Below are 72,089 nucleotides of genomic sequence, written 5' to 3' on the forward strand. Positions count from 1 at the left end.
GATCTTTATTAGTCAATTTGCTCTGATACCAACTGTGAGATTTCTGTTCCCACCGAGCAACAGATTCGGGGTACTAGCAGCGGAAGTAGCACTTCTCGCGCGGGACAGGGGTCCAACATTCGGGGCCTCGTCCATGGATATCTGGACAAGAGACTAATCTGTCGATTTTTCCAAAAATCGGACTCGGAAAAACTTCTCTTACCCGAAAAGCACGGACGATTCCACCAGGATAACTTTTTACTCTAACGTAGTCAAGACCATTACTGATCAAGCTGATCCGATTGCACCTATAAAGGTACTCATCCGCATCAAGGAAGAAACTTGCACTTGGATCATTGGAATCAACGCTTTTTTCCCATCAAGAGGCACAGCCGTTGATTCCTATCCATAGAACAATTACTATCCGGGATTTACTTTATCTATCGTAATAACAAAAATTGAGTCTCGATTTACGGATCCATGAGTCTAGCCTAGCCCCATTCAGTCCCATGGGTTAGTAGCCAACCGCCCAACCACTGTAGTGATGGGATCCAATTAAGAATTTGGTTAGGTTTTGTCCCGAGTACCAAAGTCAGAGAGTTTCAAGGTCCCCTAGCCGGAAGTTCATGCAAACATAAAATTAGGCACACCACTTACACACCCAATATGAAATTGCCTTTTTCTTAGCATCAGCTAACTTTAAAACAATCCTTTAATGAAACCATATTACCACTGATCACAGTCTTCCAAATTATCTGGTTGATTCTCAAATTTCCCATCATTCCTTCATCAAAGTATCTATGGCATCATTGGCAACTAGAATGCTCACCACCTATCCACTCAGGGGCCTTTTCAATAGTTCCTAGCCCATAATACTCGGCAATATAATCACTTATATAAATCAAGATGGACTCTCGTTGAAGATCAGCAAGATCAACCAATAGATCCATAAAAAGAGCCATGGACTCATCCATTGAAGACCAGCAAGGTCAATCAACCAGATCCATGCCCGGTTTCAGAAAAACAACTCTTACTCCTTGTTCCAATATCTTCCTCGACGCACGCGCGGGTATCCTAGGCGACCCAGAGCCCGAGCACCGTATGTTCAGCACCCTCTAGGATCCTTCGCAAGTGACCTAGCGCTTCACTCATAGGCCGCTTCCTTGGTCCCTCATCCACCATACCGGAAGCTCACCATTTTAATCGAACCGAGGCTGGTCAAGACCTCGGCCGACCTTGCTACGCAGGACGTCCTCCATTGACTCTCTCTCAGCAGTTGCAACTTTATCAGTTAGGTCTCCATGACCTTAATCACAAGACGGTCAATATGCTTCCCCAGCATTCTTGACATAAAACAGCCATTTACAAACAGTTTACAAATACACTTTCTATATTAACTCTCATTTTTCCACATTATCCCTCATTAATCCACATTACTTATTGCACATTCCATTTATATGTGTCCTCATCCAATCACCTCATTTTTCATCTCTTCACTTCAGATTCCTTCACATCACATATCATATATTCACATCCATAACCACATCCATACATCCACATCCACATCCACATTCACATCCATACACCCACATCTACATGCTTATCTCCATTTTCACATCCTCATTTATACATCCACATCCACATGCATACATACATCCACATCTACATGCATACATCCACATCCACATGCATACATCCATTGTCCACATCCTCATTTATACATCCACATCCACATGCATACATCCATTATCACGTTCTCATTCATACATCCACATCCACATACATACATACATCCATATCCACATTCCCATTCACATCTATACATCCATATCTACATGCACATTCACATCCATACATCCACATCTATATCCTCATTCACATCCATACATCCACATTCATGCATCCACATCTACATGCATACATCCATACATACACATTCACATTTACATCCATGCATCCACATCCACATCCTCATTCACATCCATACATCCACATTCATGCATCCACATGTACATGCACACATCCATACATACCCATCCACATTCACATCCATATTCTCACCCTATCACAACCCATATACATCTTATCCCATCACATACACTTCTTACCTCATCCCATACATATCCTATCACTTCTTAACTCATCTTATCACATCCTAACTCATCTCATATGCATCTTATCACATCTTATCACTTCCCATATCTTTTATGCATACCTCTATGCATGAAATTCAATTATGCTAAAAGTAACACTTTTATAATAAAATATTGATCTCTTATGCATACCTCTATGCATGAAATTCAATTATGTTAAAAGTAACTCTTTTATAATATAATATTCATCTTTTATGCATACCTCTATGCATGAAATTCAATTATGCTAAAAGTAACTCTTTTATAATAAAATATTAATTTGAATATTCTCTCTCTAGAATATTTTCTCTCTCTATGCCAAAACAGGCAGAGACAAGATCTCTTATATTTAAGAAAAGGAACTTGATTACAGGGGAATATGCTGGACATTTTGAGAGGCTGGGGAGGAATCTTACATTCACTCCCACTTGAAAAACGCAAGATGTCCTCATCTCGCAAACTTGGGATAATTTTGCAAGATGCATGAATATGAGACTTAGAGAGAAATTAATTAAGATCAACCACAAAAAAAAGTCCAAAGAGAGTAAGATTCGAGATAAGAACAAGATTTAAACTTTATTCATTCTTGAAACATATACAATAAAGATAGAAGAACTCTTTACACTTCCATAAGCCCGTCCATCATATGATCACAAAAGTAGCACTCACAAGCTGCGCACATATAAGGTAACTCATTTATGGAAATAATTCTGTTGGTTATTGTCGCACCTATCTCAGTGGTATGAGGTGATCTAACAAAAGGACCTCTAAGAGGCAAGCCAAAAACGGGGTAAAGGCATATCTTCTGATGAGGAAGAAAATACGCCAGTAAGAAGACTCGCTTAGAAAACCCAAGATGCCTTGATCTCATGACGCAGTAGTATCGGGGACCCAAACCCAAAGCTTCAATAACCATGGCCAAGCGGACATTGTTACGAAAGTGCTGCTGACCCCAGGGTGTTACCCTAGTTATGTCTTGATAGGTCTGCCATTTGGTCTGAGCTACAGAAGTTCCCAACTGAGGAAAAAGTGAGCGCTCATACTGTTCTATAAAATCTTTCTTCACAGACTCGCTTGCATCTTGAAGGTGAGAAATCATCATGGATAAAACTAATTCCTATTGCCAAGCCATGAAGGATATTAAGAAGAAGGGAGATCGATGGAAGTAAGATTACTGTGAGCGATAGGTAAAAGTTACGTCTATAAAGGAAGGAGCTAGCGTAACTTAGAAGCCAATGGTATCTTGCCACTGAAGTTTTTCCGTCTTTCCATGATTTGGATTTGGCACATATTTCTATGAAATACATTAAGAACTTTGAGATGAGGAGGTAAAAGAAGCTTGTAGGCTAAGTCACCTACTTTCATTGAATTCAGATATAAGGCTCATAATATCTGGGGGATAACTTCCTATACTCCCCAAGAGATAAAGAACTTCTTTTGGGCTGTACTCGAATGAAAACCAAAACCTTGGTATCCAAAACACCGATTTTCACTTTTGAACTCATTGTTCTGAATCCTTAAAATAGGCGTGACTCCTGAGAAGTATTCTAGGGAAAGAGTCTTCCTTTTTTAAACAGAATCTTTCTTTTATTTTAGAGAGGGAATAATTATAAGATCAAAAAGGGATATTCTTACTCCTGTACACCTCGAAGGCTGCGGAGGAATCTTACATTCTACCCCACTTAAAAAGTGCAAGATGTCCTCATCTCGCAAGGTAGAGGACAACTCTTTTTCTTAGATCCAATTTTATTCTAAGGTTCCTTATATTCTGGTCAACCCAACAGAATACTCGGATAAATATCCCTTATATAGAACTCATCATTAAATAACAATTCATTCAGATCATATCATTCATATCTTTAACATGATAATGGTCCATTAGACCGAAAAATTTCCTTCTGAACATTCCTCCATGGGAATTTCAGTCAAGTAAGTTCTCAATTTGTCATCCCTTAACTTGGTTTACCGGTCAAGTGTTAACAGTAGCAATTTGACAGCACATTCCACTAATCTCATAGTGATTTGCTGAATTCATTATCATCATTCCAGTTATGAATATCATCACAGGGACTCGCCCCATTCACCCTCATTGTGGTTTCGTTCAGGTTATTATATTTCAACTAAATTTCAGAAATCATCATTTTTCAATCAGCATCCAAATCAATTCATCAATTCTCAAACAGAATTAGAAATCATATCAACCACATTCGAAATCATCATTTGGATAGCATTAACGCTTATAATTTCAAGTCTTAGATTTACTCGTATATACTGCCGGTAAAGAGCTACAGTTATACCCTCGGTATATATGGGTAGTCATGGTACTTGGAACTATAAGGTAACTTCTATCATGTTTAGGCCTCAAGCAAGTCCGGGATTCCATACGATTGCGGTACTTCCAATTGAAGACCCAATTGAATTTTCAGTTTGAATATCAAATTGTATGAATTATATCACACAATTACAACCTTTTTGTGCTTCTTGATAAATTTTTGACATCTTTGGCTTCTCAGTTGATCTTTATTAGTCAATTTGCTCTGATACCAACTGTGAGATCTCTGTTCCCACCGAGCAAAAGATTCGGGGTACTAGCAGCGCAAGTAGCACTTCTCGCATGGGACAGGGGTCGCACATTCGGAGCCTCGTCCATGGATATCCGGACAAGAGACTAATCCGTCGATTTTTCCAAAAACCGAACTCGGAAAAACTTCTCTTACCCGAAAAGCATCAGCGATTCCACCAGGATAACTTTTTACTCTAATGTAGTCAAGACCATTACTGATCAAGCTGATCCGATTGCACCTATAAAGGTACTCGTCCGGATCAAGGAAGAAACTTGCACTTGGATCATTGGAATCAATGCTTTTTTTCCCATCAAGAGGCACAGTCGTTGATTCCTATCCATAGAATAATTACTATCCGGGATTTACGTTATCTATCGTAATAACAAAAATTGAGTCTCGATTTACGGATCCATGAGTCCAGCCTAACCCCATCCAGTCCCATGGGTTAGCCAACCGCCCAACCACTGTAGTGATGGGATCCAATTAAGAATTTGGTTAGGTTTTGTCCCGGGTACCAAGGAAAAGAGTTCCAAGGCCCCCTAGTCGGAAGTTCATGCAAACATAAAATTAGGCACACCACTTACACACCCAATATGAAATTGCCTTTTTCTTAGCATCAGCTAACTTTAAAACAATCCTTTAATGAAACCATAGTACCACTGATCACAGTCTTCCAAATTATCCGATTGATTCTCAAATTTTCCATCGTTCCTTCATCAGAGTATCTATGGCATCATTGGCAACTAGAACGCTCACCACCTCTCACTCAGGGGCCTTTTCAATAGTTCCTAGTCCATAATACTCGACAATATAATCACTTATAAAAATCAAGATGGACTCTCGTTGAAGATCAGCAAGATCAACCAATAGATCCATAAAAAGAGCCATGGACTCATCCATTGAAGACCAGCAAGGTCAATCAACCAGATCCATGCCCGGTTTCACAAAAACAACTCTTACTCCTTGTTCCAATATCTTCCTCGACGCACGCGTGGGTATCCTAGGCAACCTAGAGCCCGAGCACCGTATGGTCAGCACCCTCTAGGATCCTTTGCAGGTGACCTAGCGCTTCACTCATAGGCCGCTTTCTTGGTCCCTCATCCACCGTACCGGAAGCTCACCATTTTAATCGAACCGAGGCTGGTCAAGACCTCGACCGACTTTGCTACGCGAGACGTCCTCCATTGACTCTCCGTCACAGCAGTTGCAACTTTATCAGTTAGGTCTCCATGACCTTAATCACAAGACGGTCAAAATGCTTCCCCAGCATTCTTGACATAAAACAGCCATTTACAAACAGTTTACAAATACAGTTTCTATATTAACTCTCATTTTTCCACATTATCCCTCATTAATCCACATTACTTATTCCACATTCCATTTATATGTGTACTCATCCAATCACCTCATTTTTCATCTCTTCACTTCAGATTCCTTCACATCACATATCATATATTCACATCCATATCCACAGCCATACATCCACATCCACCTCCACATCCATACATCCACATCCACATCCACATCCATACATCCACATCTACATGCTTATCTCCATTTTCACATGCTCATTTATACATCCACATCCCATAGCCACATTCATACATACACATCCATATCCACATCCACATGCATACATCCATTATCACGTCCTCATTCATACATCCACATCCACATTCTCATTCATACATCCACATCCACATTCCCATTCACATCTATACATCCATATCTACATGCACATTCACATCCATACATCCACATCTATATCCTCATTTACATCCATACATCCACATTCATGCATCCACATCTACATGCATACATCCATACATACACATCCACATTTACATCCATGCATCCACATCCACATCCTCATTCACATCCATACATCCACATTCATGCATCCACATCTACATGCATACATCCATACATACCCATCCATATTCACATCCATATTCTCACCCTACTTGGGTGATAGCTTCTGCACTTATGTCAATGGCATGGTTGGTGCAATTATGGTTGATATGCTGCCAATGGATGATAGACTGTGTGCCAGCCACTTTGGAGTACTAGAGTTATGGCATAGTCATAATGCCAACTCATATAGTCAGGTTCACCGACCACTTTGTATGTTGTTGTAGGAGGATACTTTCCCTTTATGTATGTACTCTTATCTTTTAGTTATATGGTTGTAGAGAAGAGAAGAAGAAAGAAGAAAATTCAGCCATCATCTCTCTCTTATGTCTTGCACTCTCTTGTGTATGTGTGTGCGTGTTTGCTTGCAAGGAACTCAAGCTCTCTCTCTCCCCCACATTTCTTACTAAGAATGCTCCAAATAAAATATCACAGACTTCTAGTCAAATCCACATGCCATATATTGATGATCATAAGTGATGTGACCATAAGTGCTCTCCATGTGTATCCAACATGTCATGCTTCTCTTATGATATACATTCACAGCATGAAAAATTCTGCAATAAACCTTTACCCTTAATCCACTATTTACCCTTATAAGATCAAAATTACATATTGATTTAACCATAAGTGCTCTCCATGTCTATCCCACATGTCATCCTTCTGTTATAACATGTATTCACAACATGAAAATTCTTGCAAACAACGTACTTTACCCTTTCAACCCATTATTAAATATTTACATGATCAAAATTACTCACATTTTTTTATAAAATACATCATAACAGATAGTAAAATGTTAAAGAAGTTTTAATATTGTGCCAAAAAAACTATTCACTTGTAACATAAAATATAAGTGGTAAAATTTCATTGATATTAATCATTCAATATGCTCAACCTTGTTTTGGCCATGGATTTAAACTTCAAGCTTTGAAGAGGTTAAAAAACCTTGATCTACAACACATGTATGAGTGCACTTTGCTAACCCATTCCTAGGGTTAATAAGAGATAATACCATTATCTCATATCAAGGAGTAAAGGTAGATACACCAAAAGGTCATATATTCAAGATATGAAGCAATGGTATCCAAATCTACAACTTGGACGGGCGCTCGTAATGGTCCTATGTAATACTTGTGGTGATTCCCGCTTCAAGAGCGTGTGGTAGGAAGTTAGGATGAAGTCCCAAGTGATGTACTTCATGGATATATTATGAGAGGAGTAATTGTAATAGCATTAGGCCTCTTATGAGCCTAGGCCCTAAAGTGCTTGGTCGACCACAGTTTAAGTGAGTGTGAACACTTATGGCCATGTATATAAGTGAATATCTCTCATAATATGGGGGACCCTCCCATTGTTCAATAGAGTCTTGCTCTTTCTAATCCTCTTGCTAATATCTCTCTCTCTAATGCATGCTAGTGAGTGTGTGTGAGTGATGTGAGGTGAGAGGAGGGATGAGTACACGTAGTGCAATGCGGCGGTGTGATAACACTCGCAGGAGATGCGGTGAAATTGCTTCTCATCAAGGAGTTGTAGAGCTTGGAGACCTCGAGGGTTACGAGCTCGGCCATTGGAAAGATCCTCATGATAATTGGGATTCACCAGGTAATCTCTTGTTGGATGTGTTTCAAGGGGGGTTAGGGTGAGCCATAACACACTTTTCTTTATGTAAGAAGCATTACCCAGTTTTTAGAATTATGTAAAGATGCCATGAGAACAACTTTAAATTCTTTAACACACATATATGAGTGCACTTTTCTTTATGCAAGGAGGGTTACTCGATTTTTAGAATTATGTAAAGATGCCATGAGCACAAATTTAAATTCTAATTTGAGGAATTCATCAAGGTCATGCTTACTCATGAGGTACCAAATTAGTGGGTAATTATGTTTACGAGCAAGCATTGAAATTGAGTAGTAATGCTTTTAAGTTTCAAGAAGCAAGAACATAATACCACACCACATCGCATAATAAACACTATGTGATTCTTTTTGGCCTACTTTTGCTAGGGCATCCCTCGATAAAATCCATGGCCAATGTTCTTTTTCAGCTAGTCAAGATTATTTTAAACATGAAAAGATGCTTGTAAAAAGTTTACCTTTATTAGAGTGCTACTCCTTTTTAATAACTTCTCATTAGGGAAAGAACCGAACCTATCACAATTCCATCTTCTCATGGTCTACGTGTAAAGGTCTCATTTGCAAGTAAGTAAGATCTATATTACCCCATCCTTTCCATAATCGCAAGTGGGTAAGCCCTACCCTAATCTAGATTCTGTCCAATAATTCTCTAGCGCACATGTCAACTCCCCCACCCATCTCTCTCTCTCTCTCTCTCTCTCTCTCTCTCTCTCTCTCTCTCTCTAAAGTGCATATACTTGGGACCTTTAACAAAATATTCTATAGAAAATGTGTTTTTTTGAAAAAGGTCTAATGTACATCCATTTTTTAATAAGTAAGTATATAAGATAGATTATTGCTCTTAATGTGAATTAAATACAATAGTGATGGATGTGTGATGATGTCACATAGGAAGGTGTTGTTTAATACACATGCAAAACATTATTGAGAAAAAAGGGATTATTAATATCACAACTCATTTCTTATTTTCATATTAAACATCATTAATATATGTCAACCTATATTATAGTTTGTGTTTATTTTCATGTACTTTTTTGTACATGTATATATATTCAATTATTTTATTTAATAATTATGCACTACTCATATATATATATATTATATATATATATATATAATTTAATTTATATACTCATGTTTTTAATTTTATATTCACTGTCGTTTTGCGATATATTTATTTACTTAATCATTTTTTTGCTAATTTTAGTATACTTTTTTGCGTGTGTGATCATTTTGACTATATAATATCGTTTATGCACCTAGGTGATATCTTACATTCTTTAGTATACTCCCTCCCTCTAAGTGGACATCCCGCCTTACCTAGTTTAACCTACTCTATGCATCTCCCCTGCTACCTCCCCAATGCCTTTTTTGGGATTTTGAAGCCAGTAAAGTTTAATTTTTCAAACATTAACCTACAAAGAGATACTAGGATGGACTATCTAATATAACTACACATGTATGCTTATGTGTGTGTATGTGCATGCATGCGCATGCATGTGCATCCACATGCATCTACGTGTGTGTGTGTGTGTGTGTGCATGCATGTGTATGTGTGTGAAGAGAGAAGAGAGAGAGAGAGAGAGAGAGAGAGAGAGAGAGAGAGAGAGAGAGAGAGAGAGAGAGAGAGAGAGAGAACACTTTGCAAGACTAGAAATAAACTATTTTTCTCTAATCTAATTAATTATAAATTTAGCAATTTTTGTGGACTTTTTCATTTCTCTATAATAATCTCGTTACACATGATAATAAAATGGCCTCCTTTTGTAAATGCATGCTCAAAAGAAGAATATTGAGAAGCATTTGAATTTGCATCCATGACTATAGCTTAGTTGGTAGAAGAGGACTAGTGTTATCCTATAAGTCTTGGGTTTGATCCTTCACTCACTATGGTGGATGTGCACCCTTTATACAAATTGCTGGTGGTTGTGTGTGTGAGTTGTATACACAAGCCGAGTGTAAATATTAATTTCAAGCCTTTAAAACACACATTTACACATTCATGCACCTTGTTCTTATATTTATCACAATGAAAAAAAATATGCCTTTATTTCTTGCATTGAGAATCTCTTTTTCCTAGCTTATGCCTCTCTTTTTGTTGTTTGGCAATATTTTCATCTTAAAGTTAATGGATGATGCCTTTGAATAAAGTGCTATTTTAGAGCATCCTTGCATCACACAATGCTCCATGATGGTGCCTTTATTCTTCTCCCTTTGCTCAAAATAGTTCTAAGCATCAATCTTTTACAAATAACAACAAGAAGCTCCACCTCATGCATAGCCACTAAAAGAAGAGGACAATGGACACACTTTGTGTAAAATTAATAATATTGGGAAAATGAAATCAAGATTTGGAAGGAGGGACACGTTTGAAATCTTCATTAACCTATAAGAGATTACTCATGTTATAGGTATCTACAATCAATAATTGAAAGGTTTTTGCATGAGAGAGAGAGAGAGAGAGAGAGAGAGAGAGAGAGAGAGAGAGAGAGAGCTAAAATCAATGTGATTTTAAATGTTTTTCAACAATTATTATGATGGCAAGGTGATGTGGGTTGTATTGCATTGTCCAATAATGTGTGTGTGTGTGTGTGTGTGTGTGTGTGTGTGTGTGAGAGAGAGAGAGAGAGAGAGAGAGAGAGAGAGAGAGAGAGAGAGAGAGAGCTAAATCAAAGTTATTTCTAAATGTTTTCTAACAAATATTATGATGGCAATGTGATAAGGAATAGGAATGCTACCACTCTTACAATTCCTTTAGGCTTTGCACTCTAGTGGTATAAATAAACCTTTTGTGAAAAATTACACACATTTCTTCTTGGCATTTAAGCAAGTTGTAACTTACCTAAGATATCCTTTTATCAAACATTGCACTAAGGAACAAGAAAAACGTTGTGACCTTGCTAAAGGGAGGTAATTTACACGAATAACTTACTCCAGAGTTCAACACACCTAGTTGCCTATACTTCCCATAAATATGAAGCCCCTCACATTGTTCTTATGAGTTAGAATGGTGTAGGGGATATGTACGGGATAGTGCATTACAAAGGATAAAGGAGGGGCGGAGGGCCATTTTACCCATTTTCATTATATATTATAAGCAAGTTTTTCAAAGGCATGTCAAAACACATACTAAAAACATTATTATATTATATATTTTCTGATTTTTGATGGGCAAGAAGCCCATCCAAAATTATGGTCAAAGGGGAGAGTTCCTTACCCCCACCCCCACCCCACACACCTGAGGGTCCATAAGCAATGGGTAGGTGAGATCATCTGAATTTGTTCTAAGGGCCTTTAAACACTTGAGTGAAAAACACACTTGAGTGAATTTGTTCCGGCGGGGGAGGTCTTCCCCAAAGCGCGAAAAATTGTGCACTTTTCAATGAAAATTCAATGGCCGAGAGGTGTGTAAAGCCCCAGAGTGTTTAGGTGTGCAAAGTAGGGTTCGGGAAAAGATGGGTTCGCTTGTTGAAAAATTTGCCTCATCATTAGAGGAGAGAGAGAAAAAAAACGTCTCCATTTTCTAATGGATGAAATTATGAAGAAAATGCTTGCTCAAAATTGCATGTTCCTCTTTCAACCAATGGTGAAAAGGATTCATGGAGGTGTTCCCCAGCAATGGTGCAAAGCCTAGGAGACATGGTCTGGTCAAGCTTGAAGAATCATCTATACTATCTTTTACAAGGCTTGCACCACTTGCCACATGGCAGCTTTTTTAGGTGCAAGCCCTGTTGAGGCTACCCTGCAACATGGCTTGCAGCTACCCTATTTTACACCGCATTGCATGCAGCCGCCTATCACCTCTGCAGGTTGCAGGTCCTCCACGATGCCTGGAGTTACACCACGACGCCTCTGTCACGCCTCCACCTCTATGACACAGAGGTTGCATGGGTGGCCATACGTTCAATGCGGCAAGAATATTCAAAAATCCATGCAAGAGACTCGAGTCTCCATGTGTGTTTTGTTGTGTGTGGTTGGTGAGTTAGCCCCTCTACCGTCTCATGTTCTTTTGTTGGTTCTCTGTCACGTGGTGACCTGAGGTGTGCTTGTTGGTTGTGATGCAGGTTACTCGCCCCGGTGTGTTGTTGTAGCGCACGTCCCCTCAGTGTGTTGTAGCGCGCATCCCCTCCTCGGTGTCGTCTGCCTGCAGTGCACCTCCCCTCATCGGTGTCGTCTGCACGTGTCGTCTGTAGTGCACCTCCCTTCCACATCATGGTAAGCTCTGAGTTTTCTGCATTCAATAAAAATGGTTAACATAAATAAGGTCTGGGTGTGTGGGGGTGGGTGTGGATGTGTGTGTGTATGTGAGAGAGAGAGAGAGAGAGAGAGAAAGAGAGATTGGTTGTTTGGTGCCTCCCGTCCTCGGTGACGTCTATTTTTCGGCTCCCCTCCTTGGTGTCGTCCACATCTTTTTGCCACACTCTACATGCGGCCGCGTTGGCCCAGAGAGAGAGAGAGAGAGAGATTGGTGTTTGGCACCTCCCCTCCTCGGTGTCGTTCATATCTTTCTGCCACACTCTGCATGCAGCTGCGTTGGTAGAGAGAGAGAGAGAGAGAGAGAGAGAGAGAGAGAGAGAGAGAGAGAGAGAGAGAGAGAGAGAGAGAGAGAGAGAGAGAGAGAGAGAGAGAGATTGGTTGTTTGGCGCCTCCCCTCCTTGGTGTCATCTTTTTGGTACCTCCCCTCCTCTCGGTGTCGTCCACGAAAAGCCCAGCGTGGGCCGTGTGTGTGTGGGGGGATGTGGGTGTGTGTGTGTGTGTGTGGGAAAGGGAGAAAGGGAGAAGCTCAAGCACAGAGAGATTGGCCTAGCTCAAGCTTGCATACAGGTGCGTTGGCCGAGAGAGAGAGAGAGAGAGAGAGAGAGAGAGAGAGAGAGAGAGAGAGAGAGAGAGAGAGAGAGAGTTTGTGAATAGTGTGTGAAAATGCATTTTTTAAAAGTTTGTAAAAATGCATTTTTAAATGTTGGAAGTTTTTTAAAATTTTAAAATTTTGTGAATAGTGTGTGTGTGTGTTATATGTATTTTTTAATGGATGTATGTATAATGTTAATCCGAGTGCAGGTGAGAAATATTACTTTATGGATGGATGCTACTCACAGTGTGCAAAGGGTGCACACTGTTGTGAATAGTGTGTGTGTGTTATATGTATTTTTTAATGGACGTATGTATAATGTTAATCCGAGTGCAGGTGAGCAATATTACTTTATGGATGGATGCTACTCACAGTGTGCAAAGGGTGCAAATCTTTTAAGGATTTGCAAACAATGAATGGACATTTGTATCCATGTTTTAAGGTTGCATGTGAAGCCAGAGGGATGCTGGAGAGTGATGAGGAGTGGTACATGTGTCTCCATGAAGCTGCAATTCAGAATACAGGATTCCAACCACGTCAATTGTTTGTCATTATAATGGTTTTTTGTGAGCCTATATACCCTAGGCAGCTTTGGGACAAATTCTCCACCGAACTTTCAGAAGATTTTTTTCATTCATTGCAGCAAAGAGAGAGTGGTAATGTTGGTGTTTGTTATTCTATAGCAAAGAATCAGGCTTTGTTGCACATGCAAGATCTCTTACACCAATATTATGGAAAGCGGTTAGATGATTTTGAAGGGTTGCCTATTCCAGATAGATCAAGTGTTGCCACTGTCAACAATGGTTTGCTGATGGAAGAGATGATGTTTGATTCTGTTCAGCAGGCTGATTTGTCTGTTTCCATGGAATGGAGTCTTAATAGTTGTCAATCAAGAGCATTTGAGTGTATCCTTATAGCTGTTGTCAATCAAGGTATTTTTTTCCTTGATGGACCACGTGGATCAGGTAAAACTTATTTGTACAATGCCTTGCTATCTCGATTGCGTGGAGAGAAACATGTTGCCTTGGCATGTGCATCATCTAGAATAGCTGCATTGTTACTCTCAAATGGTCGTACAGCTCACTCACGCTTCAAAATCCCATTAGTAATCAATGCTTCTAGCACATGTGGAATCAAAGCTAAGCCCATTGGCCGAGGTGTTGAAGCTTGTAAGGTTAATCATTTGGGACGAGGCTCCAGTGATGCATAGGCATGCATATGAAGCACTGGACAGGACATTGAAGGACATTATGCAAAGTGATAAAGTGTTCAGTGGAAAAGTTATGCTCTTTGGTGGTGACTTCAGGCAAATCTTACCGGTTGTGCCAAAGGAATCGCGCGAGAACATTGTTGATGCAATGTTATGCCGGCCACATATTTGGAGATATGTGAGTATTTTAAAGCTCACCCAAAACATGTGGGTTAGATAGAGTGCTTATAATGGTATAGAGGATGAATTTGTCAAATGGACATTACAAATTGGGGATGGCACTATAGGTCGGCCAAATAGTAAAGGTCGAGTGGTAATTCCACCACAAATGTTGATCCATGGCAACTTTGTTTTGAGTTTGGTAGAATGGGTATACAAAGATCTTCAGAGAGTTGAGGATTATGCATGCTTCTTCAAAGACCGTGCTATTCTTGCACCGCAAAATTTGGAGGTTGATGAGATCAATAAACTAGCCTTGAGTTCGTTGCCTGGTCTTGAAAGAGAATACCTCAGTGCAGATTCTATTGTTTCTTACGAGAATGACGCAATACTGTATCCAATTGAGTACTTGAACAGTTTGAACTTAGGTGGTGGTTACCCTCCTCACCGCTTACTTCTAAAGATTAATGCTCCTATCATTCTGCTCCGCAATTTGGACCCTCAACGGGGACTTTGTAATGGTACCAGATTGATATGCAAGCAATTTAACTCAAAGGTGATAGAAGTAGAAATCATTACAGGTATAAACATTAGAGAGAGAGTCTTTATACCCAGGATAACATCTATGCCTACTATGCTTCAATTGTCTTTTGACATGAGAAGGAGGCAATTTCCTGTCAAGTTAGCTTTTGGTAGTCAATAAATAAGTCCCAAGGACAAACATTGAGTGTATTGGGACTTTATCTAGCCACACAAGTATTCACACATGGACAACTGTATGTTGCTATGTCACGTGTTAGATCATCCGATGCAGTGAAAGTGTGTGTAAAGCATATTGTGGAATATGAAAGCGGCACAAGAGGTTCAAATGAAGTCTTCACAACCAATGTTGTCTACAAGGAGGTTTTGCAAATGGCATGCCAAAGAATGTGAATGTAAATGGCAGCTTGCAAATATTAGAGACTACATTTATACATATCTTTGTACAATGAAGTAAGCATTTGAAGTTTGGAAAGATGTGCAAGTGCAGTCGTCGTTTACTTTTGGATTGCCTTTATATATACTGTGCCATTATATTATTCGTTGCTTGGCTCAAGCTACTGAGCACGCACACACACACACACAACCATATATGTGTGTGTGGAGAGAGAGAGAGAGAGAGAGAGAGAGAGAGAGAGTTATATTTGATATCAGGGTTATATTGCTTAAGATGGATGTGGCAAGGAGATCTTTTTTGTTCGTTTATGGTGATGGACAATATATTGCTCGTAAATTTTTTGGACGTTGCTATAATATAGGTATTATCGTTTTCCAAGGTCTATTTAATATTCATGGCCGAATTTGTATACCCTCCATTTTGGGAAAGACAAGCAACAACATCTCTTATTACCGAACTATTAGAGAGCACTGGTGTTTTAAGATATATATAGAAACTTCCTTTTTACGTAGCTTTTGTGTTTTGTTTGATTAATTTATATTTTTATTGAAACATTCTTTTTGCAACAGGGAAATCTTTACTTTTTAGAATCCATATTATTGTTAGGTTTGTATGGTCGAGACATCTATGAGGCAAGAACTTTGGGCTCCTTGGAATTTACAATCTACGATTGCGGAGGTTGCAGATGAACTTCATGTACGTGTAATGTTTGTGGATTATGAAAAGCCTGATAAGTTAGATTTTCGGTGCATAGGCACTAGACAATACAAAATTTTTCGATTTGTTGTTTACAAGCTTGTTCAAACTCCGTTCACCTCAAATATTGATCCACCGAATGAGTTTTGTAAGCTTTTATCTTTATCCTACTTTTTTTCAATGAGAATTATATCTTCAATGCTAATGTTTCTAATGTTTTTTTTCTGGCATACATTTTTCTAGATGGAGGCGCGGGTATAGGCTACCAAGGAGAGAGAATCCAGTTGTTTGAAGATTGTTTTGAAGCCGTGTTTAGGTGTGTTAAGATTGTCATAATTTTATGGGTTTGTAATACTAGATGTGTATTTATATGCCAAGTTTGGTGCTTTAGAAGGTTTTGTATGGATATATATGGCAATCATGATGTGTTTATATATAAGGTTGGCAAGTTGAGGACGCTGTATACATATATGTATGAGTGTGAACAATATCTATGGATATTATGGGTGCGTGCGCATACACAGACACATATTTACATATGTGTATGTGACATGCAGACATGCATTCATAGGCACACACACACATACACATATCTTCTAGTTGTAACACGTACACATACGTACATACATACATACATCTTTATGCGTGTTTGTGTGTAACTCAATGTGCTTAGCTTCTGAAAAGAAAGGAAGGGTGATTTTACACATATTTCCTTGGCCTGTAACTCCATGAAAAATGCTCCCTTGAAAATGCAAAATGCTTCTAGCCCGTCGGAGACGGGTCGCGACACTAGTGTGGTCTAATAGGGTGGACGGTGTCATGTGACTTCAGGACATAAAATATGAATCGAACGGTCATGGTGAGACGATTTGGAAGGCTGAGATTGCAGCAGGCTTCCAACCTTAATAAAGCCTTACCTGGCAGCCACACTCGTTAAGCTGCCCTCCTCACGATCACGGTCATGAATCAGCCCTCTTAGCAAGCGCCGCCCCCTCCCGCAGGCTCTGTGCCTGTGCTGCCCTTTCTCCAAACCCGAAGTTCTTCTGCTAGGGTTCTCTCAAATCCCTAATTTTTCACCTTCGCCATGGCTGCTGCAGTAGAGTACCGCTGTTTCGTTGGGGGCCTGGCCTGGTCCACGGACGACCGCGGCCTTGCCGACGCCTTCCGCGTCTTCGGCGAAGTTATCGAATCGAAGGTACCCTGGAAGCTTGCACTCTGTTTTTCTGCTTTGCGCAACTGTGTGCTGTGTGAATTTTATCTTTGTGACCTAACGATGGTCTCTCTTCGGATCTTGGGCTTGGATCTACTGCGTTGGATAAATCCATACTGGGTTTTGTTTTGTCACAGTACGCTATCTTGTTGCTTGCAGGGATTTATCGTCCGTCAGGTTTTGGAATTGTCTTGGTTGTGATAGTCTCTCCTGTCAGGCTTAGCGCTCGTCACGTTTTTGACACTCTCAGCCGTTGGATCTAGGATATGGCATGGGTATAGGGGTTAATATCTTTCTATCTAGGGCATCTCATGGTAACAGAGCTTCCAGTTGGTTTAGTCTGTGGAAAGTAGGCGAGGCGCGGTAGACCCTGGGTGGTAGGCATGACTTTGAAGTCTTCGTGGTAGCTGGCTTGGCTCAGTAATAGGTTTGGTTGGCTGGTATGGCATCATCAGGATCCAGGCATGTTGGGTTCCGTTTTACATTTTCAATTTAATGTTCGGTGGTGCTTTTTGAGAACTTCCATTTTCACAGCTCACAGTTTCTCTTCTGATGAGGTGTGGTTTGGATAGTTTGACCTAAGGGTTTCACCGAGAGAACAGTTGTATTCAATGGTTGTGACAGGAATTGTCACGAAGATTGGCTTTGATATTATCGTTACATCCTGTTCTATCTGGCTTTATGTAGGTCATCAATGACAGGGAGACTGGAAGATCCCGTGGCTTTGGTTTTGTGACATTTGCTGATGAGCAGTCCATGATGGAAGCGATTGAGGCTATGAATGGGAAAGAGCTTGATGGTAGAAATATAACCGTCAATCAGGCTCAGAGTAGGTCTGGCGGTGGCGGTGGTGGTGGCGGTGGCGGTTACCGTGGATCTGGTGGTGGTGGAGGATATGGTGGTGGTTCACGGTATGAAGACCGTGGAGGGTATGGGAACAGGTCAAATGGGGGAAACTATGGTGGCAGGGAGAGAGGTGATCGTGGTTATGGTGGTAGCCGCAGTGGAGGTGGCGGTGGCTACAGTGGTGGTGGTGGATATAGTGGTGGTGGTGGTGGTGGATACAGTGGTGGTGGTGCCAGAGGCAGTGGTGGCTATGGAGGTAACAGTAGGTACGATAGTGGTGGTGCAGCAGACAATTGGAGGAAGTAAACTTTGCTGCAGGAGTTGTGGCTGTTCTTATGTAAGGGGCTACAGAAGACTCGATATGTTTTTCTTGTTTGCTTGATGGAGAAGGTTTCTGATGAAGGTTTCTGATGAAGGTTTTAACTCCAACGATATGCTTTGGAACAAGTGGTTTTATTTGGTACTCTGTATCTTACTTATAAATACGAGTTGTGGTCGTGATCATGCATGGTGAAGAGAGTCTTTTGCCTTGGTATCTGCTCTGACAACGGGATGTGAAACTCTTGATTGTGGAGAAAGAGCTGTGCATGATACTGTCTGGAGGTTTCTTCTTTGGGTGGAATTTGGGGTGTCATGTTTCTCTCACTCCACATGGTTTTGATGGGTCTATTGGAAAACGAAGTGCTTTTGGAGGTGGCAAGGCACTGCCACTGTGCCTTGTTACCCCATGGGGTTTTCCTGTTTTAATGGTGTACTAAGAGGTGCCTTGGGAGCTGGCCAGCACTTTCCAACTCTCTGTCTGGAGCCGACAAAGGCATGAACAGATACCTTGCCTCTTTTAGATACAGTTGTTGCCCATTTGGCTCACCTGGCTTGATTTTTTTTCTGGTCTTGGAGTTTACACTGTTTCAATATGGATTCCTTTGTGATTAGATGGTGTCATCATCTGTGATGACAGCTCTACTAGCGTCTCAGTTGGGTTGCAGAAATTTCACTTCCTGTAGGTTTCACAAGGCTGGATACTGTTTTGGAACAAGAAGCTGAGTGTTTTGGGATGTCTGGGGGATGCTATTGTTTCAATTATGGGGGATAACAGTTGGCTCCCTTATTAACAGTCTGGTTCCAAAGGTCTTTCACGAAAGGAACTTCTTTTTGCACCTTTGGTATGTACCAAGAAAAAGTAGAAGTACTTTTAATATGCAAATCTGTGACTCCCCTTGGTTGGAACATGATTTTTTCTGCGACAGCACAGTTTTGAATTGTATCAGATTGTATATCGTTCATCATAAATGATTTTGTTCTCCTTGATTAGCTTGTATGTATAGCTTTGAGTTTGCAACTTGATGTGTAGGCTTTTCCTGTTTCCTTTAAAGTTACAGCTGTATCATTAGGTGTTTCGTCTTGGTATGTTTTCATGATGAAATGCAGTAACATAACTGAAAATTTTAGCTGTTTGACTTCTATTCTTGCTCTCCTTAATGATATGTGGTAATATGATGTTTTCATACAACCCCTACATATAGTCACATTCTTACAGTTGATTTAGTAGCAAATATTTTCTTTATTTGCTTTGTTTTTTCATTTCATAATCAGTTCATTGTAATTATATTTGTTTTATTTGGTTAACATTGAAATATAAATTAATCCTTCTAGATTGCTAACTTAACCTTTTATCTTTCCATGCTATTGCCACAGGTTCAATACATGGCACACTCCTAAGTTTGAGCATCACTAATAATGTAGCACGTGGCATTTTCTATTGATATTCAATTTGCATTTTTCTTCCATGCTTCTAGTGCGGTTTAAATGCATCAAGGATGTATGAAGAATAGTTAACTTTTGCTCTGGCCAAGACCTAGTGTAACTTGCTCATTTTGGGGGGTGGAAGGATTTTTGGTAGAGATGATGCTCTTTTTTGCTCAGTTCTTACTTTCGATTAGAAGACATGTGACATTTTGAATATTATGTAGGGCCTTACCATATGGCCCAGTTGTGTAGTATGCAAACCATTTTTATATGTTTTTGGAGAAGTTTGCAATGAAATTCTCAATTTAACCTTTTTTGGTATGATTATCCACTTTTTCTCACATACTTTTTGTCACAATTATGCACTATTGATTGCTAGTTTACATTTGCCATGCAAAAAAAAGGAAAAAAAAAAGTTGCTAATCACAAAGTTGGCATGGACAATGAATTGGCATGGTCAAAAATGTTCTTACACCTTAAAAACAATATTTTATAACTGCCCATGAAGCAACCGAAAGTATTTTCACTCATTTGTAAGCTGTAAAGTAGTTGTGAATACAGCCATTCTGTCCTGTTTGCGGGTAGGTTGGTTTATTAAGGCTGTACATTAGGCCATTTGGTTCAATGTTAATGCTATATTTACTGTGAAGTTTGTCGATTTATTAGTTTCTACAGGGGATGATCATTGAATGCACTCATGAGCTGCCTGATCATAGCATAGAGATTGCCTGTTTAACAAGTGGGATGCCAAGTCGAATGATTCAGGGACACAAACAATTTAAGGACCAAGGATCTTTGCAAAAGCAACCACCGCTCACACTGTTTGTTGGGAGAGGACAAATGGCCTCACACTACGTATGGAGAAGCCTATCAACTTATTCGATTGCTATGCAAGGCTCAACTATTCACTATGCTTCAGTGTTTTAATTAGCCTCACACTACGTGTGGAGAAGTTTGTCAACTTGATGAATTGTTATACGAGGCACTATTATCCTGTGTTTTTTTCTAAACAATTTGGCAGAGTTGTACATGCTTTTGTTATTAATTAACTTAGTTCTTTTGTTATTAATTAACTTAGTTTGGTAGTTGGCTTTGAGTTACATGCTACTAGGGAATTACCCAATACCTTCACTTTGGGAGGAATAGGCACTAGCCCAAAATCAGTATTCTCTGGGTTGTCTGTTTATGATTCTAGGTTAAGATCTCCATTGACTCTCCATAAGGAATGCATAAAGCGGGTAGAACAGGTGTTGTGGTGCTCTATTCATGCTCAATCACCTTTCTCTCTCTTACTTGCTCATCTGTATCATCTTGCAAGTGCCCTTCATTCACTAGCTCAACAATCGCTCTTTGCTCTCTCTCGCCTACCCTCCTCGCCCTTGCCTCTCGCCTCTGCTCATTCACGCCAGGCCTGGTGCGGGGCACCGCGAAGCCATGGCGGTAACCTCAGATAGGGGGCCTGCCTTGTCATAGCTGATGATATATACATGCAGGTGGTACAAACGTCCTAGCCCTGCCAACGATCCACGATGCCAAAGAATAATACGCTCGCGCACCAACCAAAACCCTAACCAGTCAGAGTTTGAGCTCATGGGAGGTGAGCCTACTAACAGAAATCGATAACCTACGAGAGGAGAATGGCAAGCTGAAGGATCAGCTCATCGAAATTGAAACCCGACTGGCTACCCTTGAGGGCAAGCCCGACCAAGTTCAAGCAGTTCAATAGCAGATTCATGCAGCCAAAGCAGAGTTCATTGAAGCTACAAAAGGTATGGAGCAACATCTTACCACAGATATCTTGTCAACCATCAAACAAGAAGAACTCCAAGAAAGCATTATTGAGCATCTCCGAGTAGGTGGACTCCAAGAAGGCTAGGACGAGCAAATAGCCAGAGAGCAAACGGAAATTGATGAAGATTAAATCTCAAACATGGAGATTATGAGGAGGTGACTTAGTAAGGCCCTCCCCCTCATTGATATAGGCAATCCATGGACCATTGTCAAGAAAGGGAAGCATGCCATTGCGAAATATCACAACAAACAGGACAAGATCCAAGTTCTCCAACAGTCCAGATCATTACAAGGCACTAGGCTCTGGTTAGTTGATGAACTCAATCCCCTATAGCTTAAAAACAAAAGTGCAAAACTCGCCATAGTCCGAGCAGCCCGCCAAGCTGGAAAGTGGGCGGTCTACCGCAACGGAAGGGCAATAATCGAGGACTTCCGTAAGCCTAACGCCAATGGACTAGCATTCTAATGTGCCATCGGCATTTTTTTTTTCACAGAATTGTTTATCATCCTAGGGTTTTCATCAATTTCTTGCTTGTGCCTAAGTGCACCTTGAAGTGCATTGTAATGATTGAGGTACCGGTTTTTGGTCCCATATGCCTTCAAGGCATTCTGTGGACATTCATATGACTTTCATTCTTTCTTTCTTTCTCTCTCTCTCTCTCACACACAAACCCCCTTCTCCAAGCATGCATAACTTACAATTATCGAAGCAAATAAATAATTGAGAACATCCGTTGTTAACTGAGATAGAGGTTTTAAACACATACTTTACACCTTTCATGAGAATTAAGACTGGATTGTGGTGAATTCAATGCACACCTTGCTTGTGCCTAAGTGCACCTTGAAGTGCATTTTAATGATTGAGGTACCGGTTTTTGGTCCCATATGCCTTCAAGGCATTCTGTGGACATTCATATGACTTTCGTTCTTTCTTTCTTTCTCTCTCTCTCTCTCTCACACACACAAACCCCCTTCTCCAAGCATGCATAACTTACAATTATCAAAGCAAATAAATAATTGAGAACATCCGTTGTTAACTGAGATAGAGGTTTTAAACACATACTTTACACCTTTCATGAGAATTAAGACTGGATTGTGGTGAATTCAATGCACACCTTGCACACCCTTCATCTCTAAAGATAACAATCCGCAATGTGAGATCCCGAGCCATATTCTAAGCCAATTAATCAAAAGAGAATCTCTCTAATTACAAAATGAATGGAATTCTTAATATGCAACCACTCCAATTACTTTTTGGCATGTTGCTTATGTAAGATTCGTTTGGTATTGAGCAGCCACAGAAAGCTAGTTAATCTCATGGGGATCATTAGGAATAGCTCAATTAGGAAGGTAGTGATAGAGTCAGCTGGTATGAAGCCTCTTGCAAGGGCCCCAATGAGAAAACCTCCATGCGTGGTAGAGATCAAAAAGTCACCCCTCTTTACTCCCTCCATGGTCCTCCTTGCAACCTCATCTGCTGATTCTGCAGCCTCCCGGTTGTAGAAACATAGTTTGCACATAGTTTCTTTAATATCCTCAGCAGCATTATCAACTAAAGCCAACATAAAAAATAAAGACATCAATAGGCATTTTCAAATAGGAAAGAAGTTTTCTAGATTTTGAAAGGATTCTTGGGTGGGCTTCACAGTGCAAGACTTTGAGATCCTTCCATTTAAAGATAATCAATCATTATTATATGGCAACAAGTTCAAACCCTATACCTGCATAAATCATGGTTATATTAGATGACAAGCTCAAACCCTACACATTTTAATCTCCCCCTCATCCTTGTATGCAGTAGGCAAGAACCCCAGGATTGGTGGTTTCTTTAATAATTCTACTTTGGGCCAGACTTACCCTAATAACATGACCTGCAGCAATATTAAATACATCCAGCAAGTAGTCCATATCCCGCGCCCGCACGGGGCTCCACCCTTCCCACTCAGGCTAGACTATTCTTCTAGGTTTTTAAAGAAGAAGAAAAGACACTACCTTCTTCCTAACAACTTCAAAAAAAAAGAGAGGCTAATAGGTACTGTTGCTTTGTAAGGATTCTTGAGCCATCATAGTACCTTTATCAAGCAATGGGGTCTCTGTGAAACCCGGACAAACTAAGTTCACACGGATGTTCCATGGCATCAACTCAAACCTCAACAGTTCTGCAAGACCTTTGAGAGCATACTTGGTAGGTGTATACATGTTCGCTCCGTAAAGAAGTACCTGCAAGCAAGTAGTTTTGAGAAGTAAGCACTTATGCCATCACTAGCATGGTAGCCCAGATGGTAGGGTATGTCCCCCCCCCCCCCGCGGCTCCCACCACTGGTCACCATTGCTTATCAACAAAGTTGCTTATCTCCCTAATCAGTACTTGTTAATGCTTAACCTAGAAAAAGAGCTTGTAATGACAATGGAGGAGGTCCATTGCCTATCACTAAATACTTACACATTATTCTCCAGAATGGAAAAAGAAAGATAAAGAATTTACTTTCACCCTAAAACCAAGATGCTTATCTCCCTAATCAATGCTTACCAATCCTGAAAGAGAGCTCATAATGACAATGGAGGAGGGGTTTTTCATGCTCCTGGGCTTCATTAATGGGAGGGCAGCATGTATGGGGAATACAGAGCCCAAGAAGTTGGTCTTTGTCACAAGCTCTAATTCATTCATCTTGACTTCATCCACAAGGCCTCCCAGACCCGACCCAGCACAACACATCAAGATGTCTATAGGCCTCCATTGAAAGCTCTCCTTGATGGCCGTGGCTACAGCCTCTGCATCACTAACATCTACAGCCTGCACAATCAGCGCAAAAACACGGCGTAGTTGAGGTGAGAACAGCAATATTACCAAACAAGTAGGGTACCCTCCACACTAGCTAGATGTCTTCTCTAGCCAGACTAACAGGAAATCAATGCAATTATACATATGGGTACTTGCTTCCATAGTTGTAACATCAATGAATTTTAGCAGTATGAAGATTAATCATGTGCATCAAGTGTTTTATTTTCATAAACTAGTGAGAACTCATGGCTTTTCACTTACCTATATACAATAAGCTTAACAAACTGATGAGAATCACAGGAACAAAATAAGATCATAATAGCTCAGGAAGTGTAAGCTGTAGAAATTGATAAGAAATACCCATCTGGGATTAAGGTGAAGGGAACCTTGAGGAGGATGGAATCGGGCTGGCGGGCAAATGTGGACGTGAGGAGGCGATGGGCGGCGGCCAGCTTGGAGGGTGTGCGGGCGATGAGGGTGAGGAAAGCCCCCTCGGAGGCGCACCTCATGGCGATGGCGAGGCCGATGCCGCTGGAGCCCCCTGTGATCACAACGTGCTTGCCGGAGAGAGACGGCATGTGAAGGCGGTTCTTGCGACCCACGAATCGTAGGCAAAACTTGAGCAGAAGCAGCAGGGCAAGCACGGCAATCGCTGCATGGCCGTAGCCCACCATCTTACCGAGTCAGGTACTGCATTGAAAACAAGAGAGATCAGGCACGTCGATTAGTACAGAAGATAGTTATACGTACTACGGAGATAGAGATATAGAGAGAGACTGTGGAGGTGCGTGTGTGTGTGTGTGTGTGGGGGGGAGAGTGAGAGTGATAGAGAGAGAGAGAGAGAGAGAGAGAGAGAGAGATTGACGCACTACGAAGCTTAACGTGAGCGGGAGCGGGTACAGGTGTTTGAGAGAGAGAGAAGTGGATGTGTGCGTGTTTGTGTGTGTGTGTATGTGTGTGTGAGAGAGAGAGAGAGAGAGAGAGAGAGGCTTTGCAATACTTACTGCACCTGTGGAAGGTGTGAGAGGACAGTTGGTGGTGGGCGATTGAGCCACGCACAACCTAGGACCTCGGATGAGGAGGCTGCAACGGGATACAACATTTGGTCCTAGAATCTTCCAATATAAAACAGACAAGACAAGAAATGGATGGGATAATGGGAAGCAGCCATACAATCGCTGCACATACACTAATCTAGAGAGAGAGAGCGCGCGCGCGCGAGAGAGGAGAGAGAAATAAAGAGGCTATCCTATTATATATTTAATATAATAATGTTATATTATAATATAGAGTGTGAATGTGTGTTTGAGAGCGATTGCCCTATCTATCGGTAGCCTACAACTGGGCCCACACGTTATTTATTAAAAAGGTGTGTTTTATAAATAAAATAAGTATTTAATTGCCCCGTTGGTATAATTAGCGATTGCCAACTTTGTGGAGCAACAGCAAAAAGCTGTCTATACTTTTTGCAAAAACCTTTTTTTTTCAACCAATCAGAATTTGCCCCCCCCCACCCAAAAAAAAACTACTCATTACACTAACCACAAGACTTTTATTACAAGTTTTACTACTAAAACATTTGATCATTAAAAATTTCTTGGCCCTTACCTAGCCAAAAAAAAAAAGCCCGATCGTGTCATAGTGCAGTGGTAAGGTCGGAGATCGAGAGTCGCAAGGAGATACGGGTTCGATTCTCCCCCTATGTGTGAGCAATGGCACCAGTGTGTGTGAGTAGAGCAGTTGTACTTTTAAATTCAAGTCAAGATTTTTTAAAAAAAGCAAAAATAACAATCGATAAAAATATACCATAGTGCCATTTTTCCTTGGCAATGGCATGGGGTTTCAACAAAACTACAATCTCCAAGCACATTGATTTTTGCAATGGGGTTGCTACACAACATTAAGCAAAACCTATGTGTTGCTTGTGACCACTCATTTTGTGAACAATTTTGCCCACTTTTTTCTCTCCCTCAAAGAACCAATTTTTATTTCAAATGCTCCTGGAAACTAAACCATAGTTTTTTCAGCTATCCCATTCTACGTTAAAAAAAATGGAAGACTCACATATTCCCCCTTTTTCACTTCGCTACTCCCTATTTTATATCATTATTAAAAGAAAATTGTAAAAATAATAATGTATTTGATCTTTGTCTTCTCACTTATTGGAGACATAACAAGATTGTAAAACATGTAAGCATCTTAGATTCAGTACTAATCTTAACATCGAAGAGTTCTTTTAAAGAAGGGGCTCACAAACCACACCAAGATAAGCCTAATTAAGATATATTAGTTCTAAAATAAAGTTATGTGTGTGTGTGTGTGTGTGTGTGTGTAGAGAGAGAGAGAGAGAGAGAGCCTTATAATCTTGATTATGGACGAGGTATAACAAACTACATGATAACTTCGATTTTTGGGTCCGAAAGCTATATCTAAACACTTTGTCTTGGGACGACATGAGAGGAAACCTATAGTTCAAATCAAGAGAGAGAAAAAGAGGTAAGTTTGAAAATGAAGGAATGCAATAATAAACCTCTTGTTCCTTTTGTATGTCATGTCGTACTACCATTCACGAATTTGAGCTTTGTTAGGTATGACTAATGGCCATTACTACACATTGACCATGTCTGCTCACATTTTGTTAATTTTTCACATGAGACGAGACCAATATGCTTTTGTTGACTTTTCATTGATAAAAGAGTATGTTGTCCCATTCCATCTCAAAAAAAATTAACTTTTCATCAAGGGTATCGATCTTCCATGGTTTAGCATGTTTCTACTACATTTTTTTATACTCAAACACAGGCCAACAAGAGGAGCATTTATTTTTAAGCTATATGGGCCTTAAGAGGTCGACATTGCATTTAATTTTTCTTCTATTTTATTAAACTTGAGAAGACTTCTCATTAAATTTAGGCTACCTTGCAAGTTATATGGGACTCAAGACTTAGACATAATGGCATTTAACTTTTCTTCTCTATTATTAAACTTTAAAAGACTTCTCATTAAATGTAGACATGTGAATGACAATGACCTCTTTTGTGATTTTTCTTTATTGAAAGTAGCTCACATTATGTAATAGTTTAACTTCTTCCTTAGAAAAGTTATGAAAACTATGCAAATTGGGCTCCCTTTCATTGGATTGAAAGATCAATTCGTTTGGAATTAAATACACTCATTGGATTGAAAGATCAATTCGTTTGGAATTAAATACACTCATTTTTCTTAGCAATTGTGCTACAAATGGTAATGCAATAAATTAACTGCCACCCAAGTGATCTTTAACAATCTTGCCTAATCAGAATTGTTTTAACTCTTGGAAGAGTATTTTAGGCCTGATTTACAGAGGTCATTTGCTTGTGGGAACTTACTAAGGTGAGCTCAAGAGAAGTGGTCTTGTGTTGACTACTCATTGTAGGTGTTTAAATATTGTTGTTGGGCAACCACATGGCAGTGTTGAGAAGAATGTGGGGGAGAGAGTGAGCTTGATCTCCTTGCAAGCCAACACACAAACCCATGTTAGAGTAGACAAGCACACAAGAGAGAGGAATGGCTGAATTTTCTTCTTTTCTTCTCTACAACCACAACATAAGGAGAGAGAGTACATACTATATGGGAAAGTACTCTCCTACTAAAACATACAAAGGTTAGTCCATAGTGTGAACCCAACTACATGAGTTGGCCCTATAACGATGCTATAACTCTAATGAAGGGCTATCACACAACGTGTCTAAATCACTAGCGGCATATCACCCGTAATCTCACCAACCATGTTAGTGGTATAAGTGCAAAGTTTCCATTTTGGCGTGTCACCTATATCTGCACTAGTTGAGCTTGATATCTCAACACTCCCCTTTCCAAGCTTAACTCCACACCATGTACTCCAAGTAAGCTTGCCAGCTACATGATCGTCTATGCTGACATTTACCAAATCCTACTAGAATCTTCTTCTCCGTCTCACAAAATAATAATGCTCCTCAATGTGTTTCGTCTTAGCATGATACACTGAGTTACTATAGCCAACTATACGCTAATCATGTTATCACAATAAATGACAACATCCCGATCCATGGGCTCTCCCATATTTACAAGTAGCTTCTACACACCAAGCTACCTCACGTGATGGTATAGCATCTCCCCCTGTACTTAACGAAGCTCCGATGCTTCTTGCTACTCCAATTGCTAGCAACATCACTCCTAAAGGAAAACACAAAGCTGCTAATAAATCTCCTATCTGAGACACTACCATCCCAATCTACATCTATATATCTATGTACTCCACATCAAGATATGGAGGGTAATGACCTCTATATCCTTGAGGGGTCACTTTCTCTCTTGTATAAGGTGACATTCACTTTAGAATGTCATACACCCATGTGTAGTCGGCGGGTGTTTGTGGAACTTGAAAGTCCCTCACAGTTTGTTGATGCAGTTCCCTTACGAACAGAGGTCCCTCACAGTTTGTTGATGCAGTTCCCTTACGAACAAAGGTTCCTCACAGTTTGTAATTGATGTGAGGATGATGCAAGCCATAGGCCAGAGTTCAATGTGCATATTCAAGATAGAAAACCAATTGGAAGACCTAGAAAGATTCATTTCTTAGATGAAGAGACAAGTGCGGGCAGTGAATCCACATATACTAGTGTGGTGGAAGCACCAATACATTAAACCTTCTAGGCAATTAGGAGGAACTTTTGGGAAAGACATAGAAGTTGGTGTTTATGATATACATATCAAAGGCCATCCAACATGCACTTGTCCAGATTTCATGTAAAGAATTAAAAAGAGGAAGCCATATCTTGCATGCAAGCACCTATACTTTGTGTACCTGAGGGTTCTCGGCCTCAGCCAAAATGAGAATATGTTTATTTATCAACTAATGTTGACTGAAAGAGATATCGCTGAGGCTCTGAATAGAGACAAGACATACTCAGAGTTGGCCTAGAGTGTAAGCAAGTACAAACATTTGTATTAGGCTGACCTTTTTTTGGTTTTTTGAACTTGGCTTGTGAACAATATGGATGAAAAGAGATTCTAAAACTTAAATGGCTAATGTTCTTGTCCACTTAGGGCATAAAGGCCTTTTTTGTATGTAATGACATGACTTTTTATTAATATGGATGGAAGGGATTGCAACACTTTAAACATTATGTGTGATTAATGGATGGAATAGAATGCTACACTTTCTTCACTGATTTGTTTTTCCATTTGTCCACTTTTTTGTTGCAAGGATGTTGTACTAACATTTTGTTCTAAGGGTGTGGAAGAATAAGTGAGGAGGAGAGAGAGGTGGTGTATAGAGAGATGTTGGAGAGAGGGAAAGAGGGAGAGTGTAAATTAGGGAGCGAGAGAGAGATAGAGTGGGACAATATAGAGAGAGGGAGTGTAGGGATTGGGTATGGAGAGGAGAGAATGTGAGTGAGGGAGAGAGATACATACTACGAAGAGAGTAGAGAGAGAGAGAGAGGGGGGGAAAAAACGCTCGCCAAAAAGGAATATTCGCTCGTTGGAAATTGCTCGCGCCAAAAAAATGCGTTCACTTAAGGATAGATGTAAATGAAAAGCTTGATGGTAATGAATTGGATGACCGGTTGTTTATTTTAGAATAACTTACGGAGAAAAGACAAATTGCAGTGCAAAACATGCAGATAGAAAAAAGGACCACAAAAAGAAGTGGTTTGACCAAAATCTCACGGACAAGGAGATCAAGGTAGGAGATCTTGTACTTATGTATGGGGTCTGTAGTGAAAAGAAAAAGCTTAAATATGCTGGAAAGGGACCATTTTAGGATTTGTGAAGTTACTCCACAAGGTACTATACATGTTGAGACTCTTGATGAAGTTGAAATTGTTAGTTTCCTTAATGGTAGTAAGTTTAAAAAATACTATGGACCTCTTACCAAAGAATCCTTATGTGCTTCTCATGACAAGCAAGCCGCCATGGAAAGGACCATTCAAAAGAAGATCCAAGTCCGACATGAGAAAAGGGAAAGATGGGAAAACTTCAACAACAATGAGAAGCCGCCATGGAAAGGACCATTCAAAAGAAGATCCAAGTCCGACAGGAGAAAAGGGAAAGACGGGAAAACTTCAACAACAATGAGAAGCTATCCTTGATTCAACACAAGCCTTTGTGCGAGAAGTTGAAGGAGACACAGAAGAGCCCATAGCACCTCTAGAATGTTCATTCAATTGCCTAGCACTTATGGTAAAGTTCTTTACGAGATGCATTGCTTGATATGGGAGCTAGTCACAATCTAATTTCCTTCAATGCATGGAACTAGTTGTGGGAAAACCTCAACTTGTAGATACCTCATTAAAAGTGAAAGGTATCCATGGTAGAAATACTAAGGTTCTTGGGTTATTACAAATGGAGACATATTGTGATGGCAACAAGCACATGGTGGGAGACTTCCTAGTTATGTCTGCCATAACATTACCTAAATCAATAATACTTGGTTGTACATGGATGAAGGGTGCTGGATGTATGATTGATCGGTCGACATGGTGTATCTTTGTGGGTGAATAAACATTCTACTTGTAAACCCCTACCACCTCTCACTCTTATCGAGAGTCTCAACAATGAGGAGGAAGCTTTAATATTCACAAAATCTAAGTAAATCCCCTCCACTTAAGCATCACTGCTCAAGGAAATCTTGATTATTTTAACTCCACACTACAAACACCTCCATGTCAAAAGGACAAACAAATACGACGAGCTAAAAAGTGGCAACCCAAATCTACCTTGAAATGGGTTCCCAAAATTTCTCCATCTGTACCACCTCAACACCAATGAAGCAAAGAAGTCAACACAATAATCGGCATAGGAAGTCCAAATTACAAGCTACTCCAAAATAGATACCCAAATGCTTATTTAAAGTTTTATTAAACTTTAAAAGACTTCTCATTAAATGTAGACATGTGAATGACAACAACCTCTTTTGTGATTTTTCTTTATAGAAAGTAGCTCACATTATGTAATAGTTTAACTTCTTCCTTAGAAAAGTTATGGAAACTATGCAAATTGGGCTCCCTTTCATTGGATTAAAAGATCTTCGGCTTTCTTTATATAATTTGTTTGGAATTAATTACACTCATTTTTCTTAGCAATTGTGCTACAAATGGTAATGCAATACCCACCCAAGTGATCTTTAACAATCTTGCCTAATCAGAATTGTTTTAACTCTTGGAAGAGTATTTTAGGCCTGATTTACAGAGGTCATTTGGTTATGGGAACTCACTAAGGTGAACTCAAGAGAAGTGGTCTTGTGTTGACTACTCATTGTAGGTGTTTAAATAATGTAACCACATGGCAGTGTTGACAAGAATGTGGGGGAGAGAGTGAACTTGATCTCCTTGTAAGCCAACACACAAACCCATGTTAGAGTAGACAAGCACACAAGAGAGAGGGATGGCTGAATTTTCTTCTTCTCTTATCTACAACCACAACATAAAGAGAGAGAGAGAGTACATACTATATGGGAAAGTACTCTCCTACTAAAACATACAAAGGTTAGTCCATAGTGTGAACCCAACTACATGAGTTGGCCCTATAACTATGCTATAACTCTAATGAAGGGCTATCACACAACGTGTATAAATCACTGGTGGCATATCACCATAATCTCACCAACCATGTTAGTGGCATAAGTGCAAAGTTTCCATTTTGGCGTGTCACCCATACCCGCACTAGTTGAGCTTGATATCTCAACACTCTCCTTTCCAAGCTTAACTCCACACCATGTACTCTAAGTAAGCTTGCCAACTGCATGATCCTCTATGTTGACATGTATCGAATCCTACTAGAACCTTCTTCTCCCTCATAAAATAATAATGCTCCTCAATGTGCTTCGTCCTAGCATGATACACTGAGTTACTATAGCCAACTATATGCTAATCATGTTATCACAATAAATGACATGGGCTCTCCCATATCTACAAATGGTAATGCAATACCCACCCAAGTGATCTTTAACAATCTTGCCTAATCAGAATTGTTTTAACTCTTGGAAGAGTATTTTAGGCCTGATTTACAGAGGTCATTTGGTTATGGGAACTCACTAAGGTGAACTCAAGAGAAGTGGTCTTGTGTTGACTACTCATTGTAGGTGTTTAAATAATGTAACCACATGGCAGTGTTGACAAGAATGTGGGGGAGAGAGTGAACTTGATTTCCTTGTAAGCCAACACACAAACCCATGTTAGAGTAGACAAGCACACAAGAGAGAGGGATGGCTGAATTTTCTTCTTCTCTTATCTACAACCACAACATAAAGAGAGAGAGAGAGTACATACTATATGGGAAAGTACTCTCCTACTAAAACATACAAAGGTTAGTCCATAGTGTGAACCCAACTACATGAGTTGGCCCTATAACTATGCTATAACTCTAATGAAGGGCTATCACACAACGTGTATAAATCACTAGCGGCATATCACCATAATCTCACCAACCATGTTAGTGGCATAAGTGCAAAGTTTCCATTTTGGCGTGTCACCCATATCCGCACTAGTTGAGCTTGATATCTCAACACTCTCCTTTCCAAGCTTAACTCCACACCATGTACTCTAAGTAAGCTTTCCAACTGCATGATCCTCTATGTTGACATGTACCGAATCCTACTAGAACCTTCTTCTCCCTCATAAAATAATAATGCTCCTCAATGTGCTTCGTCCTAGCATGATACACTGAGTTACTATAGCCAACTATATGCTAATCATGTTATCACAATAAATGACATGGGCTCTCCCATATCTACAAGTAGCTTCTACAAACCAATCTACCTCACATGAGCAAAGGTGGAAGTATCCCACATGAGCTAGCAAAGCCAATGTTATACCCACCCATATAAAAAGGGGCCATTTCAAGCAATGAAATATGAAGCAAGCTCTCAAGCCTCTTTATTATGAGTACAAATCTCAATCTTGTAACCTAATTGTGCTTGATTCTAAGCTTAATTAGTTTAGCAGTTAATCATCATGTCTATGCTTAGGCATCACCCACCTTAGATTAGCTTAATTACTACATTAATATAATATTAGTATTAATCACTATAACCATGCACATGTTCGAGATACCCATGTTTCTCAACATGGTATTAGAGCCTCTCCTCTTTACATAGCCACTTTACATTAACCCTTGCTTGCATCAATCACTAATCACCATTATTAAACTTCACTAATCTCATCTTATCCATTCACTCTACTAGTGGCTCAAATTTGTGGAGTTTGGCATTGCTAGTTCCCACCCATTGCAAAAATCCCTTTAAGGGAAGATTCCTTAGCTCATTGCTAAGTGATTCACCATAGGAATTAGACGGAAGTGCTTTCTAGTACTCAATTTTCATGTTGTAGGCCACGCTGTTGGTGTTTTCGCTCATTCTCCTTCTACACTTGCAATTGAGCCAAGCACTCTCAGAATCTTGTTAACCATAATTTCAGGAACCCACAATCCAAATGTGAGCCAATTTAATCCATTGTAGTAGCTGTGAGAAGTGAAAAACTCATCAACCTAAATTCACCCTATATTTGTGGTTCGATGCTTGGAGCTTCTATATTTTTAGTTTGGGGATTTGATCATCATCAAAGGCAAGGAGGCCATGCAAAAGCCCCATCAAAATCCCTTTGGATTAGCTTAATTTTGGCTTCCAAAGTTTGTTACCCTTAATCACTCTGATTAAGTACTAATCACTATAATTAGTGTATCATTAGTAAAAATTAGGTCAAATTAATGTTAAAATGGAAAATTAGGGTATAAATATACTGTGGGAAGCCCTTTCTTGCATCTAAATCTGTCTCATCCATTTGCATTGCTTAATTGAGTGACTTTTCACCGCATTTGGTTCAATTTTAGCACATAGTTTGCATTTTAATCACTTGGATCGGCTTGAAATCTTCATTGCAAGAATATCTAGAGCACATTCCCAATATTTTATGAGAGTAGACACTGTCAGTGAAGCAAAACACAAGCTCATTGGTAAGACCTTCTCAAATGTCAAGCATTCTACTCCTCAAAGCATCATTTGGGGAGGGGTTAAATTCTTGGGAAAGAAAAAATGGGTACACACATATGCATAAGCATCAAAAATAAAGAAAAGATACATTAAATGCTATCCTAAGCATGCTAAGAGAAAAAATGCATGGAGTGACCCAACAAAAAGCATGGCACTCACACACAAAGCATCAAAGGAAGCACCAAGCAAAAGCATTGAGCACAAGTGGCAAAGATAAAGTCTACACCAAAGGCATAATGAAGAAGAGAACACCTAAAGATGGACACAAAGATAAGCAAGGATAAGCACTAGCACTAGCACACTTAAAGAGCCATGGGTCAAGACAGAGCCAAGAGCATCCAACAATGCGAAGAAGAAAAAGAAGGACACGACATTGACATGAAGCACGAAGTCAGCAAGGGATCTTCATCAAGCAAAAGCAAGAAGACACTAAGCAATAAAGGAGCTACCAACCACTACCCTAACCGAATAAATTCATATGTTATAAGCCACTAAATGAGTAGGCAAATCTATGTGTTTGTAAGCATGCTTTACCACCTAAGAGTAGCCAGAGAGCACCTACTAGGGGAAGTGATGCAAATGTAAACAATATTGACCACTTGAGAGAGTAGCTAATCAAGCACCCACAGGGGAGATATTCCATCTCCAAGTCCAAATGTTGTAAGCCACCGAATGAGTAGGCAAATCTGTGAGTCCCAATCAAGCACCTAGGGGAAGTGATGCAAATGTAAACACTCCTGACCACCTGAGAGTAGCTGATCAAGCACCCAAGGGGGGAAATGTTACATGTCCAAGTACAAATGTTAATCCACCTACCATATACATTAAGGGGAGGGTGAAGTATTTTTAAACCTCTCATCTGACCACCTTGTTAGCCTAAGAAATTGGCACTAGGGGGGTGTTGAGAAATGTAATGCCATTGAGCACATGACTTGGTAGAGGAAGTGAGTATGAGTAGTCCAAATGAAGTACAAGCCTAACAAGCCACCACATGAGCAAAGGTGGAATTATCCAACATGACCCACCCATATAAAAAGGGGTCATTTCAAGAAATGAAATGACCCCCCCATATAAAAAGGTGGAATTATCCAACATGAGCTATCAAAGCCAATGTTGTACCCACCCATATAAAAGGGGTCATTTCAAGTAATGAAACATGAAGCAAGTTCTCAAGCTTCTTTATGAGTACAAGTCTCAATCTTGTAGCCTAATTGTGCTTGAGTCTAAGCATAATTAGTTTAACAATTAATCATCATGTCTATGCTTAGGCATCATCCACCTTAGATTAGCTTAATCATTACATTAATGTAAGATTAGTATTAATCACCATAGCCATGTACATGTCTAGGATTAGTGTAAGATTAGTATTAATCATTACATTAATGTAAGATTAGTATTAATCACCATAGCCATTAATGTAAGATTAGTATTAATCACCATAGCCATGTACATGTCTGGGATATCCATGTTTCTTAACATGGCATCAGAGCCTCCCCTCTCTCCATAGCCTCTTTAGATTAACCCTTGCTTATATCAATCGCTATAATCGCCATTATTAAATTTCACTAATCTCATCTTCTTATCCATTCACTCTACTGGTGGCTCAAATTTGTGAAGATTAGCATTGCTAGTTCCAAACCATTGCCAAAATCCCTTTAAGGGAAGATTCCTTAGCTCATTGCTAAGTGATTCACCACGGGAATTAAATGGAAGTGCTTTCCACTACTCGATTTTCGCATTGCAGGCTGTGCTACTATTTTCTCTCATTCTCCTTCTACACTTGAGCCAAGCCCTCGTAGAAGCTTGTTAACCATAATTTAAGGAACCCATAGTCCAAATCTGAGCTAATTTGATCCATTATAGCTGCTATGAGAAGCGAAAAACTAGTCAACTTAAATTCACCCTATATTTGCGGTTCGATTCCTAGAGCTGTCATTTTGGTTTGGGGCTTTTCTCATCATCAAGGGCAAGGAGGCCATGCAAAATCCCCCATCAAAATCCCTTTGAATTTGTTCAATTTTGGCCTCCAAATTATGTTACCCTTAATCACTTTGATTAAGGGTACTAATCACTATCATTAGTGCATCATTAATAAAAATTAGGTCAAATTAATATCAAAATTAAAAAATTAGGGTATAAATCTAATGTGGAAAGCCCTCTCTTGCATTCAAATCCATCTCATCCATTTGCATTTCTTAAATTTGAGTGACTCTTCACCTCATAGTTTGCATTTTAATCACTTGGATCAACGTGAAATCATCATTGCAAGAAAATCTAGAGCACATTTCTAATCTTGTATGAGAGTATACACTGGCAGTGAAGTAAAACACAAGCTCATTGGTAAGACCTTCTCAAATGTCAAGCATTCTACATCTCAAAGTATCATTTGGGGAGCGATTACATCCTTAGAAAATAAAAAATTGGTACACACATGTGCATAAGCATCAACAACAAAGAAAAGATGTATTAAATACTATTCTAAGCAACTAAGAACAAAAATGCATGGAGTGACCGCGTCTTAAAGCATGTCACTCACACACAAAGCATCAAAGGAAGCACCAAAGCAACAAGCAAAAGCATCAAAGGAAGCACCAAAGCAACAAGGAGTCTAAGTTTAATTAGTTTAACAGTTAATCATCATGTCTATGCTCAAGTATCATCCACCTTAGAATATATTAATTACTAGATTAATTAAGATTAATACTAATCACGATAGCCATGCACATGTCCGGGATACCCATGTTTCTTAGCACACCATGGATTCTTGAGCAATTAGCTTCAAGAGAAGATCATATATTCCAAAAGTTAGTAAATATGAGATATGGGCTTATATACTTGGGACCATTTCCACACTACAATTATTAATGTCCTTCTTACACTTGACCATGGCCTTTGGCCCATACCATTATATATACATTAGTACCCATGGTATAAATCAACCCTTCCCATTGGTTTTTCCTCGAAAATATATAAATTCAGCCCATGAAATGGAATGTAACTCGCTCAAATAACCATGTAGACCATATATAGCATATAATGGCCTTGTTGGTGTATATGGCTCCAAATCTATCCATAAGAACATAATGCCTTCCATACACCAAGAATTGCATAATATGTTCTCAAGTCATTCCTTTAAAAAATCCCCAATGTCAATGTATAGTCCTTGTGACGATGAAAGATTCATTGCATGAGAACTTAAATCTTCCACTTATGAGACCCCAAAAATTGTCATAACAATAAATTCTAGCATGCAAGTAGCTTCTATTTGGTAACAATATCATGATATGTATCCAAAACCCCTTTAAATGTTTCCAACATAAAATTAGGCTACATGAAGACTTCTCAAGAGATAACCCACGCCACTTGAGCAAGTCTTCAACCATAGTACGATTGCGAAGCACTCTTTTATATTTGCCCATTATGCTCTTTGGCAAATATTCAATCTTTCCTTATTCATCTATAGGTGGTAACTCATCAAAAATTTGCACCTCTGGTCCAACATAAGCCTTCAAATGGGACACATGAAATAGCAATAGTTGGTATGCAGCCTCACCAACTCTCCTCAAGACTTTATAAGGACTATAATAGCATTGAGCTAATTTGGTATTGGTGTTGCCCTTGAGAGAACCATATCTTGATTTAGGGATTCTTAAAAACACATTATCCCCTTCTTTGAACTCTAATGGTCTTCTATGAGCATCTTCATAGTGCTTCATCATTTCTTGTAACCTCTTGATGTTGGCCTTGCATCGTTAAAGTATTACTTGCATCCTTTCCACCTCTTCTTTTTGCATACAAGTGGTTTCTCTTCAATACCTCAAGCACTTCGTTAACATGTATGAAATGGTCATCCTCTCCTTTGATATAGATGATGACATCATTGAAGAACACAAATAAAAACTTGAAGAGGAAGGGCTGTAGTATTTTGTTCATCAAAGCTTGGAAAGTATGGAAAGTAGCGGGTGTGTTGCACAACCCAAATGGCATAACCATAAAATGAAATAGCCCTCTTTTTGTTCTAAACACTACTTTGAACTCATCACCATCCTTCATTCTAATTTGATAGTACCTCGGCCTCAAATCAATCCCTAGGGAATTAAGGTTGAGAAATTAAATGGTAGAAAGAATATCTTTAGATATTTTATGTGTGGTTAAATCACCAAATTGGTATTTACCCAAAAATAGATTAAATGGAAGAAGAGTATTTTCATTAAAACCCAATATTCTCTAATAAAACCATTTCTTAATCTACTATGGAAAAGAAAGAATGAAATTCACAAAGTTGGAATTTCCTTACGATTAGAAGTTAAGTAGTTGTTTATCTGAGAAAATCCTTGTTAGAACTAAATCGAATGATTTTGGTTAGACTACGAGAGGGACGAACAGTACTTAAACCTACTTGTCCATCTCTCGATCTGAATCAAGCAAAAACTTCATGTGACCAATTCCAACAAAGAATAGATCACCGTTGAATTAAACTAGTTTTCCTTTGACCAAAATCACCAAGAATCTAGTTGGACAATCAATCAAATGATGGGTAGATTACCCTGATGAGAGATCAAGGATTCTCATTATGAAATTGGGAATAAAGGAAAAAGGGGTTTTGTGGAGCCAATCTCAAACTGGGAATTTTACTTGCATAGAACCTCTGTTTTTCATTTAAAGGACTGTTTTATGCCAGAATGTTGGAGAAAGCATTTGGCATGTGTTTTACTAAGAGGAGGTTCGTTGCAATAGCTGGCGGGGAGTCGTTGAGGGACGTTGCTAGCGGGGGCAAAGCCTGCCGACTTGACCAGCCTCGGTACGGTTAAAATGGTGTGCTTCCGGTACGATGGGCGAGGACCGACGAAGCGGTTCCCTGAGTGAAGTGCTAGGACACCTAAGTAGGATCCCAGAGGGTTCTGACCACCAGCATGATGCACGGGCTCGCGGGGTTGCTAGGACACCCATGCGTGCATTGAGGAAGATTCGGCTGGACTAAAAAGAAAGATTTTTATGAATCAAATTTTGATATTGGATCTCGTTGGTTGGCCAGCTGGTCTTCAACGGAGAGTCCAGATGACATATTTTATAACACAATGGACTTAGAATTTTGGAGGATGATGATTAGTAATATTATGATTTCTATTGAAGGATTGTTTTAAAGACAACCGAATCTGTTATAAATGGCAATTTCATATTGGGTGTGTATGTGGAATGCCTACCTTAATTTTTACATGAAACGCCAGCTAGGGGGTCTGGGAACTCTTTTCCCCAGTACCCTAGTAAAACATAACCAAATCTTTATAAAGGAATCCTACCAATACAGTGGTCTGGTGGTTGGCTAACCCATGGGCCGGTTGGGATTAGGCTGGATCGGAGGATTCGTGCGATACCATTAAGATAGGAATTGTTGCGTTAGTTAGATTAAGTCCTGAGAAGATCCTTGTTCTGTGGAAGGGAATCAGCGGGCTGTGCCTCGTTAAAGGAGGAAAAAAGCGGTGATTCTATGGACCACGTGCAAGTCTGTTCTTTGATCTGACCATGTGACTTCCAGGTTTGGTCGGATCAGTTTGAATAGTTAAGACTTGACCTGTTAGATTAATTCTCCCGTTCAAAGATTTTCCCTGGAGAAATCGCCCGTGCCTTCTGGGTGAGGGAAGTTTTTTCGGGTTTGGTTTCGGAGGAACCACCGGACTAGTCTCTTGTCCGGACATTTGTAGGCGAGGCCCCGAGTGTGGATCCCTGCCTCGCGCGAGAGGCTGACGCTGCTTCTGCCACCAGCGCCCTCGAAGGGGGAACGGCGGAGGGGGCGAGGGTCTCACAGCTGGTATCAGAGCTTTGTTGAAAGCTAATAAGGAGAAATGAATTCTTATCAGAAAATTGTAATAAAAACTCAGAAAGAGTATTTACATGTTGTATTTTCATTCCTTAAGCTTCATTAATGAAGATTTTTAATCAAAGAATTTGATTTTATAGATGGAAGTTCCACACTTATCTGGTGTTCCCGACCTCACCCAGTCACAAGACATGACTGTGTTCACCTTCAAGAGCATCTCATCTCTTCCGCTACAACTCGAACGAGCCGAGCTAGACTCCTATGCCATTTTGAGGATCTATATTTCCTTGACCCAGCGGAGAGACGACAGCACAAGTGGTTTGCAGGTTAGTATGTCCATGCCTCTTGCGACCAGCGTGTGATGCTGAGGCAGAATCTCTCATTGACCATGATTCTGATGAAGCTGAAAGTGATACATGGTGTTATTTTATCACTCAACGCCTCGAAATTTCAGACTTTCCTGCCAAATCTACAGACTCCTTAGTCACTTTATTCCTAAGGAGAAGATAGTAGCTCCCTTGGCAGTAAGGGAACATTTGTATCAGGGCATGTCTATAGCCCAGTATCGTCGTCTTATGCATCTCCCGAGACGAGGAGATTTTGACTTTTGGAGCCGAGCTGCTCTATGTACATATTCCAACCTTTATATAAATAAAGAAATGTTTTGTGAAAAAATTCCCTATTGTATAAGTGATTGTTGATTGACGACGAATTGATAAAGAAAAATCTGTTACCGGACATATGTCCTAGATCTCCAATAAGATCATTTATCTTGTTTAAGAAATTATTTTTCGAACCTCTTAAGTCTTAGGATCTCGTGGATGATTTCAAAATAAAAATTTAATAATATATCATTTTTGGCAGAATCATGAGGCGAGGGAACCGTGGTCGTCAGCCAGACCCTCTCACTGATGAAGAAGAGCTTACCCTGACGTTCGCAAGGCTCTTCACAGAACTCAGCCAGGACCCTTCAAAGGAGAAGGAGAAGGGCCTGGGCGAGGCTATGGAGAAATGGGTGAAAGCTATGGAAGAGTATTTTGATGTCACAGGCTACAATGAGCAGAGCAAAATGGCTCTTGCCAGGCTGAAAATTGTGGAAACAGCCAGGGTGGCATGGAGGAACCATTGTAACACCAACCATCTGAACACGAATACCCAGTCCTGGAATGATCTTAAAGCCTATTTAAGGAAGAGGTTTTGTCCCCTCGGGTTCTTAGAAACCAAAATGAATGAATTTTTAGAGCTAAATCAGGGGAGAAAAACCATCGAAGAATATCACCAGGCATTTGCTCTTCTACTCAAGTATTCACCACCCTTAGATGAAGAGCAACTTATGGCCAGGTTCATTCGGGGAATGAACGAACCCTTAGACACACTGGTCAAGAATGCCAAGCCAGTGTCCATGGCTAAAGCTATCAGAATGGTGGACTTCGCCAAAGCTTTCATTGTAAAAGTCTCACCAAAGCCAGCTCCCTCATCCTTCAAGCGATTCCAGACATCGGGAAGTTCTTCCAACCTTCCACCTCCAAAGAGACACCAAGGTTCCAACCAAAATCTGGAGACGGGAAGCTTCAGGAATGAAGGAAGACCTTTCCCTCGAAGTACATTCTCAGGAACTCTGACTCTCTCAAGAATGCAAAGGGAAGAGCTTCGAAGTGAGAACAGGTGCTTCGGATGTCAGGGGTTTGGGCACCAGCTCAAGGATTGCCCATCTCCTTCTGTGGGCCAAGGAAGCGAGGGTCCTAGAATTCATGTTCCTTTATGCATCTCCTTATCAGATCATCATTTTCAAGCTTATATTGTCTTCTCTTTCCATGGTAGTGTAATTCATCTTTGTGTAATAATCTCCTCGTCATTGAGTTGCTTGCTTGCAAACCAAAAATGGAACTCCAATTTGATTATAAAGCTCAAAGCATCCATGTATGCGCGTAAAGATTAGGTTCCATTACCAAAGGATCATTGGTTTAGCAAATGCGACCTAAAGGAGCTCCCTCAACCGTATCCCTCATCCCTATGTGCTATGCAAAATCCCCCCTTGTGCTCTATTGTGTCTAGTCCCCTTCCCTTGCCTTGTCACATTGCCTCCATTATCCGCCCCCTTCATGCTCTATATTTCCCTCCTCTGCCTTCATTGCTTCCTCCTTCTTCCTACTAGCCAATTAGCTCCCCTCCTTCATTGCTTCCTCCTTCTTCCTACCAGCCAATTAGCTCCCCTCCCCTTGTCCTCTTCTGCCCACTTCCTCCTTCTTCCTACCAGCCAATTAGCTCCCCTCCCCTTGTCCTCTTCTGCCCACTTCCTCCCTCCCATCTATCCACTTTCAACACCTCACCCTCTTCTCCACTTTTGTGCCCTTTCATTCTCCTTGCACCGTCCTCCTATCCATCATCACCACTACCATGCTTGCTTATCTTCACCCCTCTCTTGCTTCTGCCTTCCTCTCCTCCTCCTCCTCAATCTTTCGTTTGTTTGCCTCTTGGTTTTGCCTCCTTTTTCTCCTCCTCCTCAGCCTTTCCTCATTTTTTCCCCCACATCCCACCTTTGGTCCTTACCCCCCCCAGGAGGACTCCATGGAAGAGCCGCTTCAATAACCCTAACCAAGGCCACCCCCCTTGCACCTTTTTCTGAAGTGTACCTTCAACTCCTCTCACACTGATGGTCACCTCCCTAGAGACCTCCTTTTTGATTTAAAATATTTTGGGTGGCCACCTAGTGCACAAATAACGCAAGGATATTTTTCATGATGGCCATATATCAACAAGCCTAGAAAGATTACTAATATTCATCATCTTGGGCATGAATACTAGGTGGAGTTTAATTCACTTGCAACATTGGATTAAGTCATACAATTGAGCCTTATCACACTTGTGAGAACGGCACACATGTCTTTAGCATGGCTTCCACTCAGCATTCAACCTCTTGGTAGCTGTTTTGAGCTTCCCAGTTATAATTTACTTTCTTAGTCTCAAGAAAGATTACCTTTTCCTAGTCCAATGATTGGTAGAGTTATTAGGAGAGTGATGGAATTGCTTTTGTTCTAGCTTAAACAATGGGGATTCCTTACTCTTTGTATCTACATCGTCTCTTTAGAATCTTTTCTATTAGTATACACTCAATGCCTACCTCTGAGCATGTATCTCACATCCATGTTGATGCACATTTGTAAAGGCCCCCATTATGAGGAGAAGCCATTGGTGTACATGTCTTTAGTGGGATTCTCGGCTTAGACGTTGATGGGGTCGTTATTATGACCATTGATGGTTAGGATATGATCATAGGTTCAAGAATTCTCTTGGTCCTAGGGTTCATTATTAGTGGGGCAATAGTTAGTCAGTTGGCTACATTGAGGGTGATGATCGTGTCTGTGTTGTGTAATCACCGGCATTGTATACGCACCTACCACACCACCTACAATATTATATATATACATAGTTATTATAAGCTAAGGTATCCAATGCTTGTGAGTATCCACACCCTCTACACTTAGTACATCCTACATCGAGAGTCTATCTAAATTGTCATCTAAGCTTTACTTGAGAGCACACAGGTGGACAACACCATCACATTGTACCTATCTTAGAATTTCAAAATTTCTCCATTCTCTATTTACTGTATTGTCTGTTGTATTTTGTTTTACTATTTATTTTTTCACTGTGCTATACTCTTATATAGTATCAGAGTGTAGATGCTTTTAGCAAAAATCATGCAAAAAGTATAGTCTTTCTTTATATAGAATACTAGGAGTGATGGCTTCTACCTTAGCTACTATTGTTGTACTAGTCCTACACATTCATCCACCAACCTTCACAGAAGGTAAGCTTGATGGTACGAACTAAACTCTTTGGAAATTCAAAATCAATGCTATTCTAGACGCTTCTAAAAACTATTCTGGGAACAACGGCGGATACAAAACTAGTGGGAACCCCTGACCCCAATAACAATGCGAACATACTTTCACTAAATGCTACACTTCTTTATGCATGGAGGAGGTGCAATGCTAGCACACTTTAAGTCATCGTCACTAGTGTAAGTGGTTCTATTCTAACTCTAATTCAACACATAATTAAGGCATCATAGTCCTAGACCATGATGAGGAATCCAGTATGAGACTCGAAATTAGACTAGGATTTAGAACCTAGAGCATCAGCTTCTTGCTGAAGCTGCTAAAGCATTTATAAAAATTATGCGAGATCAAATACTATGGAGATTACAAAGACCAATGTGAGAAACTAGCCGAGAGGTGCATCCAAATGGAAAAGTATGCTAGCTTGGTTACAGCACTAAGCTCTTAGGTTACAACACTACCTCTATTATTTGAAAAGTATGCTAGCTTGGTTACAGCACTAAGCTATTATGTTACAACACTACCTCTATTATTTGAAGAATTTAGTGCTATGCTGCTTGAGGAGGAAATGCAGTTGAAGACCTTCACGGTGATGCTGCATTTTTAGCCAATGCTAAATGCAAAGGTATGGCAAGAAGAAGAAGTTTCAAGGGAGCCATTACTCTCTTTAGTGTCTCATTTTAGAACATTTGGTTGTGAATGTTATGTGCATATACCAGATACATCCACGAAGAAGCTTGATGCCCAAAGTAAGAAGTGTATATTTCTTGGATACAATTAAGAGTCAAAGGCAAATTGACTCTATGATCGAGAGGTGAAGAAGATAATAACCAAATCCAACATGCGGTGTTTATAGAGCAACCACACTCAGTGGAGGAGATAGGTCCATCCACTCTATCATCATCGGAAGAAATAATACACCAAGATCCCAACCCACCAACTAAATTTCCTCTGCTTAAGGAGGAGGAGTTTTCAGAGGATGAAGACTCTCACACACCACACCAACCTACTACTACACAACAAGGAAAGCCACTTCTAAAGTGGACACAACATATATTTATGATGAGCGCACCCCAATACTTGAGATGCTAGAATCTTCAATGACGAATCGATCATGCATATCAAGAAGAATAGAGGAGAAAAGAAGAGAATTTGATCTCATTGTCAACATGGAATTGATGGGGCTGAGATAATGGGAAAAGTGAAGGAGAAAAGAAGAGAATTTGATCTCATTGTCAACATGGAATTGATGGGGCTGAGATAATGGGAAAAGTGAAGGAGAAAAGAAGAGAATTTGATCTCATTGTCAACATGGAATTGATGGGGCTGAGATAATGGGAAAAGTGAAGGAGCTAGTCACCTTGGATAAAGCCTTAGTACATCCACAGTGGAAACCCATGATGCAATTTGAGTATGATAACATCATTAAAAACAACACCTAGGAGTTAGTCTATTGAACCACCAAATAGAAAGGTAATTAGTACCCAAACGGGTTTGGAAAGGGTTTTAAGTTTACTAAAACCTTTGCTCCCATACCTCACATGACAACTATCAAGGCGGGTGGTACTTGCCTTGGCTGCTCATAAATAGTTGGCCAGTTTTTCACATGGATGTCGAATCATCATTTCTAAACGGGCATCTCAAGGAGGAGATATATGTAGCTCAGCACCAATTTTTGAGATGCTTGATAGAAAACAAAACTTGTGGGCTAAAGAAGGCATTGTATGGACTGAAACATGTCCCAAGGGCATGGTATCATAAGATAGACCAATTTTTCAAAAATTTGTGGGCTAAAGAAGGCATTGTATGGACTGAAACATGTCCCAAGGGCATGGTATCATAAGATAGACCAATTTTTCAAAAATATTGGGTTTGCTAGTTCTTTTAATGCTAACATGGAAATATTGCTTTAGTTGTCATGTATGTAGATGACTTAAACATCACCGATGACAATGAAGAAATGGTATAGCAGACAATGGATGGGTGGTACTTGCCTTGGCTGCTCATAAATAGTTGGCCAATTTTTCACATGGATGTTAAATCATCATTTCTAAACGGGCATCTCAAGGAGGAGATATATGTAGCTCAGCACCAATTTTTGAGATGCTCGATAGAAAACAAAGTTTGTGGGCTAAAGAAGGCATTGTATGGACTGAAACATGTCCCAAGGGCATGGTATCATAAGATAGACTAATTTTTCAAAAATATTGGGTTTGCTAGAAGTGCTTTTAATGCTAACATGGAAATATTGCTTTAGTTGTCATGTATGTAGATGACTTAAACATCACCGATGACAATGAAGAAATGGTATAGCAGACAATGGATGTGCTAAGCCGTGAGTTTGAGATGACAGACTTGGGTCTTATGCATTTCTATTTTTGGAGATTGAGGTCTAGTAGGAGTCATGCAAGATCTTTGCATTTTCAGACGATGAACCTCCCCCAATATTTATATCCTCACGAGATGAGGAGAGCAATTAGTTTTTGAAAATCAAGAAAGGACTCTCAAACCCCAAATGGAGGTGTGAAACTAGCTATATTTTTTGCCAAGACTATTCAAGGTCATAGACACCATATCATCATCATATATTATTAGTGATCCAATAGAAGCAAGGGAATCTACTACAAGCCCTTTAACCTTCCTAAGTAATCATTTATACTTAGCTTTATGTTGGTCACATTATGTAGCTCCTACTTTAGCTACATCTTTTAAGCTTGGGTGTTTGTACCATACATCTTCGTACGAAGGTGTCCTAAGCCTCCTTAGGCATTTGTGCACAGTGGATAGGTTTAGTAAGTAAGCTTATTTCATTGTTGCATGTCATAAAACATTGAATGCTTCACATGCTGCACAATTGTTTATCAAAACTCTCTTCACAAATCATGGATTTAAAAGTCATTATTTCATATCGTGATTCTCAATTTTGCAATCATTTTTGGATGCCACTGTTTTCAAACTTAGGCACAAAGATTGATTTTAGTTATGCATATCATCCAAAAATTAATGGACAAACTAAAGCCACAAACAACACTATTTTAGATCTTTTGAAGTCTTACACTATCTCATCTCCTGCAAATTGGGATCAGTATTTGCATCTTTTGCAATTTGCATATAATAACACACCTCATACAACCACTGGCAAAGCTCCTTTTGAGATTGTCTATGGTAAGAAAATTCCAACTCCAGTTACTAGACTTTCTCATAAAGTTCCAACGGTCGATGATTTTATGTGACTCATAACCGAATTTTGGCTGAAGCTCGTGAGTCTATTCTTAAGGCTCAACAAGCTTACACTAAATAGGCTAATAAGCATAGAAGACCAAATACTTTTGAAGAAAATGATTTAGTTTGGCTTCACATAGAAAAGTGCAGACTAAAGTCTGTTTAGAAACATCCAGCCATTAAATTATCTCCACGATTTTATGGGCCTTTTTAAACAATTGCTAAGATCAATGACAATGCTTACCGCTTGTCCCTTCTTGACCATTGGAATAGTCATAATTCCTTTCATATTAGTCTACTTAGACCTTTTAAAGGTACACCAACTTCTACCCCCATTTATGATGACCCACCTCTACTAGAGTCTGATACATAAATTTTAGTTCCAAAAGCAATTCCTGATCGTGAGCAAACTACAACTCGCAATGGTAATGTTTATGTCAGATATTTGGTTAAGTACAAGAATCATCCTATAGAAGAATCTCAGTGGATTCTAGACCATGCCCTTGCTACACACTCTACCTTGATCGACTCCTTTCATAGACAGTTGCACTAAATTTTACACTTGGTATTGAGACTGGTGTAATCGTGTGAACGTCACCAATTTGAGGTATTACACAATTGTCAGTTTATTTTGGTATTTGGCATTGGTATGTGTGAAGGTCATTGATTTGAGGTATCACAAATGGTTATTTTTCCGTGCAAAGGTCACCGAATTGAGGTATTGCACGAGGTTTTGATATTGTGGATTTCTGTGATGGATATTTTAAACTTCATATTTACTTTTGTGTAAAGGTCACTGAATTGAGGTATTGCACGTAGTTGTTTAAATATGCAAAGGTACCTACTTTGAGGTATTGCATGTTTAGCAACTGAGGACAATTGCTTTTCACCAGAGAGGAATGTTGGAATTATTCGCATTATTTGAAATTTATGGATATTTATTTTATGTGCAAGCGAGACTAATCACCTCTAACTTGTCGCATATTTTGAGCTTATATTGTGAATGTGAGTGCAGATCAGTGGGCAAGATTAGTGTGCGGGATGTGCATGGATCCATTTGGAAATCTATTGACGCATGGCGCATGGCGATTATTTATTCGACAGTGATAGTGATATTTTATGTGCACATTAGTGTGCAACATTTTGACATACATTAGTTCTATTTCATGATTGAACCTTAGAGTGTTCACATTTTTGTATTTAGGCTTATGCAAGCCCAATGTGGAGATCCATATTTTTGGCTACATGTATTTTTGGCTCTTGCTTTTTGTACAAGGAAATATATTTAAATACAGCATGAAGAGGAGATAAGCCACTCTCATGGTGGGGAAGATTTAACCCATTCTTCTGTCGCGTGCATAGATTTATTCTATTTTGAGCTTGAGCATTTCTTTCAAGTTGATTTTTAATAGAGGGCCAACCGTGAGCTTCCAATACCTGCCTCCAAAGAAACTAGGGTCATGTAGACAATCATGGAAACCAAAGAAACACTTGGGGGGGTTTACTCATCATAAATATGTAAGCGTAGCATGTGGGTTCAACAGAAGGGGTTTTTTAAATCCCTTTTTTACACATTTTTTACATACAAAAGGGTATCATTTAAAGGGGGTATTTACAGATTGAATAGAAAAAAGGTGTGTTTTATTCATACAAATTTACAGATAAGGGGTTTTGAATTAGGCCTTGAACACACATGATATAGAGAGTTCACATATAGTAAACCCCCGGAGAAGAAACGTATCTAAGAGTTGGCATCATGTAAGCACTCATGTGAACCAATGATGTCATCATAGCATAGCTCGAATCATCTTAGGAATGATCCATTGCTTCAATATGTGTATAGGCGATCCAAAATATGCAACATGCCCTCATGTGTGAAACCCTCCGCATATGTGTGGTCGTCGAAATTAAAAGCATGATCAACAGGATCACCATAAGAATCATCATCACTGAATATTGATAGTGTATCCACACATGAGATGAAAGTGGCATCATCCATCAAATCACTTACCATGTCATCCTCACAATCTCTAAAGTGGCATCATCCATCAAATCACTTACCATGTCATCCTCACAATCTCTAAAGTGGCATCATCCATCAAATCACTTACCATGTCATCCTCACAATCTCTAAAGTCATCATCATGAACATGGTCTATGTCCATCAATGGTATTCATGTATAACCTATATCCCAAGATAGGTTAACCTCTCTAATCATTCTATCTAAGAAAATGTCTAAATCAAATACAAAGCTCTCTAGATCCATATGCACAATCCTACCTCTCCTACGATGTCTCACTGTTATATGCACATTATGTGTGCATATACTAGGAGGCTAACCTACATTAGGCTTGTGAGCATGGGAGCATGGGAACAAGCTCTAGTGGAGCATGGGTTAGGACTAACCTTAAGGGTTAAGGTTAGGGTCAGGCATCCAAGGGTCACATATGGGAAATGGAGAGTCAAGAGTCACTTGAGGGCCCTCCTATATAATAGGGACATGGGGCACACTCAAGGGAGGCTTGGAGGCTTGTGAGACCAAGGCTATGTTATGCTCTCTTGTATAGAGGATCATATCTACTCACCTACCATTTCACACTATAGCTACATGCTATTGGATTGGAGTTATACCTCTTGATGGTATGGGACATCAAGGTTATCCCTCACATATATTATGGGATAATTTGGGCTCAAGATTGTTGCTTTGCTTACATCACTTAGCATGTTGACCTCAACATTCAAAGACAATCTCATTTTCTAAATTCACTAGAAGTTAAAGTGTGGGCATTCTCTAGATAAAATTCTTTTATCTATAGCCTACATGTATTAATGAGTGTAATCTTGTCGACATTTTCACTTGTTGAAATCTCTTTCTTTAGAGTTCAACGAGTTTATCTTGTTGTGTTCGGATTAAGGAAATTTGGAATTTTCCTTTGTTGGTATTTCTTTCTCTAGTTCCGTACTTTAGGTGATTTGTACAGTCAACCTGATGGTTTACGGATGGACATATGTGACTCATCGAGACGCCGATAACTCTCTATGTTGATATGGGTAGCTCGGGACATCGATTATTCCATGTGCAGATGTGGGTATGTCGGGGCGCCGATGAATCCCTGGTTCTTGCTGTTATAATGCCATGTTTTCCTACTTTATTCCAAATGGTTACAAACGAGGAAATTACTTTGATTATGAATTCCTCTTATCATCCACAGTCTGATGGGAAAACAGAGCGTATGAATCAGATTGTAGAGGATATGCTTCGTGCATATGTCTCTGGAAAAGCATTAAATTGGGAAAAATATCTTCCAATGATGGAATTTGCCTATAATAGTTTTAAACATATGGCTACTGGTTTTAGTCCATTCATGCTTATGTATGGGTATCAGCCCAAGGCACCTATTGATGTCGGTCTTAAGGACATCGAGCTTGATGCATTGAGGGACTTCTTGCGTGATATGCAAGAAATGCTGACCAAAGCTCGAGATTCTATCAGGAGTGCTTTGGATAGAGCATGGTTCTATGCTGATAGAGGACGTGTTGAAATTTGAGCATAATGATGAGCTATGGTGGATCAAACACTAGAATCAACATCATTAACAAAGTGATTAGCAAATAATTAAGATATAATTAGTGAATAATTAGCAAATAGATTAATGTAGGCCTGGATACTCAAAAACCAACAAATTCTCATTAGGGCTATGCCTCAATTTATAGATCAAGCATCAAATCCCATTGATTTCTCCATGATTCACTCCCAGAATATCTCCACCTCTTGCCTGATTCTCTCCACCTCTTCTCTTTTCCCTGAATATCTCCCAGAATAACTCCACACTCCTAAATTCTCTCATGCTACTCTTTATTCTCTCCCAATAGATTCTTCTCACCTTTTCACAGGTTCTTTCACAATTACATCTTCTCTTTTACAGCCTCTAACCAAGGGCTTGTTCCCGCACACACCCTATTCACTTGATTGGGGCAGGTTACATTGGGTTGTGGGGTCTCTCTCTCTCTCTCTCTCTCTCTCTCTCTCTCTCTCTCTCTCTCTCTCTCTCTCTCTCTCTCTCAGAAAAGATGATCCGACTCCACTTCCTTTGGAGCCTCCATGAAGTTTGCCAATGTCGTTCCTTCTTCACTGGGTTTGCTGTAGCAGTCTCTCGCCATGTGTCCTGGCTTTCCACATTTGTGGCAAGTGAAGTTCCTCCCTCCTACTCTGCCTCTTCCTCGTCCTCACCCTCGAGAGAATCCTCCTTGGGTGAAGAATGGTTTTTCCTCTCTTGCTGTTGAGTCGAGCCCTTTCTTCTCTTTGCCTCTGCTCTCTTGCTCTAGTAGAGCTGCTTCTATCTCGTGTAGCTTCAATTCAGGTACATTCTTTAGTGTTGCTACAATGTTTTCATAATCACCTTTGTCCACACTCTTCAGAAGTACAGCTAATGCTTCATCATCTTCTACCTTTTTGCCAATAGCTGCTAGCTGTTGCTTAATGCTTTTATATTTGTTCAAGTGTGTGATTAAAGGTTCACTTTCCTTCATGTCCAATTTGTAGAATTGCATTAACAGATTTATCTTTGCATTTTTTGCTTGTGTACCAAATAATTTATTGAGTTCATCCCATGCATCTTTTGCCCATTGTATCCCTGTGATGTGATGAATGATTTCATCATTTAAACTGAGTGCAATAAGTCCCAATGCTTTTTCATTCCTACTCTTCCACTCATTTTCCCCTCTCTCTGGGCATTCATCTCTCCCTTCAACTAATCCCCACAGATTTTTCCTCATCAGCAAATACATGGTTTTTGTCTGCCATGTATAAAACTGCTCCCCATTAAATTTGGCTATTTCCTGTGCTGAACTCATGGTGATGTGAAGGGGGTCTTACCTCTTGATCCAATTTCAAGATTCAAGGGCAGTGTCTACCCTTTTACAACTCAATCTGGTGTTTAATAGATGATTACAACAAATTTATCAGCATAAAATCACCAAAAATTACACTAAATCAAGGGTAACCAATTTGTACGGGATGGTTGGAGTATCAAACCAACTCCGATTTGCAATCTGAAGCTATAGGGATCTGTATCAGATACCTAATGGTTAATTTGAGCCCTCAATTGCACCAAAATATAGTGATTAGCACTGATTAGCAAATTAATGCTCTATTTTGTGTGCAGAAAACAGAGTATGCGGGGAGTCCAGATCTGGTGCCTTACACTTCAAATGAGCTCAAATGCTTTCAAAGGCATCAATAGTAATGAGTCTAGTAGAGGATTAAGCCAAGAAACATAAGATTTGACCAAATATTGAAAGCTTAATCTCTATTTTACCAAAGTCACCTGCAGATTTTATTGAGAGCTTGGATCTCAATGTAGACTTGATAAAATTGAATTCTGTCTTCACCAGCTTGTAGAGCATGCTTGAATACACCTTGGGATAAGAGGAATTAGAGAGATTTGACTTGAGCAAGAAGAAATCTCCAATCTGCTTCAGAAAAACGGCGCCTGATAAAATGATGATTTCGGCTTCCTTCGCTAGCGGTTTGCTGCGCCGTCTTGATAGGCTTGAAGCCAAGTGAGTTGGCTAGCTTGTGTTAGAAGGGCTTGCCCTAATTGTGAGTGTGCAAGGTGAATGGAGTCCTCCACTGGCTGGGGGTGAAGGGGTGAACTGAAAAATAACTAAATTTTTTATTATTTACTAATTATCTACTAATCCTAATTAATTAACTAATGGGCTCATAAACCTGATGGATTCTAGGCATGGCTCTGATACCATGTTGAAATTTGAGCATAATGATGAGCTATGGTGGATCAAACACTAGAATCAACATCATTAACAAAGTGATTAGTAAATAATTAAGACGTAATTAGTGAATAATTAGCAAATAGATTAATGTAGGCATGGATACTCAAAAACCAGCAAATTCTCATTAGGGCTATGCCTCAATTTATAGAGTTTACATCAAGCATCAAATCCCATTGATTTCTCCATGATTCACTCCCAGAATATCTCCACCTCTTGCCTGATTCTCTCCACCTGTTCTCTTTTCCCTGAATATCTCCCAAAATAACTCCACACTCCTAAATTCTCTCATGCTACCCTTTATTCTCTCCCAGTAGATTCTTCTCACCTTTTCACAGGTTCTTTCACAATTACATCTTCTCTTTTACAGCCTCTAACCAAGGGCTTGTTCTCGCACACACCCTATTCACTTGTATATTTCAACAAGACGCTCAACTTGGTCTTTTGAACCAGGAGCGTTGGTTTATTTAAAAGTTTCTTAAGATTTTCAAACTTTGTCAAAAGGAAAATGCTCGAATTTATCTCCTAGATATTGTGGTCAAAAGGAAAATGCTCGAATTTATCTCCTAGATATTGTGGTCAATTTTGAGTTATACATCGGATTGGCATGGTTGCGTATGGACTATATACTACCTCCACATGTTAGAGTTCATCGAGTCTTTTATATCAATATATTGAAAGGAAAATTGGGAGGTGAGGATTACATAGTTACTCCTCAAGAACTCGTTGAAGTCAAAGATTTATCCTATGTTCCACATGAACCTAATAAGGTACTTGAATTCAGGGAAAGGAAACTTTCTAGTTGACTAATCCCTTAGGTGGAAAGATAGGGAAATAGAGGTTTCGACTTGGGAGTCGGTTGATATTGTTCAGTGCAATTCTCCTTTTTTTCATTGCAAGAGTGCAATGTTTTGAGAGAGGGGAAGTATGTTATATGCACATTATGTGTGCATATACTAGGAGGCTAACCTACATTAGGCTTGTGAGCATGGGAGTATAGGAACAAGCTCTAGTGGAGCATGGATTAGGACTAACCTTAAGGGTTAAGGTTAGGGTCAGGCATCCAAGGGTCACACATGGGAAATGGAGAGTCAAGAGTCACTTGAGGGCCCTCCTATATAATAGGGGCATGGGGCACACTCAAGGGAGGCTTGGATGCTTGTGAGGCCAAGGCTATGTCATGCTCGGGGGTGGTCGGGTGGATGAGTTTATGCTTGATTTATGTATGTCTATGCATAACAATTATCTAGAGAGATCTTAGGGTTTTAACACTCACCCCAATGAAATCATCACTACTCTCATGCATTATCCTTGACTACTCAAGTATATGAACTCTATCCACATGAAAACTGTCAGGAATGCTATGAATACTAGGAGTAGTGCTTGTATCAGCGATATCTTTCACTACTCTCATGCATTATCCTTGACTACTCAAGTATATGAACTCTATCCACATGAAAGCTGTCAGGAATGCTATGAATACTAGGAGTAGTGCTCGTATCAGCGATATCTCCACAAATAAAAATCCTAGAAGAATAGCCTAATGCATCTAACACTAGGAACTCAGGTCTATGCTCGTAGGTGTCTCTATGCTCGTAGGTGTCTCTATCACTCGTAGGTGCCTACATGGGGGACCTTTTTGGCTTTACCCAACCATTGTGTTTCATTAACCACTATTGAACTTCTTGCTAAGTATGGACAATAAAAATTATAGCACCTTAGATGTCGTGCACACCTACTTAACCTCTCAATACCAGGAAAGCAATCACAACTGCATGTTACATAGTCTGTCCAAACATGGCCATCATTTATATATGCTCCAACCCCACCATTGTGGAGTCACCCTCGCATGGTGGGAGTTCAAAGGCAATGTAACCATAGTATGAGACAGGGATTTCCTGCATAACATCATGTATGTTTTGCACGTTTTATACGGTGCATGCAAATTATTGTTAAGAGGGAATACTTTAATCATAAAACACTTGTGAACTGTTGTTTTTCTTCAGTCTACTGACTTTTTGTCCTCCATATATCGATAATGATAGGAGAGATCACTGGTGAAGCCTCAACTTTGACCTTGTAAAACGGTTGCATGTCAGCATATAAAATAAACCCCTCTTCCAAGGTGTTGAGGGTTCGAACCTCCATTTTAACTCCCTCACTACCAAGTGCTAATGGATCAAGGGAAAACCTCTTATTTTGAAGATCAAAATGCTATTGTAAGTCTGAAATCAACACCTCACAAAACCTTTAATCTTGGCGAAGTAAAAGTTTGGCTCCACTTGTTGGTCTATAGATAGTCGCATAATGGGGCATCACACACCTATCAAGCACTGATAGGTGAGAAGCTAGAAAATACTTAGATTTAACTATCAAAGCACAGATATGTGAGCAGCTAGAAAATATTTGATTTAGCTATATTAGAGAATAGAGCAAAACTTGTATGTAGTATAGCCAAAGACGAGTGCACAATATGGAGAAGACCACCAACTATTAATTTTGAAGTTAATAATATTAAGTTTGAAATTATCTTATATATTTTATTTTACCAGATCTTTTGTGTGTTTTGTTTAAAAAATATGTTGTAATTCTTGGATTGTAGAATCTGGTTACATGAATATCCTTGCCGTTACATGAATCTGGTTACATGAATATCCTTGCCGTTACAAAGTTACTCCATGCCCCACCAGGTCACTAATGCAAAGATCATATTCCCACCATTACTGTCAATGAATGTTTATAACCAATCTCATGTACTAATGGCGTGGCATTTTCTAGGTTATATTTATGATAAAATACTGTCTTCGATACACGATGCTTCATCTCATAAAATATATATTCATATATAACAAAACATATGATATTTTATTACACCCAAAAGTAAATGGATAAATATATATTTATTCATACACATATATATTCATTTAAAAATTTAAATGAATATAGAAACACATATATATGTCTAATGTTGAAATTATTTTTATCTAAGTCAATATTACAACATAGTTTATAATGTTAACTTTTATAATTTATTTTATAACATTTTTTGAAAATAGAGTAAATAATTTCACATATTTTAAATGAATATAGAAACAAGTTGAATGTACTAATAGTGGGATATGCCTTGGATGGGAGAGCCCCATCAACCATGGCTTTTGGGGAAAAAAAAAGGTATAAGGTGCCCATGCCATGTAAGTTAATTTAAACAGACGATATAGTGTCCATGTATGCAAAATGGGGTGTGCTTGCATTACAAGGAGTGATTGGACTTGAGAGAGAGAAAAATATGAGTGCGGACAACACAAAGGGAAAGAGAGAGACTGTAAGGTTTGACTTGAGAGAGACAAAAAATACACAGATATGCATTTATATAAGAGAGTCACACATAGACACATGCACAAATGCATATACAAATACACACCGCACATAAAACACACACACACACACACACACTCTCACAACTCACTAACATATGCTTGCACATAGATACACATGCATAAATAGATATACATAGGCATAGACATGCTTACGTATGCACACATATATGTATGCACATATGCATTTCAATAGACTCCATAAAAGAAGGGTGATGGTTTCTTTGCCATAAGTATGTTGTACTTTCCATTTTGCCCATTGGATGTGATAGTTGCTGTGGTGCAAATCCAAGATCATTTCCTTTTCCATTTCCATGATTCCTACAGGCATAACAAATATCTTAGAGACCAAGGGATTATTTCGGATGGAGATGTTAGACATTCAAAAATGAACTTTATGGAACAACAATCTGCACTCAGCGGAGGCTTCTCAGTTCTCATCACCCTCCCAGCAAGGCTGTGTAGAAGAAGCAGAAATGTTTCAGGCTGGCCGGGGAGCCCGCCTTACAAAGGAGATGCACCTTGGATGCCATCCAACCTTCGGGGCGTCACCGTTCAACATGGAAGCTGCAGAGCTAACTGCAAAGTTGATCGAGGAAGCTCGAATACATGCAGCGAGGCGATGGAGTAAACTGCCAGCCACTAGTTTTTTCCCCTCCCACGCGTGAGCGCATGCAATCACATACATTACGCGTGCCACTTGGCCTAGTCTGAATCATCAACTGCCACGTGGCCAATGTAACCTTGGATTCTTCCTCCTACAATATATCTGCCCCTATTTGAGAAAAAAAAAGATCTCGCTGCCAGAAGGGAGCGACTTCGAGCTCAACGATTCTGTTGTGCGGTGGGAGCGTGCTGTTTTTGCCCGCGCTCGTTGCGACTGCTGGCTTCGATTCTTACCACAGCCACCACTACAGGTAGGGCTCAACCTTAGCTAGAGTTTTTTTCATGAGTATGCAACTCTTTCGCCTGTGTGTGTTACTGCTTGATGCGTTGATTAACTGCTAATAGAAAGCTCTCCTTTGTTGGAGCTCTTACTTCACCAAGGAAACCTCCCAACATAGGAGAGTGAATGAACAGTTTACCTCCAAGAACAGATGATTATTCATATTCACAAGGAAAACCTTTTTGAAGTGCAAGTGCAAACGCCCACACACCACCATATGTATATATATCTTTTTGCAACATACCATGCCAAGCCGCCAATGGGGCTCGAGCTTGCAACATCATGCTTGTTTATTGAACACCCTATCCAACTGACCTAATACCTTCTGGTAACACAAGGATTAAAGGTTAAGCTTTATTAGTTTAAGGAGCACAGAAAGTCCACAAGCAGATAGTCAAAAGTAGACGTTTCTTGCACCTACACATCAAATTTTATCCAAAGCATGGAAAGAGGGCCGTTCTCATTTTGAAAATGGGATGCAGATTCCCATTTTCAAAATGGGAATGACCGAGTGGCTTGACGTAGTGATTAAGTTGCATATTAACACAAATCTCGTTATGCGTAAGTGTGAATGAAAGCATGCAAGGTAAATGTAGACCTAATCTACTGTTTAGTACTAACATGAATGAATATTTACAATGATTGATGATGATGAGAACTTGATGATGCTCACAGCATGTTTGGTGTGGCATTATCTTGCTTGACCACCACAGTCCTCGAGCACATGCCTAAACTCATGAGTGACTTTCAATCCTAGCTCTCTATTTATAGTGTATTAATGGCTAGTTGGCTGCCAACCCTAAGTTCTAACTTATTAATAATAAGATCCAAATATCATAAAAATGTCCACACTTGGTTGCTCATTGGGTGCTTGAACTAAATACAATGAAATGATTGAAAAGCTCCTAAATTGACCAAGATTCAGCCATGTACATGCTTTCTTGATTAATGCTTAGCAAGAGAGATTAACACTAATCCTACTATTTAACAAACACAAAGAAGACAAGAGATGTAACCCTAATCTGTTGCATATTCCAAAACATGAATATGTACAATTATCTTGGATTTGGACTTAGATCGGGTTCATGCATGCTAACCTACTGTGCATACAAAAGATATCTTGCTGAATCCACAGCTTGGTCGTGCTCTCCAAATGCTTGTGTTCTTGCCTAGAGTTGCCTCTATGTAGGGGTTCTTGTCAACACCTAAGATATGCTTGAGAGACCTGTGAGATATCTGACTTACATTGGGTCTGTATATATTATTATACAGATAGGTTGTCAAGTTGTATTTAGGTCGGCCACCCATTTTTGCAGGTCATAAAACATAATAAAAAATACCATAATACATGTTCATATTGTGTCCAAATTGTGTCCCAACCATTGGGCACCTATTGGGCTGCAGAACCGCGCAAACTGGACCATATTCTATCCCTACTCTGCCCAAGATTTGGCTGCAAGTAAGATCCATGTCCATGTGTCCCTCCCAGATGTGATGCAAGTGACACTGCACTAGTTGTTACCTTGAAGATGCTACTACTTGCTGCCTTGAAGATGCTTGGTGGGAAATATATTGGCTCATTACGGTCGCTTAGAATTGATTGTTATAGGTTATGATGGCTATGGGCTTTGCCCAGGAATGCTGTAACATGCAGCGGAAGTATTCGTAATTAAGGATCCTATCACACAAATGCTCACACCGTCTTCTGTATCCTGAGTTTCACGAGTCAAGCAATCCACTTTATCACTTCAAACTTTAAGAGATTTGAGAGAGAGAGAGAGAGAGAGAGAGAGAGAAACTGTACACCATATGGGGTCCCCAATTACCCACTGAAGGGTCCCCTATCCCGTTACCAGAATAGTATCTGCTTTATTACTTTGAAGAGATTGACTTTGGACTGATGATAAGCCAAACGCAAGATCTCTGAGGACCAAGAGTCGGGCTGAATTGCACTCGGCTGTAGAAATGATGATCAATCTCGAGCCTATGCACTCTTCCCAATGGATGTAGGAAGGCTGCAAATCTGAGGCTGAGAGAAGGGGTTGATTGGGACTGTTCTAGGCTATGTATGAATGCTGAAAATGAGTATGAATGCCGAGTTTTACCTTCACCAGGTGGCTGTAGTAAAACAATGCAAACAAGGATGCTGAAAACTGTATGAATGCTAAAAACGCAAGGTGCTCTATAGGGCTGAATGCTGTAGATGCTGCATTTTCCTGAATGCAGGCTGAATGCTCAAGCGTTGATGCTCCTATATGCTGATGGATGAAACGCTGATGGCTGATGTGCGGAATTCTCCAATCGCTTATGCTCCTTGGGCTGAAGGCTTGAAGCGTTGAGGTCTTCTTGGCTGAATATGATATGAATGATGGAATGATGCAAAGCTCAACTATTTATATGATCTCTAGATGCTGGTCGGTTGGCTGAAGGGCTGGCCGATTGCATCTTGTCCTGGATAAATGGATAAATAATGTAAAAATGCCCATTAAATGCTATAAATTATGGAAAAAATATTGGATAAATTCTAACAGATGCTAGATGTTATCTGAAGGCTTCTGCAATGGTCTGTATGCAATGGATGAATGCTATGCATTATGCAGAGTGCTTTCTGATGCAAACCCTAAGGCTTCTACGGACTCTACATGCATGAATGCATCTCTTCAAGTGGGTTAAGGGACTTGGACTGACTGACTGACTGACTGACTATCTAAGGCTGAGGAATGACCTACGTAGCTCGTGCCTAACTTATCTTGGACTGAGGATTACAATGGGGTCACGGCGTACGACAAATATCATCCTAAAAGGTACTAATTGTCATGACCCTGTGAAAATGGAACAGTACAAGTGTGGGCATGGTGGTTGCTGAGCAAAAATATTAAATGATTCACATTTGGGGTGAATGATGTGTGGACATCTCCAGGTGTGAAGGGGGACCAAAAACATTAATATTTTAATGTTTTATTCATGGGTTGTCCCTAGGCCTAAGTGGCCCCTAGGGAACTTTAATGTTTATTAAAGTTGGGCCCTAGGATAATTTTGGAGAGAGGCCACTTCACTTTTGGAGTTACACGCCTCTCTCATCTCTCTCTCTCTAGCTTTTTGGGAGTCGTGCAAGAAAGAAGCGTGGAAGAGAAAGGGAAGCTGGTCGACTGGTTTTGCTGTGAAGAGTGCAGGTTGTACTGCATACCGGCCGTACAGACCACGTGGCTGCAGGTTGTACAGTCAGGCGGCTGCAGGACTATTGGTTATTGGCTCAGGCGGCGTTTGCAGGTACAGACAGCAGGTTGAAGACAGTACGGACAAAACTGTACGGACAGAGCAATTGTCTGCAGTTCCGTACAGTCAGTACAGGTGGTGTCTACTGCACGACAGCAGGTATAGTTTGTTGGGCATCATCTGTTTCAGGCGGCGCAGGCGTCCAACATCCAGACAGCAAGCGGGCAGATTCTGGTTACTGCAAGTACAGTCCGTGCAGTCCTGTACGGACAGGTACAATCAAGTACGGCTGACCTGTACGGATAGGTACAGGCGGAAACAGCACTGTTCAGTCCTGAACAGTTAGGCGTTGAATCTCCAACTGCATGTAAGACTTCATCAGAGTTTATTTGGTGCAAATAGTCAGGTGGTTGCAGGGGGAAGAGTACAGACAGTCGTTGTCAAGTACAGACTGGTACGAACTGCTTCCCGAGTGTAGATCCACGTGCTGATTTGGTAAGCTCTGAACTTGTCCATCTATCTTTCTTTCCATTGGCTTATGTTTGTTGCAGAGTTGTGCTATCTGGCCCCTTGTGAGAGGAGGGGTATGGCAGATTGAAAGGGTGGAAATAGAGATTGGACAGTGGATGTATGTTTATACTGAATTGTGGAACCATGTACTTGGGATATGCCAGATGTGTGCTCAAGGCTGCCCTGCTGAATGGTCTTGGCTGATCAGAGGGAAACACAGAGTGTTGCTTTTGTGGGACATAGATCTGTGTGTGAATCCTCTGTGCTAAGAGGTATTGTGGGCTGCCAGATTGGACATACAGGTGTAATCCCCTGGCTGGTTTTGTTGTACTCAGCTTTACATCATTTTGAATTTGAATAAAGAAATACCGAAAGGGGCGCCAAGCTTTGGGGCCAACAGGTGTCGTTCTCATTTCTGATTTGGGGCACTCTAGCTCCAATTAAATTTGTTTTTATATCTGGACTACAAGTGGAAGGGTGACTGCTAGTCTACCGCACTTTGGTTTCTACCAGAGGCCGGTTTCAAGGTTCAGTTGCTGGGACCCATCGTCAACTTTCTTAAGGGGGTGAGCTCGTGGTTGACTCGAGGAAAGTCATCGCTGAAAAATTCAGCAACATGTCTGATACAGAAGACGAATATTTTTATCATGAAGAGGAAGAGCAAGAGACCTCTCCTGAAAGAAATGAATCTGAGGATATTCTTGCAGGAGAACAGGCTGCAGATGATGAGCAATATGAGGATGTAACACAGCCAGAAGATGTGCCTAGTAAAGAGGAAGATGATGCTCAGTTTAAAAATCGTTTGGCCAGTGTTATGGATGTGTTTATGCAGCTCACGCAAAGTGAGAAGTTTGCTGAATTTATGAGATCCCGTACTGAGCCCGAAAAGAAGAAGAAGAAGGTGCGTTCTAAGAACCTTCCTCAGGGTCATAGTGTTGCCTTTCCACAGGATCCATCTTTTGGACAGTTTCCGAACATGCAGCATGCCTTTGGTGCTAACTCACAGAGTTCCTTCTTTGGACAGCCATCTGTTCCTCAGCAGACTATGCATCCAGGTTATTTTGGTGGTGGCTCGGTGTTCCAATCTATGACTGGGGGTTATCCTCAAGGAGGCATGGGTATGCTAGGGACTTTTGGAGCAAATTTTCAGCGTGGAATGCAGGGGAATATGTATGGTGGTATGCAGTCCGGAATGCAAGGAAACATGTTTGGGGGCATGCAACCTGGAATGCAAGCAAATATGTATGGGGGCATGCAGCCCGGTATGCATAATGGAATGTTTGGTAACATGGTTGGAATGTATGGCATGCCAGGTGTGGGAATTGGAAATGTTGACCCTATGATGGGCATGAATACTGGGGTAGCAATCTTGTGAAGCCACTTTCTTATGATAATCTCACGCCTATGGGTAAGGCGAAGGATTATAAGGAAGGGGGAGCTGCTGTGAAATTTGATACATTCAGTGGGGCCAAAGATAAGTTAAAAGCACTTACCTTCTTACAGCAGTTTGATGCTGCTTTTTCTTGTGGTAATTACACAGAGTCCTCAAAGGTGAGAAAAGCTGCGACTTTTCTCAAGGTCTACTCTTCTTCTGCAGGGCATAGCACCAACTACTTGGGTACAATTTAAACAGGTGTTCTCTTTCGTATGGCTCACATCTACTTTTGAGGTGGATGTAATGACAGCATGGCACAAGTTGGATGCATCAAAGAAGATTACAATAAGAAGTTTTGGGAAGCTTTACTCCTAGTTACTTCTTACCGTGCAGTGCCTTTGTCTGAGCAGGTAGAGAAGTATTGTTGTGGGCTGCCCAAGGAAGTGCGTGACTATTGTATCAAGACTCGAGTAACAAACATGTCACAGATGATAGAGAATGCTATGACAGCTAATGCGTTACTCACTGGAGTCTCATCTGGGTGTAAAGGCAGTAAGAACTCGAGTAAGAAATCTGAAAAGTCTGGGCATGCTTCGCGTGATGCAAAAGGTTCTACAGAGACACAGTATAAGAAGTTGCCAATGCCCAAGAGAACTTCTGAGGAGAGACAGGCTTTGAGGGATGCTCGGAAACATTTCTACTGTACAGAAGAGGGACATATGTCTTTTAATTGTCCCAAGAGAAAGTCCCAAAAGGACTCTGACAATAAAGGAGAGCCCAAGTCAAAGAAACCAAAACCTTCTGCACGGTTAGTTCCTGATCTTGTTGGGGAACAGCCAGGTGGTGAAGAGTCTCAGTTGTGCAGGGCATGGGACAAAGTGAGAGATCAAAATGCCTTGATATTCTTTGACACAAGTGCTAGAGCCAACTTTATTTCACCGGATTTGGCCACCGGATTGGGGATTCGCGCAGAGGAGATAGGGCCGTTATATGAGGCTAACATGGCTTGTCCAGGGTATGCAGAACCCGCCACTCCTATTATTGGGAAGCTTAGGCTTCATTTGCAGGGTTATGTGGACAATGAAGAGTTTTTCATCATGCCACTTGATGGATGTGATGTTTTGTTGGGGATGCCATGGTGCCACAGAGTACATGCGGTGGTGGATACATACAATAGGAAAATCACTTTGACCCATAGAGGGAAAGAACATGTTTTGGATGTAAAACTTAAAGGGGAATCTGTTCCTATTGTATCAGCTTCGGCAATTTCATCAGTAATGAAAAAGCATCTTTCTGCGTACTTGATTTATGTAAAGGATGCAAAAGATGATGAGTCTAAGTCTAATTTGTTTATGTTAGATAAGGACAGGACTGATTTTTTATGTGGGTTCCAAGATTGTTTTTCCAAGTCATTGCCAGGAGAACTTCCTCCGGAGAGGCCAGAAGATCATGCCATTGATCTAATTCCTGGTAGTACTCCACCAAATAGACCACCGTACCGTGTTAGTGCAGCTCAACAAGAAGAAATTATGAGTTAGGTATAGGAGCTTTTGAATAAAGAGTTGATACAGCCTAGCTCATCACCCTTTTGCTCACCTATACTCTTAGTGCAAAAGAAGGATGGTTCTTGGCGCATGTGTATTGACTACAGGGCGCTGAACAAGAATACCATCAAGAATCGATTCCCCATTCTTAGGATCGATGACATTTTGGACCGCTTACAGGGCTCTACAGTCTTTAGTCGGATTGACTTGAAAAGCGGGTATCATCAGATACGAATTAGACCCGAGGATGTGCATAAGACATCATTTCGAACCACGTTTGGGTTGTATGAGTTTTTGGTTATGCCCTTTGGTTTGACAAATGCACTCGTCACATTTAACAGAATGATGGACAGGATTTTCCGGCCTCATAGAGCGTTTGTGGGCACATTCTTTGATGATATGATTGTGCATTCACAAACTGAGGAAGAGCATAGAAGGCATTTGGCCATTGTGTTTGCAGAACTTAGGAACCATAGGCTGGTTATTAATGGCAAGAAGAGTGAGTTCTTCTTGCAAGAGATACATTTCTTGGGGCATATTGTGTCTAAGCATGGAGTCCGTATGGATTCATCGAAGGTGGAAGCAATTCTTAATTGGCCAGATTTGAGGACCGTGCATGATGTACGCAGCTTTTTGGGATTGTGTTCCTATTACCGGCGGTACATACGATATTTTGCTGAAATTGCTTCGCCCCTTTATGCCTTTACAAAGAAGGCAACTCCGTTTAGATGGGCTAATTGGAAAATTACAGCCTTCAAAAAGCTTAAAGAAAAGCTTACTTCGGATCCAGTATTGGTGTTACCGGATCTCCGAAAGGCTTTTGTTGGAAGTAGCATTGGGGCAGTTCTCATGCAGGAGGGACATGTGATAGCCTATGAGAGTAGAATATTGCAAGATGCCGAGAAGCATTTACAGGTTTATGAGAAAGAGATGTTGGTTGTAATCCATTCTCTTTCTACATGGAATCACTACTTGCTTGGGGCTGATTTCACTGTGCAGACAGATCATCAGACCTTGCTTTATTTCCTCACGCAAACTAAGCTTTCAGAGAAGCATATGCGATGCTTTTTGTCTATGTTTCACTTCCAGATAGTGCATGTGGAAGGCAAAAAGAATGTTGTGGCAGATGCTTTTTACGCAAGCCACAGGTCTCAGCAGTTTCACTTGCTTATCATCATGAGCTTGATGAAATGAAAGAGCAGTATGCCCATGATGAGGATTTTGAAAGGTTGTATGATCAGATATCTGAGGGTCAGCGGCATGAGCACTATACTCTCAGGGATGGGTTTTTGTTGATGCATGGTAGACTGTGTGTTACCAGGCCATTGCGCCTCAAGGTTATGATTTAAAGTCATGCTCCATCGTATGCAGGTTATAGAGGTATTGACGCCACGGTAAAAGCAGTGGAGACTTTCTTTTATTGGCCAACCTTGAGAAGAGATGTTGATGCCTTTGTTAGGCAATGCATCGTATGTCAGAAGGTAAAGTTTGACCGTCAAAAGACACCAAGGTTACTACAGCCTTTACCTATTCCAGATAGACCTTGGAAGAGCATTGCCATGGATTTTATATTTGATCTTCCACGGACACAAACGGGCAATGATGGCATTTGGACTATCATATGCAGGTTCAGTAAGCAGGCTCATTTCATTCCCGTGCGTAAGACGATCAAAGTTGATCATATGGTGAAGTTGTTCATGGCGAACATCTTCAAGTATCATGGCTTGCCTACGTCTATCATTAGTGACCGTGATCCACGGATGACGAGTTTATTCTGGAGAGGGTTGTTTGACAACATGGGTACAACTCTCAAGTTTTCATCTTCATTTCATCCACAAATAGATGGTCAATCGGAAGAGGCTAACTCTACAGTGTTAGATCTTCTTAAGTGTTATGTGTCAGAGCACAAGCAACAATGGGAAAAGTATCTTCCTTTGGTGGAGTTTGCATATAACAACACTGTCCATACCTCGGCGGGCAAGGCGCCTTTTGAGATTGTGGAAGGAGGGAAGAAGGTACCACCCATTTTGAGAGCACAAGCAACAATGGGAAAAGTATCTTCCTTTGGTGGAGTTTGTACATAACAACACTGTCCATACCTCGGCGGGCAAGGCGCCTTTTGAGATTGTGGAAGGAGGGAAGAAGGTACCACCCATTTTGCACACAAAGGATAAGATCTTTGAGGCTGATCAGTATGTGGAAAACATGGATGAAGCTTATTGGAGAGTTAAGTTGGCACTCCAGAAAACTTAGCAGAAGCAAAAGAAAGCCGCAGACCGTCACAGACGTGCTTTAGAGTTTGCATTGGGTGATTGGGTTCTTTTGCGCTTTGAAAAGGCTAGACTCAAGAAGATGAAGGGTAAAGAGCGCTTATTCCCTAAGTTGAGCATGCGTTATTATGGGCCTTTTCAGGTATTGGAAAAGATTGATGAGGTGGCCTATCGCTTGAAGCCACCAGATCACTGGAAGATTCACAATGCATTTCACATGAGTCTCCTTAGACCTTTCCGTGGGGATGTGCCTGAGGATGTATCAGATGAGGCTCAGCCGGAAGTTGAGGAACTTGATGAGGTTCTTATTCCAGAGCAGATACTGGCACATAAGGAAAGAAAGGTACGAGGTAAAGTTTCCCGTCGTTATCTTGTGAAGTTCAAGAACTATTCACCGATGGATGCGAAGTGGATGGAGGAAGGTGACTTAACAGATTCACCTCAGGTTTTGCAGCTTTATCTCGATGCCTTTGAGTTGGAGCCGACTCTTGTTACGGCTCATTCAGGTTCAGCAAAGCATGGGTCTGGAGCATTGCCTGATGCTCAAGAGGGGGGTAGCACCTCCACTCCCTTGATACAAACAGGCTCAGATGACATCTAGAGGTCGCTTGGTGCAGTTTTTGTCTCACCCGAAGGTACTGATGGCTGACAGTACATCTGTTTATGGGACTTCTATGATATATGTGTACTAGTCACATTGGATGTTGTGGTTGTGTATAGTTCACAGTGGTATACAACTTGGACTACTACTACGCCATTGGTTTGCAGTGAATGATGTTACATGTGTATGGCTTAGAGAGATTGGGACGCTGATCTTGCCAAATTGTATATTTCACTTTGGATATTTTGCTGTATCACCAAAATGCAATCGAGGATGCTTGCCATTTTTCAAGAGGGGGGTGTTGATTCTAGCTTTTATATCAGTTTTTTTGGCATTATGGGCTGGTAATATTTCGTTTCTTTATGCAGATGGCAGCAGCCCCCCCAAGTGCAGCTGAGGTAAGGGCTCTGTTTAGAGCTTTACTTCGTGAGGCACGCAAGTTCCAGGATTACAATATTTGTGAATATGTGAAGCGTCGCTCAAGGCAGGGATTCCATGGACATCAAAATGTCTCCACTTCTGAACTTGCTGCAACAGCCTTCTCTGAGGGCAAGGAGTTGCTCAATGTGGTGACAAGGCAAGCTGTTGTTTACTCTCTTTATGCCCCTCGAATCAAGAACATAATGGAAATTAGGTCTGTAGAAAACTGATTGTCAGCTGAGTTTTGGAGATACATAGCAACAACTCTAAGTAACCTTTAGCTCTGGAACACTTTTTGCCTCTCTTTCTCTGGCTAGGACAGAGCAGTACATCGAAAGATTTAATACAGCCACTTTAGCCATGTCAATTACATTGAAAGTTTTGTAAAAACTGGACTAACTTGTGTCGTGTCTGCTTCTCTCTTTTGCTGAAATTTTCATATAGAGTATTTTGTTGTGGGTGTTTTGGTGTGAAATTATCTGTTAAAGGGCTTTGCTAGTCTTGAGTCTGCTTTGGGTACTTCACTTGAGGGATTAGGCTGGTTGCACCTTTGGTTGTCTCCAAGTTTATGTTATGTGCTGTGTTGCCTGGCCTGCCAAGGTTTTATGTTGCCCTTTTTTAATCAAGTTTGATCTTTTCCTTGAAGGATATATGTTGTAGTCTCACCTTTTGTCCTTCCAGATTGGTATGCCATTATTCAAGTCTGCTACAGAAAGGCTGAACGTTCATCTTGATATTGAAATTGATTCGGATAAGGTGACGGGTGTGTTGTGGACATGGTTGCCAAAAAACACGTTCATACCATAGAGTACCCGTACGAACTTCGAAACGTTTTAAAATTTTTTACCGGCACTATTTATTGAGGTTCCTTGGAATTCTCTTCAACACTTACTCTTCAAGAATGGCTACTTTGAGAGCACATCTGGAATATGAATCATGGTTCATGAGTTACCTGGCTTGGGCAGCTGCTAAGGTTCAGCTCTGAGTTGCCAAGGCCCGACAGAAGCTCTCAAACCTTGCTATTTTCACATGTTCTAAAGGCTAAAGGTATGCATGTTGTATATGTTATGGCATTCTACAAGCTATGCCAAATATATAAGAGAAATCTGGCAATTTTCTAACCTGTAAACCCTCCTCACCCCCAAAACTCCAGTGCCAACAGCAGTATGCAGCAGGCAACACTCCAAACTTGTTATCATGTTTGTATGTAGTGGTGTTTTAGAAAATCTGGCAATTTTCTAACCTCAACTCCAGTGCCAACAGTATGCAGCATGCTGCATGCAACACTCCAAACTTGTTATTCACAATGGCTATCCCCACCAATACTCATAGTGCCTAAGAAAAATGGAAAAGATCTGGGTTTGTGTTAATCTCGAAAAAGTTAAATGTAGTGGTGCTTATTTTTTTGCATGTTTAGACAAGTGATGCCCTCCTGTATACAGGGAAAAAATTGTATGTTTTCTGTCTTATTCCTCCCCTTCTTGTATGAAACGTTTAAAGAACTTATACAGAAAGTAAGAGAACGTTTTGTACTCGTTCCAAAAAATGTGTGGCAACTAGGGTTGTGGAGCTTTAGTAGAGTTTCATAGGCTTGTAGTGTGACTCAGAGTTCTAAATGGATCTTAGGCTAGGGTCGTTGTCTATGTATTATGTTCACCATAGATTTCAACATAAAGAGTGGGTGCCACTGATGTAATTGATGCTCATTTGAAATATCTCCTATATATGTGTCATCATACTTGAGACTTATCTATGTAACCTTATCAAGCTTTGCATGCATTATCAATGAAATGTCCCCTTTGGTGCCTTGATTGTTTCCACTTATTTTTCATTTACATTATGTTTTGTTTAGGTTTTAGGGGATGCCCTATTCATGTGTTGTCTCAATCCCCGAAGGTGTTGATAAACATCTCTCTCTGGATTGCCATTAGAAATGGCATGACCTCATATGCTATGCTATGAAGGTGTTCTTTTCTTGGTCTTGTTACACTTGGTTGAACCCATCTAGAAAGTAATACATTTCATGCCTTGATAATTCACCCTTCTTAACATCAAAACACACACACCGGCGATATAATTCGAATTAGTCAAGACGACAGAAGGCTTTTTTTCTTGTCTATCTGTTGCAAAACCATGAGATAGTGTGGGTTCCCTTGACTAATGTGTGAAGAAACCACAAATTTTTCTTATTTTTGCTATGAAGATCTATTTATCTTTTTGGTTTTTTTGAAGTGTGCACTTGGTTGAAAATGAGCTTTGCATGATTGTGCACTAGTGCCTTTTACTCTCTTTAAATATTAGCTAGCCAACCTTCTTGTTTGAGCTTCTTATTGGCTGTGTATTTGGTTTGAAGGGGCTTTCAAATTTTCTCCATGGGCTCAAATCTATTAGGTCTCAGTGCATTTCATCTAACATTTCCTAGAATTATCTTGGTTATTTTTCATGTTTTTGAAGCTATGTAATAAGAGAAAAATTGTTTGGTACTCTTTTTTTGGGGGGACCAATAATATATTTATATTAACTATTCAAAATCAGTCATACATCACCCCCAAGAACACAACTATCTACTCCTTTTTGATCTCATTCAAAATTTTAAAAGGAAATTCCTATCTTTCATCCTCACACAAGAAGCTAGACTAATCCCGAGAGATTTGATACCCCAATAATAAGCAAGCCTCCATCATGGCCTCAGTAGTGCAGCCCCGGGGAGACTTTTTTCCAACATTCCCCCATGCTTTGACCACACCTTGACAGTAGGTCTAGTGTTAACTGGGTTCTCAATAATAGCCACAAAAGTGTGATCCATCTATTTTTCCTTGCGGTACCATCTCTGAGTTTTAGGACCGAATCTTGGAGGCCTTTTCTTCTCAATCCAGCACCTCACCTACATCTAACAAATCCACATTAGGGAGAGAATCCTAGTATGCATGAAGCTCAGCCAAAATCAGGGAAATAATCAAGGCATATTTCTCTACAGATTTTGAATCAGCAAATCCAGCTCCAAAGACCTAATTTTATTTACATTACATACAGACCAGCACGTGCATATACATTTATACATCAGCTCAGTATCCTATAATCTTGTACATGTAGCCTTCAAACAATTTCATTTTTGCTAGTCCAGATTTCCCATAGAGTGCAAGTTTTGACAATGTTAAACACCAACCCACTGTGCTCATCATCATAACTGCCCACTTCCCAAGTGGCCAATCCTCCCAAAAGGTTTGCATATTCAAATTCTTTTGTATCCACTTACTCATTTTGCACCAGGTGCTCCTTAAGGCTAGGCATTCCCAAAACACATGCTTGCCACTTTCTATTGAAGACCTGCATCTAGGGCAAATGCCACTAGCATAGTGTGAGAAGCAATGGCAAAAAGTAAGGGAGCTAATGGGCACCCTTGTTTGACTTACCTATTGATTTCAAATCCCCCTACTACTCTTCCATTGAGAAGCACTTTAGAATATCCACTCAAGGAGAGAGTATAAATACATGTAGCCATTTTAGCTCCAAATCTCATTCTTTCCATCACCCTAGCAATGAATGACCATTGTATCCTATCATAGGCTTTCTCAAGGTCCAATTGCATCATAATGCATTTCTGTTGAGTTTTAATGGCCACATCTCTACCCAATAGAGCAGCAAAGATATTATCATAAATAGACTTGCCTTTGATAAAGCCATGTTGTTTTTTGGAGATGATCTCTTGCAACACGAGTAATTTTGAGGGCAATCACCTTGGCTAAAATTTTATACATCATAGTCAATAAAGTGATAGGCCTCCAATGCCCAAACTTGTACAAGAAGTCTGTTTAGGAATGAGTTTCACAAGACCTTTGAAAACCTTGTCCCAACAAAGACCCAATTTAAAAGCTTTCTTGCAGATGTCAGCCACCACCTCTTAATGAAGGCCAAAAAGCTATGAAAAACTCAATCGAGAGACCATCCCAACCAGGAGCTTTCTCCATTCCCAGCTTTAGTAGAGCACACCAGCACTCATCCATCTCAATATCTCTTTCTAACCACTTGGCTTCAGAATCCATCTTCTGACTAAAAAGCCAAGCAACCTGTTTTCAGCTTAAAATCTTCTCAAGGAGTAGTCCTCTTTTAGACTCAATGTTGAACCCAAGAACTTGACCCATTTTAGAGCAAGAACCCAAGAACTTGACCCATTTTAGAGCAAGTGATTTGGTGTCATGTATAGGATTACCATCCTCATCCAAAATGTTCCCCACAATCACTCTATCACCTTTATTCTTGGAGAGTTTAAAACACCTATTGTCATGTTTTTTTTTTGTTGCTGAATAGATTCCTTCTAGCCCAATACTCATGTTCTCCATAACATTTATCCTCCTCAGCTTGATGTTGGCCTGACACTTAAAATACAACACTCAGTGTCATCAGAGTCCAGCCCTAAAGTCTGCCTCTTCAGCAGCAGATCCTCAAGCACGGCAGACCATTTTTTTTTCTCACCTCTCCTTTCCTCTCAGCCCTCAGTTTACCCACAGCTCTAATGATTCCTTACATCTCATTAGCAAATTGTTTCCATGAACCCTCAGGCCCCTTTCTCCTTTTTAATTTATCAATGGCTTCTTCAGTATATTCCACAAAAAGGGAGTCTTTCAGAAGTAAATTATTCACTCTCAATTTCCTTGTTGGAAAATGAGATAAGTCCATATCAGCCCCATTTTATAGGAAG

General features: G+C 40.2%; 3 protein-coding genes across 3 annotated transcripts; 2 read left to right on the plus strand and 1 right to left on the minus strand.

Annotated features, from left to right (window-relative positions):
- Nucleotides 1–17,011: 17,011 nt before the first annotated feature.
- On the plus strand, nt 17,012–18,637 carry LOC147610010 (uncharacterized). Its single transcript, XM_086786822.1, has 2 exons — nt 17,012–17,272; nt 17,975–18,637. The coding sequence occupies exons 1-2, from the start codon at nt 17,162–17,164 to the stop codon at nt 18,437–18,439; spliced, it is 576 nt and encodes a 191-aa protein (XP_086642948.1). The 5' UTR covers nt 17,012–17,161; the 3' UTR covers nt 18,440–18,637.
- A 4,220-nt stretch (nt 18,638–22,857) lies between these two features.
- On the minus strand, nt 22,858–25,625 carry LOC147610011 (uncharacterized). Its single transcript, XM_086786896.1, has 5 exons — nt 25,462–25,625; nt 24,839–25,142; nt 24,201–24,464; nt 23,743–23,890; nt 22,858–23,222 (listed from the first exon to the last, which is right to left on the minus strand). Exons 2-5 carry the CDS (start codon nt 25,124–25,126, stop codon nt 22,918–22,920), a joined length of 1,005 nt encoding a protein of 334 aa, XP_086643022.1. The 5' UTR covers nt 25,127–25,142; nt 25,462–25,625; the 3' UTR covers nt 22,858–22,917.
- Nucleotides 25,626–57,297: 31,672 nt separating this feature from the next.
- Nucleotides 57,298–67,755, plus strand: LOC147610012 (LYR family of Fe/S cluster biogenesis protein). The gene is made up of 2 exons (XM_086787153.1): nt 57,298–57,425; nt 67,339–67,755. The coding sequence occupies exon 2, from the start codon at nt 67,339–67,341 to the stop codon at nt 67,618–67,620; it is 282 nt and encodes a 93-aa protein (XP_086643279.1). The 5' UTR covers nt 57,298–57,425; the 3' UTR covers nt 67,621–67,755.
- Nucleotides 67,756–72,089: the final 4,334 nt, after the last annotated feature.

Source organism: Cibotium barometz, chromosome 50, assembly GCF_041138505.1.
Source record: "Cibotium barometz isolate CiBa-2024 chromosome 50, ASM4113850v1, whole genome shotgun sequence".
Lineage (NCBI taxonomy): Eukaryota > Viridiplantae > Streptophyta > Polypodiopsida > Cyatheales > Cibotiaceae > Cibotium > Cibotium barometz.

Bases quoted from the DNA above. Each gene is read 5' to 3' on its own strand.
- LOC147610010 (XM_086786822.1), top strand. From the start codon at position 17,162: ATGGCTGCTGCAGTAGAGTACCGCTGTTTCGTTGGGGGCCTGGCCTGG. The intron at 17,273-17,974 runs GTACCCTGGAAG...GGCTTTATGTAG, and splicing joins GCGAAGTTATCGAATCGAAG to GTCATCAATGACAGGGAGAC.
- LOC147610011 (XM_086786896.1), bottom strand. From the start codon at position 25,126: ATGGTGGGCTACGGCCATGCAGCGATTGCCGTGCTTGCCCTGCTGCTT. The intron at 24,465-24,838 runs GTTCCCTTCACC...CTGATTGTGCAG, and splicing joins CCGATTCCATCCTCCTCAAG to GCTGTAGATGTTAGTGATGC. The intron at 23,223-23,742 runs GTACTATGATGG...TGTTGGCTTTAG, and splicing joins GACCCCATTGCTTGATAAAG to TTGATAATGCTGCTGAGGAT.
- LOC147610012 (XM_086787153.1), top strand. From the start codon at position 67,339: ATGGCAGCAGCCCCCCCAAGTGCAGCTGAGGTAAGGGCTCTGTTTAGA.